This window comes from Delphinapterus leucas, chromosome X (genome assembly GCF_059928025.1).
Source record: "Delphinapterus leucas isolate spDelLeu-1000000601 "Yukka" chromosome X, BTC_Dleu_Yukka2, whole genome shotgun sequence".
Taxonomy (NCBI): domain Eukaryota; kingdom Metazoa; phylum Chordata; class Mammalia; order Artiodactyla; family Monodontidae; genus Delphinapterus; species Delphinapterus leucas.
Window position 1 is genome coordinate 71,225,077 of NC_143150.1, and position 71,760 is coordinate 71,296,836.

Sequence of the window (71,760 nt, forward strand, 5' to 3'; positions counted from 1 at the left end):
ATAGTTTGCATTTTTGTGCTTCTTTGTTGCTGATTTCATACTTAAAGATGGCCTCCAAGCTTAGTGCTGATGTATTGTCTAGTGTTCTTGAGTGCAAAATGACTATGACGTGCACTCAAGAAAATATGTGTGTTACATAAACCTTGTTCAGGCATGATTTATAATGCTGTTGGCTGTGAGGTCAATGTTAATGAATCAATAATATTTCTATTAAATAGAGTCTTTAGACAGAAACACACATGAAACATGATTACGCAGTGATCAGTCGATGAAAATGTTGTGACCAGCGGATGGTAGGAACTTGAAATTATATTTCCCTTAGGAGCAATGTTTCAGGATTGCCTAATTCAGTGTTCATGGCAACTTTATGGACTGCAAATAACTATCATGATAATGAGAGTCTACTGTATATTCATTTGGTGGAACAGTGTACAGCAATGAAAATGAACAATTGCCTGCCACATGCGACAACAGGGATGAATCTCAGTTACACAGTATCACACGGGAGAAATCAGAAACAACACAGATGATTCCATTTACATAAAGACCAAAGGATGCAGCAAAACCAACGTTGTTAGGAATATGAACCTATGTAGAAAATAACTAAAGAAAAGGAAGGGAATGATGAAGACAAAGGATAGAGGTTACTTCTGAGGGGTGAAGGGAAAGGAATTGGAGCTTCCATGCAAGGAACTCCTAAGGTTATGGTGACGTTTGAAAAAACACTGCTATGAAAGTTTACTGAGGGAATGAATGACTCCCATATCTGTATCTCTCTCCAGCTTTGACCCCTCACTGGTGTTCCAGAACCAAATTTCTAAGTGCATTCTGGCTAATTCCACCTGCATGTCCTATAAGAAACACAACCTTAATGTATCCAAAATCCCATCATTTCCCTCCCAATCTTTCTTTTACTTCCTGTGTCCTTATGCTCCCCACCACAAAGTCACTCAAAACGGAAATGTTAGTCATCTTTGACTTCTGCTTCCTTGTGGTGGCCATAGAAACATGCCCCTCCGATCCACTGCAGGGAACATAGTAGATTGGCAAGTGCCAGCTGCCACTTCTCTGGCACCACCATTGTTTGTGCCAAGATCCCACATCCTCTGGGTAGCTCCCAGCCAGTGACTGAGCATGGCAGGGGCATACTGCTTCAGGACAGGGACTCCTCTAAATGGCAGCTGTAGGTTGGGGACTCCACATGAGCCTGAACAAACCAAACTAAACTGAACGAAAGTTTACTGTTAGAACGAAACTGCATCAGAGATTCTTCTTATCTGACCCTCCTTTCCCCCACGTCTCTCTTACAGACGTCAGACCCGCATCGCACCCTGAAGAAGAAGACTCATTCCTGCTCCTTCTCCTTTATCCTTCACATGCCATTCTCCCATCATGTTCGTTCATGTCCAATCATACCTTGGTGTCCGTATTTTTGGAGAGCCCAAACTAACAAAACTGGTACCAGGAGTGGTCTGAGAAGTTAGCTATAAGATGGGGTTTATGGACCAGCTCACTCACTGCCCAAATGACAAAGAGCGTACCATTTTGAGTGTTATGTGGGGCATGGATAATCTCTAGCACAAGGTTACCTCCTGATTCCTTAAGGTTTTATCCATACGTACGTTGAAAAATAACCCAGTGGAGGGTCTTACTTGTGGCCTGTGAGATGATTCAGGCCTTTGAATGGTAGGGAGGGCACTATGTCTATAGGGAGGGCAGAGGCGGCTGTTCATCACTGTTATACTGGCGCCCTGCAAAGACATAATGAGAAACTAAGGGACATTACCAAACAGTTAAGGGCCAAGTGTAAGATTGATGGGGTTTTCTTGGTGGCTTACAAAATGCCCTTGCCTCCTGCAGAGACAGCTGAGTAGCTCACAGATTATGTGATAACAATAAGTGCAGAACTCCAGACACGTACACATCCTTGACAAACACAGGCCTGTTATGGGAAGGTCAGGGCCCTTTTTGGAAAAACTTCAGACTCTGAAATGTAGGCCGGGTATATTGGCATGGATGTCTCCAAACGTTGGCTTATCGTATCCAAACGTCCTGAGGCCTCAAAGCTTGCAGGGTGGCCCTTCCTCCCCTAGCAAGAGCTAACACATGCCCTGTGCTGGTAGATGCTACAGAGTCTGCTCCCCCACAAAGTGACAGACGCCTCTCCCAGGGAAACCCTCATCTCTTCTCCATAAACTCACTTGGATAGGCCGAGCCTGATAAGGGGAAAAAGAAATTATACACCAAGAAATAACAAGCCTGGACTGGCAGGAGCAGGGCAGTATCCCTGGGATTGGATTTTGAGGGTGCTGGATCAAGTGGACAGGAATATAAGAGTGGATAAGCAAGTTTTACTGAGCGGAGGCGCTTTCTCATGCCATGGGATTTAACACACGGGCAAGGACTCCAGGAGATGGAGGAAATTCACTGCCAGACTGGCCCTTTGAAACTTTGAGAAAGTGATGGCCCATAAGGAGAGAAGTGGAAATGCCTGCCTTGGATTGGCAGATGGCAGAGGAAGGAACAAAAAGGTTGAGTGATGCTAGAACGGACAGAAAAGGTGAGGCCAGTCACATGGCCTCATGGTTATGTCCCACTGTAGGGCTGAGAGGACACATCACTCACCAAAGCCATCAGGAGTGTTCTGGTGAGAGGGGCCCCAGCATCACTAGAAGTTTGCTGGTTGCTCCCCTCTGCAGGCCAATGCCAATGATGGAAGGAAAGTGGTCCCGACCTGGGCTCATTACCACCCATGGGAGCCAACGAATTCTGACATAATAGAGGGCAGAGGGCAGCTCTTAACCAAGAGATGCCAGCAGACCACATTTCCAGTAACGACCAGCAAGGTCAGAGGGGCAGTCAAGAGTGCCTGCTTGACCGGCAGAAAGCTGAGAAGATGGCGCAGACAGCATGGCTCCCTAGGGGCAACTACAGCCAGCAAAAGGCAAGAATGCAAGAGAAGGAGGGCCATCATTCCGCTACAAAGCCACAGTCTCCTGCTCAGTTCCTGGTCCTGAGCCAATTCAGAGACTGGCCCCACTGAAGAGGTGGATGAGTCCTGAGGAGGAAGGATCCAGAAACAAGGCAGTGGGTTATGACCGTCCCTAAAGAGAATGACTGCCATTTCTCAGGTGACTGTACCCTGAGGCTAGAAAAAGACCCAGACACTTCTACTACTACTGGACACAGCATCTGAGCTGACATTGATCCAGGAGGCCCAAAGTGTCGTGATGGGGCCTCATTACAATGGGGCTTCTGAGGCCCTGACATTAAAAGGAGCTGGGAATGGAGACCGGTTCACAGTGCGCTGAAGGGGTCCCTGGACCAAAATAGCGGTCATTTCTCCAGTCCCCAAGCTGATAATGATAAGTGATACACTTGGCAGTTGGAGCAATGACTTCCACATTGGGTCACTGCTCTGTGGGGTAAGAGCTATCCCGGTGGGGAAAGCCAAGAGGAACCTCTGACACTGGCTCCCACCCCAGGCCAAGAGAGTAAGTCAAAACCAGTATTGGATCCTGGTGAGCATAGGGGGCTAAAGCAGAGATTAGTGACATCATTGGAGACGTATGGGATGCAGGGGAAGAGGAGGTAGGAGAGCCACAGGGACGAAGAGAGTGGAGAAGGTGAGAAGTTCTGGGAGTCTCTCTCTGGGGGAGGGAGGAAGGGAATGGAAATGGTGAGAGGGAAGACGGAGGCTTCCACTGAATCCACTGGTAATGTTTCCTAGGGTGCTGGTGGATGCAGGAGATTTTGCTATATCCTTCCTTATCCATTTTAACATATTTGAAATAGCACACCATGACTTAAAAAGTCACTGGGAGAAGTGGAAGCGGGCGGTATCCACAAACGGGCAGGCACCATCGGGGGCAGGCTCGAGGAGGAGGATTGCAGATTTACAGTGCACCCAATCTCCCCTGCTCTGAAACTTCTCCAGCATGGCCAGCTTCTCAGGTGCAGACCCAGAAAACTGGGCCTTTGAGTTCCACAGGCAAGAGGGTTTCAGACACCCCAGGACTCTCCAGGACGTCAGCCAGAGCAGGATGCAGGAGAGAGAGGTGACTGAAGACAGAGGAGTATGAACGGGAAGGAGCAGAAGGAAGGTATGGGAGGAATGGAGCGGTGTCAGAGTAGGAGTGGGGTGGCAGACAAGGGAAATTCTAACACCCATGGGCCGTATAGAAACCAAGGGAGGCACCACTCCCCAGACATCAGTACTGCTCAGCTCAGGGGAACTGAGAACTGACAGTTCCAAGAAAAATTGAGAGACACCTGGCTATCCACACCCACCGCCATCACAACTGGTAGGCCTTGGTTGTGCGTCCTTCAAAACTTTGAAACATACTTGTACATATACTTAAATGAATTCTCATATATTACATAGGATTGACTGGTGTGTGTGCGTGTGCCCACGCACGCAAGTGATTTAACTTACAAATGTGAATCCAAAGCCATCGTTCTGCAACTTGCAGTTTGAAGTCAGGCGGATGCTTTCGAAAGCTGTGAGAATGGCCTGATGCATTCCGTTGGACTGCCACGCTTTATGCTACTGGATGCTAAGCCACGTTGCATTCATCCATTTCCTTACTGACGGGAATTTGGAGTGTTCCCAGTTTTTCCCATCACCAACACCCTTGTGCATGTGTTCTTGTACACTACAGGTACCAGCGTGTCTCCGGAAGAAGTACCAAGCAGAGCACTTGCAGGAGCATAGAGGAAATAGATTCTTTTTTCCTTCCTTTTAAAGATCTTGGGCTAAAAGCAAGGACTCTGGAGTCAGATTGATTGGTTTCAATCCTGCCGCTGATCCCCACGAGCCGAATGACCTTGGGCCAGTGGCCGAACCTCTCAGTGCCTGTTTCTTCACCGGTAAGAGGCCAGTAATAGTTGGTACTATAGTTAAAGGCGTGTCACGCGGATGCATTATTATTTACGCCCAGCGCTTAGAAGAGTGCCAGGCACAGAGTCCGTGCCAGCACTACGATGCTTTCAATGGATTCTGCCAAATTACCTCCCAAATGCGTCTCTTGCACCACCGCCACAGGGGTTTGCTCCTAATCTCTCCCACCCTCGGAATGGTTAAGCTCTTTGAAGGTTGTCAACCTACTGTGTGAAACCCGATTCGTGGTTTTAGTTTACATCTCCAGGATCAGCGGTGGGGAGCATGTTTTGGGGTGTTACTGGCGATTTCCTCTTCTTTGAATTTGCCTCAGAGAGGGCGAAGGGCTGATGGAGCGAGGCCAACCCCAAGTCTATCCGGCAAACCCACCTGCCAATAACGTCTGCTGAGCCACATTTGATGGAGCAGTTGAGACAGAGACCTTACAGAACGAAAATACGATCCCTTTGCTCTCTGGCCGACCCCTGATCACTGACTGCGGGACTCCTGTGCCCATTCTACTGTTGGGTCGTAAGGCTTGCCGTGGAAGGGAGGCTGGCAAATGCTTTCGGCGCGTGCTAGGCATCCAGCGCCTCCATCTTGACGTTTCATCCTCACCACCCCTGGAGCCCGGCGCCCTCACTCCCCGACGCCCTCGACCCCCTGTGTACATGGGAAACGGAGGCTCAGAGCTGTGACTCTAACCGGTAACGGGAGGCGGGACAGGAGGAGGCGGGCCCAGAGGCTTGACAGAGGGAGGCACTCCCACCATCCCCTTCACCAGCCAACTGCCCGCACCGCCCACGGGCTTGGGAGCAAACCAGGGGCCCTCGACCCCATTGGTTAGGCTTCGAGGGGGCGGGCGAACAAGGCGCCCGCTGGTTGGCGGGGGCCGGACCAATGAGGAGGCTGCTACGCGGGCGTGGGAGGCGCACTGAAAGTGGCGCGTCCTTTCTTTTGAGGCGAGCTCGTGCGGCGCGTGAGGTGGCTGACGCTGCCTTCTGAGCGCCGCCCGCCTAGCCCGCCGTGACCGCGACCGCGACTCGGGCCATCGACCGTCGCCCCGGTTCCGGGGCCGCCCGGGTCGCGACATGAGCTCCCCGGATGAGGTGTCTGTGTGGAGAAGGCGTGTCCGCCCAAAGGGCAGGGAGCGGGCCGGCGTCCGCGCGGCCGGCCCCGCAGTCCCGCGGGAACCCGACCCAGGTCCTGAGCCTGGGGAGCCGCGGAGCGGCGAGGGCGGAGGCGGCTTCCTGGACCCCGAGGGCTTCCAGTCGAAGCGGGAGATGCTGGAAGCGCGAGGGCCGGTGCTGTGGGGCCGCGAAGGCAGACCTGGCTCCCCAGATGACCACGCGAGGGACCTCCTGGACCTGATCGAGGAGTCTGAGGAGGCCGAGGAGGCCAACCTGCAGCAGCTGACCGACCAGGACATGCTGGGCGTCCGCAGATACCCAGACCCCGAGGGCTTCCGGTCTGAGCGGGAGATGCTGGAAGCGCGAGGGCCGGTGCTGTGGGGCCGCGAAGACCGACCTGCCTCCCCAGATGACCACGCGAGGGACCTCCTGGACCTGATCGAGGAGTCTGAGGAGGCCGAGGAGGCCAACCTGCAGCAGCTGACCGACCAGGACGTGCTGGGCGTCCTCAGGTACCCGTCCCCGGAGAGCTCCACCGCCTTCAAAGAGTCCACCGTGTTGACACTGCGCCTCGAGGCGAGTCCCGGCGGTCGAGGAGCGCCCGGCCAGAGCTGTGGGGAGGCGCCGACGGCTCCAGCCGGCCCTCTCCACCTCGGTGGGCCTGAAGCAGGCCGGGCCTTGGGGAACCCTAAGAGAGGCGCTAAGCGTAGATTGAACGTGGATGCGGACCGCCAGCGGCGCTCCGCGGAAGGCCTAGCCTGGCTGCTGTCCGACTCCGAGTCCTCAGATGAATTCAGTGAGACACAGCTGATGACGGTGAGCACTTACCCCAGAGGAGGAGGCCAGGCCAAGCCCAGCAGACCCGAGGATCCCGGGGACACTCCCAGACACTCGAAGTTCCAAGTCAGGGAGAATTTCCTTCACGTGACAGGCTCTTCCCTGTCCTCGGCTCCGCGAGGACTCTCTTCGGTTGTGGAAAGGCAGGGCGTGGGAGAGCAGAGCATCTCTTCCCTTAAGAAAATGCAGAGCGCGCTGTGGGGGAAGGGGGGCAGCAAGCCCAGCTACCCGGGAGCTGCTGCTGCTGCTGCTGCTTCTGTTTCTGCTGCTGCTGCAGTTGGCCTGCCGCGGGTCACTCCTAGGAAGAACGAAGCCCAGGAGAAGAAATCCGTCGTGGGAGCATCCAAACTTGCCCTGGGGGGAACCTTCCGTTCCCGGGGGCAGCGAATCTCGGCAACTCCTGTGGAACCGGCCACCTTCCCCCCAATCTCTGGTATTCCGCAGCCTGGGAGACCCCAGAGTTATACCTTGGTCCTTTCGGGAACCAAACAGTCCAAGCACAGCGACGCTGGGAAGAAATCCGTGGTCAGGTGGGCAAGGGAGTCTGAGGCGGTGGCGGGAGAAGATAAGGACCCAAATAGAGACCCAGCCCCAAAGGGCCAAGTGAGTAGGCCATGCTCCTCCTCTCTCCCCACTCTTCCCCCCCCCCACAGCACCCAGGGCACACGTCTTCATCCATGCTGCCTCTGTCCACCCCTCAGTGGTCAGCATTGGGTGCCCCTCGGTCACTGGGTCATTACGATGCCAGATCGGGCTCCTTTTCCTAGGGACAAACATTAAGGTAGCACGTCGGGTGTCCTGGGCCCGGTTCTCCACCCTTGGCCTCTTTCCAGCCTCCTCTGAGAGACTTGGGCTGGGATGGAAGGGAGGGCTGGTAGCTGAATTGGTTCGGAGGATCCCTTAAAAGCTTCCCCGGAAAGCCTCAGTATTTAGACTCACCAGCTTCCTGAATCCTCCTTCCTAGCTGTTCCCCAGACCTTCCTTGCAGGGGGCCTGGGCTTTCTCAGTGTCCCACTGTTGTCCCTAGATCAGCTCTGCCGGCTGCCCTGGGGCTGACTGAGGGAGAAAGTGCTAATGTTATCAGCCTTTCAATTCCCTTCCCAATTCCCTGCCTCACCCTGGCCCGAATCACACACTCTCTCTCTCTCTCTCTCTCTCTCTCTCTCTCACACACACACACACACACACACACACACACACACACACTTCCTTAGTCCAAATCGGTGAGAAATTTTGTTTCAGCTGCTAACTCACAGGCCAGGGACATCTTGTCTGCGCATGCATCGTAGAAAAGCCAGCAGTGGCGACGTCAACACCCGAGGCCCTCAAGATCCAGGAAACTCAGAACCCTTGGCCCTGAACCAGGGAGAAGTCATGCCCAGGGGGCCTGCCCCCTCAGGTGAGTGTCGTGGGTTTGATATGAGGGGAGGGAAGAGGGGTTGAGGACAGAAACCTCTGCCTCTGTCTCGGCTGGGGCCACAGCCTTGCTCCCAGGCAGCTTCTCCCACAGGAGATGGGGTGCTGGCAGGGCTGGCCTTGAGCCACATCATCCTCTGTGTGGGGTTTGTGCGGCCGGGGTGATCGGTGGCAGTGCCCCAAACAGCTGCTCCGGGTGTAGACTTGCAGGGGAACAGCCTTTTCTGTTAAGTCCTGTTCGGCCACATTGCTCTCCCACGTGCTGGCTGTGGCTGCAGCTCTGGGAGGGTCGAATCCAGAGCCACATTGTTTGCGGACCACAATGGTGAAATGGCTGCCCCCGGGGAACAGGGGAGGCAGGCCCAGAGACAAGGTTCCGGCCGCTGGGGAGAGCAGGGGCGGCTGGTTGCCAGCAGAGGATGGTGCTGCCTCACCTCACTTTAGAGCCCGCTTGGCCCTTTCCACCTCACTGGGAGCCTGGGAAGCTGGATTGTGTGTCCTTTCCCTCTCAGGTGACCGGGAGCCACTTGACCATCCCCCAAGACCGGAAACGCAGCAGCAGCCACTGGGAACGCCCTGCTGTCTTTGGGTAATGCTTCCTCTGCATTCTGGAAATGCAGGCCCAAACTCGAGGGTGGGATCTGGGTCCAAGTTCAGCTGACATGTGTGGGCGACCCCTCCCCTGCCCCCATCACATACCCCACGGAGGGAGCCCACCTCCTTTCCACTGAGGAGCCCTTGCCAGTCTAACCACCCGGCTTTGGGGTGGAGGGCCCGGGGGAGAGGAGAAGTTGGAGGAGAGAGGAGACCAGAGTATACTAATCATTTCTCTTCCTCCTCTGTCTGCTGGCCTAGTGTCTCGAGCTAAAGAGAGAAGTAGACGAACTTAAGGAGCAACTTGGTATGAGGAACCAGGGCCGGAGAGCGGTGTCTTAGTGCAGAACCCGGGTGGGCACCTGGGGTGGGGGTGGGCTGCAGGTGCGGTGGGCCTGGCAGGGATGATCATCCCTGTGGGGAGGAGAAACTCTCAGGCCTGGCCCTGGAGCTGGCTGTGCATGTACAGCTGGGCGTGTGTACAAATAGCAAAGTACTGTCTGGACTGCATGCACACTTTGACAACCAGACCAGTCCTAGGGAATGTCCTTCTGATAGGACTTTTAGAGATGCCTCGTTGATTTTTCCCTTGAACTGCTGCTTGGTGTGGCTTCTAAGGTTCTTGTTGGATTGTTTGTTTGTGTGTGTGACAAGTTCTGAGTGGTTGTGGCACGGCCCACAGCATGAGAGCTGCTGGCACATTTTGTTTCCCTTTAGGAACCGGTTCCACATTCAATTTGGGTGGTGGGGAGTGATGAGGCCCAGAGCTCTTTGCATGGGGTCTGGAGGGGTTTCAGGTTTCAGGGCTGGGCGGTTCCTCACGGGGATGGGGGACAGGCTTCTATATCCCTGTGTCTGGAGCACCTGCTAATGCCTGTCCCTGTTGCAGCCGCCATGCAGTACCTGGCTGACAAGATGCAGACCCTTTGAAGTGAGTGTTACACACACCGTACCCCTTCCCACAGTCCTGGCTGTTGAGCAGGACTGGGGGCTGGCCCTGACTTGAGGCTCTTCCCTGACTCTGCTGTTTCACAGGTTGAGCCCAGCGTCTTCCTGCAAGAGGAGCAGCTGGTACCTTTGGGGCCCTGGAGCTGTGGCCAAGCTCGTTCCCTCCTGTTCTGCCTCAGCTAGGGCTTCCTCTCCCCCTTGTTTTGCCCCCGCCCCGGCCCCAGTTTCACAGCAGTTTCCAATTAAAGTACCTCTCATATTCTGTGTTCTCCCTTCTCTCTGGAGGGGTAGGGGTTGGGGTCGGGGAAGGGGGCCGGGGCGGGGCGCTGCTCCACGTCAGAGCCTTTTCCAGAACGGTATCTCTGGCATCCTGTGGGGGGGACTCTGGGCCAGCCTCTGCTACCATCCCTGCAGTCAAGCCAGCGGAGTGCCACAGGTCTGGGTCCTGTGTGTGCTCTGCCTGGCCACATTGGCACGTCCTCCGTTTCCCCCGAAGGCCCTCTTCTAGTTCTCTCCAAAGCCCCCTCCTCCTCTGGGGTCTGGCGGTTCCCATTCATCTCTGCCATTCACCCTTCCCATCAGCAGGAACTCATGAGCCCCTTCCAGAGCTCCAATCTGGAAGCATTCACATCCTGCCTGCCGTAGCCAGCTGACCACCCTCCTCCAGCCGGGTCGTCTGTGCACCCTTGAGTGGAAATTGGCCCGTCAGGTTCTATGGCAAGTGTGGTTAGTCGCTCTGTGTTGTTGCATGGTCCCCGTCAAATACTCTTCCACCAGCCCCATGACACAGATTTTCCTGAAAATGATATTTCCATGTCCCAGCTCAATCTCCCAGACTGCCTCTTTAGGACACACGAGATTGATTCTGAACTCCATGTTCGAGTTCCCCCTCACTCGAGGTTGGGGAGCACTTCCTTCCCTCAGCCAGGACCCAGGGCTGTACCAGCCTGAGACTCAGAGGGACAGATTTGTGTTTGAGTGAGGCAAGGGTGGTTCTGCCTGACACCCTTCCCGAAAGACCGGTGTTTTACTACACAAAAGGGGGTATGATGGTCGATTGGCCATTCAAGGTTGGTGACTGTGTGTCCCTGTGTGTGAATAAAAGTAATCAGGGATAATCTCCCTTGAGGCAGAAAGATGTGATTCAGCGAGAAAAGGGAGTAGAGGCTGGTCCAGGTTCTGTAAGGCACTGAATGAGCAAAAGCAAGGGTCGGATCTGTTTTGTTCAAGGGTTGTCGTTAAATTCCCAAAACATAGGAGGGGGATGATGCAGAAGTCACCAAACCCCACGACAGGGTGTCGGGATGCTCGAAATATTGGATTCACTGGAGGTGGCTCTCGATCCTACTCTGTGATCCTATGATGTCTGACAACTACTGTGGGTGTGGATGGAATGAGATTGGGAAGGGTGGCTCCTCAGAGTAGCTCATCTTAGAATCAGGGGACCCATATATGTGGCCACCCAACATGAGCTACCCGGGATAGGGGCAGGATGGGCGCAGTGAGGATGGGAAGTAAGGAGTGACTGCACCTGGACAATGGGGAGCACTTGGGTCCACCCTTCCCCCATATTCTCACCCTGACCCCCTTCCAGAGTCCATGGCATGAGCTCAGGTGGACAGACCACAGGTGGGATGGGACAGTCACAGACCTCAGGTTCAGAAAAGAATGTTCGTGGGACTTAATCCTTCCCCTCAAACCCCTCCCTGGTGAAGGTGGGCTTGATTGCTTCCCAGGCCTCTGGCTGGATTCCTAGAATGTACCCAGTGCCCCACCCAGCCTGTACCAGGCTTATGTTCTAGCCCCTCTTGCTCCGGCACTGCTCCCCACTGAGCTGAGGCCATTACCAATGAGTGTGTGTGCACTTCGAGGAAACGGAGCTAGCTTAGACCTTGGACCTGCCTCTGACCAGTAGAGACAGTCATTCCAGGTCATGTGTCCCTGCAGACACTCTGGAGAGAGTGAAGCTAACTACAGGCTGGAGACAGCCATCACAGGAACTCGCTTCCCAGTGCACACTATGGATGTCAATAGAATGTTAATAGAATGTTAATAGAAACCCTATTCATAGTCACCCCAAACTGAAAGCAATCAAGATGTTATTCAAGAGATGATCGAATAAAACCATACATCTATAAATGAAACATTTTTAACAGTACAAAGGAAGGAACTCTTGATACATGCAACAACTTGGATGAATCGCGAATGCATTATGCTAAATGAAAGAAGCCAGTCTCAAAATGTTACATACTGTGTGATTGTGTTTGTATAATATTTGGAAAAGGTAAAACTATAGGGATGGGAAACAGATCACCAGTTATCCGAGGTTTGGGATGGGGGAGATGGTTTGACTACAAAGCAGCAGAATGAGGGAGATTTGGGGGCTGATGGAACTGTTTTGTATCCTCAGTGTGGTGATAGTTACACAAACCTGTCCATGTGTTAAAACTCATGGTACTGAAAACAAAAAAGTTAATTTTACGATGTAATAAATCAAAATATATGTAAGTAAAAAAATTAAATGTGTCATACATAAAGGCTTGGGAATCATAATGGCATGCAAAATAGTACCAGCATTCTCAAAAGTGACATTGAAAGTCAGAAAGCTTTTCAGCCTGAAATTATATATCAGCTATCAAATAAGCATGAAATTAAAAGTAATATTAAAGGTAATATTTGTTCATGCAAAGTCTTAAAAGAAATTATCACCCATGGTACCCGGAGAATGAGTCCCATCAAAACACTGTGGTAAACCAAGAACAATGAAGACATTAGTTCTAGGAAGCAGAAGATCCCACTTAGGGGTTTGGTAAAGCAGTGTTCTAGGAGCAACACTCTAGGCAACCAATAAAGATTGAACCTGGGTCCAGGAAAGTGATTTCCAACAACAAAGGAATGGACATAGTGGAAGACTGAGAAAATATTGCCAATAGGCCTATGACAGAAATGTAAGCTCTTGAGGGAAGGAACGTCATCAGTTTTTCTCAGTGATGTAGCACCATGTGTTAGAACAGCACCATGTGTTAGAACAGTACCTTGTAAGCCCTCAATAGAGAATTGTTAAGTGGAAAGGAGAGAAAGAGTGAATGAGAAGAGAGGAATTTGAGACAGCAAGTATACATCGACTCTTAAGGAGTTTTTATGTGAAGGGGAGCAGAGAAAAATGGTGTAGCTTGAAGGGAAATTGGAATCAAATGAAGGTTTTCTTTAATTGGGAGAAACGACAACATACTTGTATGCTGATAGGAATGATCCAAACTAGAGAAAAATATTTATGAATGAGGGAAGTTTGTTTCTGATTGCCTGTATACTCTCAGTGAAATGGGAAGCAAGGTCATCAGGTGAGAGCGAAGGTGGTCCATGATCAGCAAGTACCCCCTCAACTTCCCCGGATCATCTTGTGATCTTCTTCTTTCTTTTAAATTTTTATTTATTTATTTATTTTTTTGGCTGCGCTGGGACTCTGTTGCTGCGCGCGGGCTTTCTCTACTTGCGGTTAGCAGGGGCTACTCTTCGTTGTGGTGCGCGGGCTTCTCATTGCAGTGGCTTCTCTTGTTGTGGAGCATGGGCTCTAGGCACGCAGGCGTCAGCAGTTGTGGCACGCAGGCTCTAGAGCACAGGCTCCAGTAGCTGTGCCGCACAGGCTTAGTGGCTCCGTGGCATATGGGATCTTCTGGGACCGGGGATCGAACCCGTGTCCTCTACATTGGCAGGCAGATTCTTAACCACTGTGCCACCAGGGAAGTCCCGTGATCTTCTTGTATGGAATTTTTCATAATAAAGTGCTGTGAAAAATTAAAAAGAAGTGCTTTTGTTCATTAAAAGGTATGATAAAAAAAGTGAAGGCAAGCTAAAAACTAGAAGATATTTACGTAACATGAAATCATCAGATGATTAAAGTATAGAATACATAAAGAACTTCCACAAATAAATATGCAAACAACCCAAGTGGAAAATGGGCAAAAGACACTAAATGAACACCTCATAGACAAGACAATCCCCACGGCCAAGCATATGAAAAGCTGCTCAATATGATTACTAATATTATTACTAATCAAGAAATTGCAAATTAAATCTACAATGAGACACCATTTCACTGTCACAAGATTGAAAACAATTTTGTACTTTGTTAATATCAAATGTTGATGAGGATGTGGAACAGTTAAACACTGTTGATAGGAGTAGAAATTAGCATGACCGCATTGTAAAAACTCTGGCATGATCTAGTAATGTTGGAAATCTTCTTTCCCTATGAGATGACAATTTTAGTCCTAAGTATGAGCACTGGAACACAGCTTCCCAGCCATTTTATTCTATGGCTCACACAGAAAATGATGATTGTATGGCATACAGGACTCAGAGGACAAAGTTGTTCAGGGCCAGAACCAAGCGGTCCAGGGGCTGCTGTCTGGCTGTCTCTGGAGATGAAGGCCTCAAAGTCCCAGGTCCAAAAGTTGGAAAGCTCTGCCCTGGAAGGCTCTTGTACGTGGGCACCAGGAAACATGCGCCACAATGTTTATAGTAGCACTATGAATAATATCTGCCCAAATGGAAACAACCCAAATTACCCATTGACAGTAGAATGGATACATAGGTTGAGATACAGTTGATTCTTGTTATTTGTAGATTCCATACTTGCAAATTCCCCTATTTGCTAAAATTCATTTTTAACCACAAATCAGTACCAGAGTGCTTTCCTCCTCATTCGAGAGAGCTGTGAAAAATTTGAGTTGGTGGAATATGTTCCCAACTGAGGTCCAACAAGGTGACGCTCTGCCTTCTAGTTTCAGTCTCAGACTGCAAGCAAGTGTCCTTTTCATGATTTATTTGGTGCCACATAGTTTGCATTTTTGTGCTTCTTTGTTGCTGATTTCATACTTAAAGATGGCCTCCAAGCTTAGTGCTGAAGTATTGTCTAGTGTTCTTGAGTGCAAAATGACTATGACGTGCACTCAAGAAAATATGTGTGTTACATAAACCTTGTTCAGGCATGATTTATAATGCTGTTGGCTGTGAGGTCAATGTTAATGAATCAATAATATTTGTATTAAATAGAGTGCCTTTAGACAGAAACACACATGAAACATGATTACGCAGCGATCAGTCGATGAAAATGTTGTGACCAGCGGATGGTAGGAACTTGAAATTATATTTCCCTTAGGAGCAATGTTTCAGGATTGCCTAATTCAGTGTTCATGGCAACTTTATAGACTGCAAATAACTATCATGATAATGAGAGTCTACTGTATATTCATTTGGTGGAACAGTGTACAGCAATGAAAATGAACAATTGCCTGCCACATGCGACAACAGGGATGGATCTCAGTTACACAGTATCACACGGGAGAAGTCAGAAACAGCACAGATGATTCCATTTACATAAAGACCAAAGGATGCCGCAAAACCAACGTTGTTAGGAATATGAACCTATGTAGAAAATAACTAAAGAAAAGGAAGGGAATGATGAAGACAAAGGATAGAGGTTACTTCTGAGGGGTGAAGGGAAAGGAATTGGAGCTTCCATGCAAGGAACTCCTAAGGTTATGGTGACGTTTGAAAAAACACTGCTATGAAAGTTTACTGAGGGAATGAATGACTCCCATATCTGTATCTCTCTCCAGCTTTGACCCCTCACTGGTGTTCCAGAACCAAATTTCTAAGTGCATTCTGGCTAATTCCACCTGCATGTCCTATAAGAAACACAACCTTAATGTATCCAAAATCCCATCATTTCCCTCCCAATCTTTCTTTTACTTCCTGTGTCCTTATGCTCCCCACCACAAAGTCACTCAAAACGGAAATGTTAGTCATCTTTGACTTCTGCTTCCTTGTGGTGGCCGTAGAAACATGCCCCTCCGATCCACTGCAGGGAACATAGTAGATTGGCAAGTGCCAGCTGCCACTTCTCTGGCACCACCATTGTTTGTGCCAAGATCCCACATCCTCTGGGTAGCTCCCAGCCAGTGACTGAGCATGGCAGGGGCATACTGCTTCAGGACAGGGACTCCTCTAAATGGCAGCTGTAGGTTGGGGACTCCACATGAGCCTGAACAAACCAAACTAAACTGAACGAAAGTTTACTGTTAGAACGAAACTGCATCAGAGATTCTTCTTATCTGACCCTCCTTTCCCCCACGTCTCTCTTACAGACGTCAGACCCGCATCGCACCCTGAAGAAGAAGACTCATTCCTGCTCCTTCTCCTTTATCCTTCACATGCCATTCTCCCATCATGTTCGTTCATGTCCAATCATGCCTTGGTGTCCGTATTTTTGGAGAGCCCAAACTAACAAAAGTGGTACCAGGAGTGGTCTGAGAAGTTAGCTATAAGATGGGGTTTATGGACCAGCTCACTCACTGCCCAAATGACAAAGAGCGAACCATTTTGAGTGTTATGTGGGGCATGGATAATCTCTAGCACAAGGTTACCTCCTGATTCCTTAGGGTTTTATCCATACGTACCTTGAAAAGTATCCCAGTGGAGGGTCTTACTTGTGGCCTGTGAGATGATTCAGGCCTTTGAATGGTAGGGAGGGCACTATGTCTATAGGGAGGGCAGAGGCGGCTGTTCATCACTGTTATACTGGCGCCCTGCAAAGACATAATGAGAAACTAAGGGACATTACCAAACAGTTAAGGGCCAAGTGTAAGATTGATGGGGTTTTCTTGGTGGCTTAAAAAATGCCCTCGCCTCCTGCACAGACAGCTGAGTAGCTCACAGATTATGTGATAACAATAAGTGCAGAACTCCAGACATGTACACATCCTTGACAAACACAGGCCTGTTATGGGAAGGTCAGGGCCCTTTTTGGAAAAACTTCAGACTCTGAAATGTAGGCCGGGTATATTGGCATGGATGTCTCCAAACGTTGGCTTATCAGATCCAAACGTCCTGAGGCCTCAAAGCTTGCAGGGTGGCCCTTCCTCCCCTAGCAAGAGCTAACACATGCCCTGTGCTGGTAGATGCTACAGAGTCTGCTCCCCCACAAAGTGACAGACGCCTCTCCCAGGGAAACCCTCATCTCTTCTCCATAAACTCACTGGGATAGGCCGAGCCTGATAAGGGGAAAAAGAAATTATACACCAAAAAATAACAAGCCTGGACTGGCAGGAGCAGGGCAGTATCCCTGGGATTGGATTTTGAGGGTGCTGGATCAAGTGGACAGGAATATAAGAGTGGATAAGCAAGTTTTACTGAGCGGAGGCGCTTTCTCATGCCATGGGATTTAACACACGGGCAAGGACTCCAGGAGATGGAGGAAATTCACTGCCAGACTGGCCCTTTGAAACTTTGAGAAAGTGATGGCCCATAAGGAGAGAAGTGGAAATGCCTGCCTTGGATTGGCAGATGGCAGAGGAAGGAACAAAAAGGTTGAGTGATGCTAGAACGGACAGAAAAGGTGAGGCCAGTCACATGGCCTCATGGTTATGTCCCACTGTAGGGCTGAGAGGACACATCACTCACCAAAGCCATCAGGAGTGTTCTGGTGAGAGGGGCCCCAGCATCACTAGAAGTTTGCTGGTTGCTCCCCTCTGCAGGCCAATGCCAATGATGGAAGGAAAGTGGTCCCGACCTGGGCTCATTACCACCCATGGGAGCCAACGAATTCTGACATAATAGAGGGCAGAGGGCAGCTCTTAACCAAGAGATGCCAGCAGACCACATTTCCAGTAACGACCAGCAAGGTCAGAGGGGCAGTCAAGAGTGCCTGCTTGACCGGCAGAAAGCTGAGAAGATGGCGCAGACAGCATGGCTCCCTAGGGGCAACTACAGCCAGCAAAAGGCAAGAATGCAAGAGAAGGAGGGCCATCATTCCGCTACAAAGCCACAGTCTCCTGCTCAGTTCCTGGTCCTGAGCCAATTCAGAGACTGGCCCCACTGAAGAGGTGGATGAGTCCTGAGGAGGAAGGATCCAGAAACAAGGCAGTGGGTTATGACCGTCCCTAAAGAGAATGACTGCCATTTCTCAGGTGACTGTACCCTGAGGCTAGAAAAAGACCCAGACACTTCTACTACTACTGGACACAGCATCTGAGCTGACATTGATCCAGGAGGCCCAAAGTGTCGTGATGGGGCCTCATTACAATGGGGCTTCTGAGGCCCTGACATTAAAAGGAGCTGGGAATGGAGACCGGTTCACAGTGAGCTGAAGGGGTCCCTGGACCAAAATAGCGGTCATTTCTCCAGTCCCCAAGCTGATAATGATAAGTGATACACTTGGCAGTTGGAGCAATGACTTCCACATTGGGTCACTGCTCTGTGGGGTAAGAGCTATCCCGGTGGGGAAAGCCAAGAGGAACCTCTGACACTGGCTCCCACCCCAGGCCAAGAGAGTAAGTCAAAACCAGTATTGGATCCTGGTGAGCATAGGGGGCTAAAGCAGAGTTTAGTGACATCATTGGAGACGTATGGGATGCAGGGGAAGAGGAGGTAGGAGAGCCACAGGGACGAAGAGAGTGGAGAAGGTGAGAAGTTCTGGGAGTCTCTCTCTGGGGGAGGGAGGAAGGGAATGGAAATGGTGAGAGGGAAGACGGAGGCTTCCACTGAACCCACTGGTAATGTTTCCTAGGGTGCTGGTGGATGCAGGAGATTTTGCTATATCCTTCCTTATCCATTTTAACATATTTGAAATAGCACACCATGACTTAAAAAGTCACTGGGAGAAGTGGAAGCGGGCGGTATCCACAAACGGGCAGGCACCATCGGGGGCAGGCTCGAGGAGGAGGATTGCAGATTTACAGTGCACCCAATCTCCCCTGCTCTGAAACTTCTCCAGCATGGCCAGCTTCTCAGGTGCAGACCCAGAAAACTGGGCCTTTGAGTTCCACAGGCAAGAGGGTTTCAGACACCCCAGGACTCTCCAGGACGTCAGCCAGAGCAGGATGCAGGAGAGAGAGGTGACTGAAGACAGAGGAGTATGAACGGGAAGGAGCAGAAGGAAGGTATGGGAGGAACGGAGCGGTGTCAGAGTACGAGTGGGGTGGCAGACAAGGGAAATTCTAACACCCATGGGCCGTATAGAAACCAAGGGAGGCACCACTCCCCAGACATCAGTACTGCTCAGCTCAGGGGAACTGAGAACTGACAGTTCCAAGAAAAACTGAGAGACACCTGGCTATCCACACCCACCGCCATCACAACTGGTAGGCCTTGGTTGTGCGTCCTTCAAAACTTTGAAACATACTTGTACATATACTTAAATGAATTCTCATATATTACATAGGATTGACTGGTGTGTGTGCGTGTGCCCACGCACGCAAGTGATTTAACTTACAAATGTGAATCCAAAGCCATCGTTCTGCAACTTGCAGTTTGAAGTCAGGCGGATGCTTTCGAAAGCTGTGAGAATGGCCTGATGCATTCCGTTGGACTGCCACGCTTTATGCTACTGGATGCTAAGCCACGTTGCATTCATCCATTTCCTTACTGACGGGAATTTGGAGTGTTCCCAGTTTTTCCCATCACCAACACCCTTGTGCATGTGTTCTTGTACACTACAGGTACCAGCGTGTCTCCGGAAGAAGTACCAGGCAGCGGACTTGCAGGAGCATAGAGGAAATAGATTCTTTTTTCCTTCCTTTTAAAGATCTTGGGCTAAAAGCAAGGACTCTGGAGTCAGATTGATTGGTTTCCATCCTGCCGCTGATCCCCACGAGCCGAATGACCTTGGGCCAGTGGCCGAACATCTCAGTGCCTGTTTCTTCACCGGTAAGAGGCCAGTAATAGTTGGTACTATAGTTAAAGGCGTGTCACGAGGATGCATTATTATTTACGCCCAGCGCTTAGAAGAGTGCCAGGCACAGAGTCTGTGCCAGCACTAAGTTGCTTTCAATGGATTCTGCCAAATTACCTCCCAAATGCGTCTCTTGCACCACCGCCACAGGGGTTTGCTCCTAATCTCTCCCACCCTCGGAATGGTTAAGCTCTTTGAAGGTTGTCAACCTACTGTGTGAAACCCGATTCGTGGTTTTAGTTCACATCTCCAGGATCAGCGGTGGGGAGCATCTTTTGGGGTGTAACTGGCCACTGCGATTTCCTCTTCTTTGAATTTGCCTCAGAGAGGGCGAAGGGCTGATGGAGCGAGGCCAACCCCAAGTCTATCCGGCAAACCCGCCTGCCAATAACGTCTGCTGAGCCACATTTGATGGAGCAGTTGAGACAGAGACCTTACAGAACGAAAATACGATCCCTTTGCTCTCTGGCCGACCCCTGATCACTGACTGCGGGACTCCTGTGCCCATTCTACTGTTGGGTCGTAAGGCTTGCCGTGGAAGGGAGGCTGGCAAATGCTTTCGGCGCGTGCTAGGCATCCAGCGCCTCCATCTTGACGTTTCATCCTCACCACCCCTGGAGCCCGGCGCCCTCACTACCCGACGCCCTCGACCCCCTGTATACATGGGAAACGGAGGCTCAGAGCTGTGACTCTAACCGGAAAGGGGAGGCGGGACAGGAGGAGGCGGGCCCAGAGGCTTGACAGAGGGAGGCACTCCCACCATCCCCTTCACCAGCCAACTGCCCGCACCGCCCACGGGCTTGCAAGCAAACCAGAGGCCCTCGACCCCATTGGTTTGGCTTCGAGGGGGCAGGCGAACAAGGCGCCCGCTGGTTGGCGGGGGCCGGACCAATGAGGAGGCTGCTGCGTGGGCGAGGGAGGAGCGCTGAAAGTGGCACGTCCTTTCTTTTGAGGCGAGCTCGTGCGGCGCGTGAGGTGGCTGACGCTGCCTTCTGAGCGCCGCCCGCCTAGCCGGCCGTGACCGCGACCGCGACTCGGGCCATCGACCGTCACCCCGGTTCCGGGGCCACCCGGGTCGCGACATGAGCTCCCCGGATGAGGTGTCTGTGTGGAGAAGGCGTGTCCGCCCAAAGGGCAGGGAGCGGGCCGGCGTCCGCGCGGCAGGCCCCGCAGTCCCGCGGGGACCCGAGCCAGGTCCCGAGCCTGGGGAGCCTTGGAGCGGCGAGGGCGGAGGCGGCTTCCTGGACCCCGAGGGCTTCCAGTCGAAGCGGGAGATGCTGGAAGCGCGAGGGCCGGTGCTGTGGGGCCGCGAAGGCGGACCTGGCTCCCCAGATGACCACACGAGGGACCTCCTGGACCTGATCGAGGAGTCTGAGGAGGCCGAGGAGGCCAACCTGCAGCAGCTGACCGACCAGGATGTGATGGGCGTCCGCAGATACCCGGACCCCGAGGGCTTCCAGTCTGAGCGGGAGATGCTGGAAGAGCGAGGGCCGGTGCTGTGGGGCCGAGAAGGCCGACCTGGCTCCCCAGATGACCACGCGAGGGACCTCCTGGACCTGATCGAGGAGTCTGAGGAGGCCGAGGAGGCCAACCTGCAGCAGCTGACCGACCAGGACGTGCTGGGCGTCCTCAGGTACCCGTCCCCGGAGAGCTCCACCGCCTTCAAAGAGTCCACTGTGTTGACACTGAGCTTCGAGGCAGTTCCCAGCGGTCAAGGAGAGCCCGGCCAGAGCTGTGGGGAGGCGCCGAAGGCTCCAGCTAGCCCTCTCCACCTCGGTGGGCCTGAAGCGGGCCGGGCCTTGGGGAACCCTAAGAGAGGCACTAACCGTAAGTTGAACGTGGATGCGGACCGCCAGCGGCGCTCCGCGGAAGGCCTAGCCTGGCTGCTGTCCGACTCCGAGTCCTCAGATGAATTCAGTGAGACACAGCTGATGACGGTGAGCACTTACCCCAGAGGAGGAGGCCAGGCCAAGCCCAGCAGACCCGAGGATCCCGGGGACACTCCCAGACACTCGAAGTTCCAAGTCAGGGAGAATTTCCTTCACGTGACAGGCTCTTCCCTGTCCTCGGCTCTGCGAGGACTCTCTTCGGTTGTGGAAAGGCAGGGCGTGGGAGAGCAGGGCATCTCTTCCCCTAAGAAAATGCAGAGCGTGCTGTGGGGGAAGGGGGGCAGCAAGCCCAGCTACCCGGGAGCTGCTGCTGCTGCTGCTTCTGTTTCTGCTGCTGCTGCAGGTGGCCTGCCGCGGGTCACCCCTAGGAAGAACGGAGCCCAGGAGAAGAAATCCGTCGGGGGAGCATCCAAACTTGCCCTGGGGGGAACCTTCCGTTCCCGAGGGCACCGAATCTCGGCAACTCCCGTGGAACCGGCCACCTTCCCCCCAATCTCTGGTATTCCACTGCCTGGGAGACACAAGAATTATACCTTGGTCCTTTCGGGAACCAAACAGTCCAAGCAGAGCGGCGCTGGGAAGAAATCCGTGGTCAGGTGGTCAAGGGAATCTGAGGCGGTGGCGGGAGAAGATAAGGACCCAAATAGAGACCCAGCCCCAAAGGGCCAAGTGAGTAGGCCATGCTCCTCCTCTCTCCCCACTCTTCCCCCCCAAGAGCACCCAGGGCACACGTCTTTACCCATGCTGCCTCTGTCCACCCCTCAGAGGTCAGCACTGGGTGCCCCTCGGTCACTGGGTCCTTACGATGCCAGATCGGGCTCCTTTTCCTAGGGACAAACATTAAGGTAGCACGTCGGGTGTCCTGGTCCTGGTTCTCCACCCTTGGCCTCTTTCCAGGCTTCTCTGAGAGACTTGGGCTGGGATGGAAGGGAGGGCGGGTAGCTGAATTGGGTCGGGGAATCCCTTAAAAGCTTCCCCGGAAAGCCTCAGCATTTAGACTCACCAGCTTCCTGAATCCTCCTTCCTAGCTGTTCCCCAGACCTTCCTTGCAGGGGGCCTGGGCTTTCTCAGTGTCCCACTGTTGTCCCTAGATCAGCTCTGCCTGCTGGCCTGGGGCTGACAGAGGGAGAAAGTGCTAATGAGATCAGCCTTTCAATTCCCTTCCCAATTCCCTGCCTCACCCTGGCCCGAATCACACAACTCTCTCTCTCTCTCTCTCTCTCTCTCTCTCTCTCTCTCTCTCTCTCTCTCTCAAGCACACACACACACACAAACACACACACACACACACACTTCCTTAGTCCAAATCGGTGAGAAATTTTTATTTCAGCTGCTAACGCACAGGCCAGGGACATCTTGTCTGTGCATGCATCGTATAAAAGCCAGCAGTTGCGACGTCAACACTCGAGGCCCCCAAGATCCAGGAAACTCAGAACCCTTGGGCCTGAAACAGGGAGAAGTCATGCCCAGGGGGCCTGCCCCCTCAGGTGAGTGTCGTGGGTTTGATATGAGGGGAGGGAAGAGGGGTTGAGGACAGAAACCTCTGCCTCTGTCTCGGCTGGGGGCACAGCCTTGCTCCCAGGCAGCTTCTCCCACAGGAGACGGGGTGCTGGCAGGGCTGGCCTTGAGCCACATCATCCTCTGTGTGGGGTTTGTGCGGCCGGGGTGATCGGTGGCAGTGCCCCAAACAGCTGCTCCGGGTGTAGACTTGCAGGGGAACAGCCTTTTCTGTTAAGTCCTGTTCGGCCACATTGCTCTCCCACGTGCTGGCTGTGGCTGCTGCTCTGGGAGGGTCGAATCCAGAGCCACATTGTTTGCGGACCACAATGGCGAAATGGCTGCCCCCGGGGAACAGGGGAGGCAGGCCCAGAGACAAGGTTCCGGCTGCTGGGCAGAGCAGGGGCGGCTGGTTGCCAGCAGAGGATGGTGCTGCCTCACCTCACTTTAGAGCCCGCTTGGCCCTTTCCACCTCACTGGGAGCCTGGGAAGCTGGATTGTGTGTCCTTTCCCTCTCAGGTGACTGGGAGCCACTTGACCATCCCCCAAGACCGGAAACGCAGCAGCAGCCACTGGGAACGCCCTGCTGTCCTTGGGTAATGCTTCCTCTGCATCCTGGAAATGCAGGCCCAAACTCGAGGGTGGGATCTGCGTCCAAGTTCAGCTGGCATGTGTGGGCTCCCCCTCCCCTGCCCCCATCACGTACCCCACAGAGGGAGCCCATCTCCTTTCCACTGAGGAACCCATGCCAGTCTAACCACCCGGCTTTGTGGTGGAGGGCCCAGGGGAGAGGAGAAGGTGGAGGAGAGAGGAAGCCAGAGTATACTAATCATTTCTCTTTCTGCTCTGTCTCCTGGCCTAGTGTCTCGAGCTAAAGAGAGAAGTAGACGAACTTAAGGAGCAACTTGGTATGAGGAACCAGGGCCGGAGAGCGGTGTCTTAGTGCAGAACCCGGGTGGGCACCTGGGGTGGGGGTGGGCTGCAGGTGCGGTGGGCCTGGCAGGGACGATCATCCCTGTGGGGAGGAGAAACTCTCAGGCCTGGCCCTGGAGCTGGCTGTGCATGTACAGCTGGGCGTGTGTACAAATAGCAAAGTACTGTCTCGACTGCATGCACATTTTGACAACCAGACCAGTCCTAGGGAATGTCCTTCTGATAGGACTTTTAGAGATGCCTCGTTGATTTTTCCCTTGAACTGCTGCTTGGTGTGGCTTCTAAGGTTCTTGTTGGATTGTTTGTTTGTGTGTGTGACAAGTTCTGAGTGGTTGTGGCACGGCCCACAGCATGAGAGCTGCTGGCACATTTTGTTTCCCTTTAGGAACTGGTTCCACATTCAATTTGGGTGGTGGGGAGTGATGAGGCCCAGAGCTCTTTGCATCAGGCCTGGAGGGGTTTCAGGTTTCAGGGCTAGGCGGTTCCTCATGGGGATAGGGGGACATGCTTCTGTATCCCTGTGTCTGGAGCCCCTGCTAATGCCTGTCTCTGTTGCAGCCGCCATGCAGTACCGGGCTGACAAGTTACAGACCCTTTGAAGTGAGTGTTACACACACCATACCCCTTCCCACAGTCCTGGCTGTTGAGCCGGGCTGGGGGCTGGCCCTGGCTTGAGGCTTTTCCCTGACTCTGCTGTTTCACAGGTTGAGCCCAGCGTCTTCCTGCAAGAGGAGCAGCTGGTACCTTTGGGGCCCTGGAGCTGTGGCCAAGCTCATTCCCTCCTGTTCTGCCTCAGCTAGGGCTTCCTCTCCCCCTTGTTTTGCCCCCGCCCCACCCCAGTTTCACAGCAGTTTCTAATTAAAGTACCTCTCATATTCTGTGTTCTGCCTTCTCTCGGGAGGGGTAGGGGTTGGGGTCGGGGAAGGGGGCCGGGGCGGGGCGCTGCTCCTCGTCAGAGTCTTTTCCAGAACGGTATCTCTGGCATCCTGTGGGGGGGACTCTGGGCCAGCCTCTGCTACCATCCCTGCAGTCAAGCCAGCGGAGTGCCACAGGTCTGGGTCCTGTGTGTGCTCTGCCTTGCCACATTGGCACGTCCTCCGTTTCCCCAGAAGGCCCTCTTCTAGTTCTCTCCAAACCCCCCTCCTCCTCTGGGATCTGGCGGTTCCCATTCATCTCTACCATTCACCCTTCCCATCAGCAGGAACTCATGACCCCCTTCCAGAGCTCCAATCTGGAAGCATTCACATCCTCCCTGTCCTAGCCAGCTGACCACCCTCCTCCAGCCGGGTCGTCTGTACACCCTTGAGTGGAAATTGGCCCGTCAGGTTCTATGGCAAGTGTGGTTAGTCGCTCTGTGTTGTTGCATGGTCCCCGTCAAATACTCTTCCACCAGCCCCATGACACAGATTTTCCTGGAAATGATATTTCCATGTCCCAGCTCAATCTCCCAGACTGCATCTTTAGGACACACGAGATTGAGTCTGAACTCCGTGTTCGATTTCCCCCTCACTCGAGGTTGGGGAGCACTTCCTTCCCTCAGCCAGGACCCAGGGCTGTACCAGCCTGAGACTCGGAGGGACAGATTTGTGTTTGAGTGAGGCAAGGGTGGTTCTGCCTGACACCCTTGCCGAAAGCCCGGTGTTTTACTACACAAAAGGGGGTATGATGGTCGATTGGCCATTCAAGGTTGGTGACTGTGTGTCCCTGTGTGTGAATAAATGTAATCAGGGGTAATCTCCCTTGAGGGAGGAAGATGTGATTCAGGGAGTAATGGGAGTAGAGGCTGGTCCAGGTTCTGTAAGGCATCGAATCAGCAAAAGCAAGGGTCGGATCTGTTTTGTTCAAGGGTTGTCGTTAAATTCCCAAAACATAGGAGGGGGATGATGCAGAAGTCACCAAACCCCACGACAGGGTGTCGGGATGCTCGAAATGGATTCGCTGTAGGTGGCTCTCGATCCTACTCTGTGATCCTATGATGTCTGACAACTACTGTGGGTGTGGATGGAATGAGATTGGGAAGGGTGGCTCCTCAGAGTAGCTCATCTTAGAATCAGGGGACCCATATATGAGGTCACCCAACATGAGCTACTCGGGACAGGGGCAGGATGGGCGCAGTGAGGATGGGAAGTAAGGAGTGACTGCACCTGGACAATGGGGAGCACTTGGGTCCACCCTTCCCCCATATTCTCACCCTGGCTCCCTTCCAGAGTCCATGGCATGAGCTCAGGTGGACAGACCACAGGTGGGATGGGACAGTCACAGACCTCAGGGTCAGAAAAGAACGTTCGTGGGACTTAATCCTTCCCCTCAAACCCCTCCCTGGTGAAGGTGGGCTTGATTGCTGCCCAGGCCTCTGGCTGGATTCCTAGAATGTACCCAGTGCCCCACCCAGCCTGTACCAGGCTTATGTTCTAGCCCCTCTTGCTCCGGCACTGCTCCCCACTGAGCTGAGGCCATTACCAATGAGTGTGTGTGCACTTCGAGGAAACAGAGCTAGCTTAGACCTTGGACCTGCCTCTGACCAGTAGAGACAGTCATTCCAGGTCATGTGTCCCTGCAGACACTCTGGAGAGAGTGAAGCTAACTACAGGCTGGAGACAGCCATCACAGGAACTCGCTTCCCAGTGCACACTATGGATGTCAATAGAATGTTAATAGAATGTTAATAGAAACCTTATTCATAGTCACCCCAAACTGAAAGCAATCAAGATGTTATTCAAGAGATGAACGAATAAAACCATACATCTATAAATGAAACATTTTTTAACAGTACAAAGAAGGAACTCTTGATACATGCAACAACTTGGATGAATCGCGAATGCATTATGCTAAATGAAAGAAGCCAGTCTCAAAACGTTACATACTGTGTGATTGTGTTTGTATAATATTTGGAAAAGGTAAAACCATAGGGATGGGAAACAGATCACCAGTTATCCGAGGTTTGGGATGGGGGAGATGGTTTGACTACAAAGCGGCAGAATGAGGGAGATTTGGGGGCTGATGGAACTGTTTTGTATCCTGATTGTGGTGATAGTTACACAAACCTGTCCATGTGTTAACACTCATGGTACTAAAAACAAAAAAGTTAATTTTACGATGTAATAAATCAAAATATATGTAAGTAAAAAAATTAAATGTGTCATACATAAAGGCTTGGGAATCATAATGGCATGCAAAATAGTACCAGCATTCTCAAAAGTGACATTGAAAGTCAGAAAGCTTTTCAGCCTGAAATCATATATCAGCTATCAAATAAGCATGAAATTGAAGGTAATATTAAAGGTAATATTTGTTCATGCTAAGTCTTAAAAGAAATTATCACCCATGGTACCCGGAGAATGAGTCCCATCAAAACACTGTGGTAAACCAAGAACAATGAAGACATTAGTTCTAGGAAGCAGAAGATCCCACGTAGGGGGTTGGTAAAGGAGTGTTCTAGGAGCAACACTCTAGGCAACCAATAAAGATTGAACCTGGGTTCAGGAAAGTGATTTCCAACAACAAAGGAATGGACATAGTTGAAGATTGAGAAAATATTGCCAATAGGCCTATGACAGAAATGTAAGCTCTTGAGGGAAGGAACCTCATCAGTTTTTCTCAGTGATGTAGCACCATGTGTTAGAACAGCACCATGTGTTAGAACAGTACCTTGTAAGCCCTCAATAGAGAATTGTTAAGTGGAAAGGAGAGAAAGAGTGAATGAGAAGAGAGGAATTTGAGACAGCAAGTATACATCGACTCTTAAGGAGTTTTTATGTGAAGGGGAGCAGAGAAAAACGGTGTAGCTTGAAGGGAAATTGGAATCAAAAGAAGGTTTTCTTTAATTGGGAGAAACGACAACATACTTGTATGCTGATAGGAATGATCCAAAATAGAGAAAAATATTTATGAATGAGGGAAGTTTGTTTCTGATTGCCTGTATACTCTCAATGAAATGGGAAGCAAGGTCATCAGGTGAGAGCGAAGGTGGTCCATGATCAGCAAGTACCCCCTCAACTTCCCCGGATCATCTTGTGATCTTCTTCTTTCTTTTAAATTTTTATTTATTTATGTATTTTTTTGGCTGTGCTGGGACTCTGTTGCTGCACGCGGGCTTTCTCTAGTTGCGGTTAGCAGGGGCTACTCTTCGTTGTGGTGCGCGGGCTTCTCATTGCAGTGGCTTCTCTTGTTGTGGAGCATGGGCTCTAGGCACACAGGCGTCAGCAGTTGTGGCACGCAGGCTCTAGAGCACAGGCTCCAGTAGCTGTGCCGCACAGGCTTAGTTGCTCCGTGGCATATGGGATCTTCTGGGACCGGGGATCGAACCCGTGTCCTCTACATTGGCAGGCAGATTCTTAACCACTGTGCCACCAGGGAAGTCCCGTCATCTTCTTGTATGGAATTTTTCATAATAAAGTGCTGTGAAAAATTAAAAAGAAGTGCTTTTGTTCATTAAAAGGTATGATAAAAAGAGTGAAGGCAAGCTAAAAACTAGAAGATATTTACGTAACATGAAATCATCGGAGAATTAAAGTATAGAATACATAAAGAACTTCCACAAATAAATATGCAAACAACCCAAGGGGAAAATGGGCAAAAGACACTAAATGAACACCTCATAGACAAGACAATCCCCACGGCCAAGCATATGAAAAGCTGCTCAATATGATTACTAATATTATTACTAATCAAGAAATTGCAAATTAAATCTACAATGAGACACCATTTCACTATCACAAGATTGACAACAATTTTGTACTTTGTTAATATCAAATGTTGATGAGGATGTGGAACACTTAAACACTGTTGATAGGAGTAGAAATTAGCATGACTGCATTGTAAAAGCTCTGGCATGATCTAGTAATGTTGGAAATCTTCTTTCCCTATGAGATGACAATTTTAGTCCTAAGTATGAGCACTGGAACACAGCTTCCCAGCCATTTTATTCTATGGCTCACACAGAAAATGATGATTGTATGGCATACAGGAGTCAGATGACAAAGTTGTTCAGGGCCAGAACCAAGCGGTCCAGGGGCTGCTGTCTGGCTGTCTCTGGAGATGAAGGCCTCAAAGTCCCAGGTCCAAAAGTTGGAAAGCTCTGCCCTGGAAGGCTCTTGTACGTGGGCACCAGGAAACATGCGCCAGAATGTTTATAGTAGCACTATGAATAATATCTGCCCAAATGGAAACAACCCAAATTACCCATTGACAGTAGAATGGATACATAGGTTGAGATACAGTTGATTCTTGTTATTTGTAGATTCCATACTTGCAAATTCCCCTATTTGCTAAAATTCATTTTTAACCACAAATCAGTACCAGAGTGCTTTCCTCCTCATTCGAGAGAGCTGTGAAAAATTTGAGTTGGTGGAATATGTTCCCAACTGAGGTCCAACAAGGTGACGCTCTGCCTTCTGGTTTCAGTCTCAGACTGCAAGCAAGTGTCCTTTTCATGATTTATTTGGTGCCACATAGTTTGCATTTTTGTGCTTCTTTGTTGCTGATTTCATACTTAAAGATGGCCTCCAAGCTTAGTGCTGAAGTATTGTCTAGTGTTCTTGAGTGCAAAATGACTATGACGTGCACTCAAGAAAATATGTGTGTTACATAAACCTTGTTCAGGCATGATTTATAATGCTGTTGGCTGTGAGGTCAATGTTAATGAATCAATAATATTTGTATTAAATAGAGTGCCTTTAGACAGAAACACACATGAAACATGATTACGCAGCGATCAGTCGATGAAAATGTTGTGACCAGCGGATGGTAGGAACTTGAAATTATATTTCCCTTAGGAGCAATGTTTCAGGATTGCCTAATTCAGTGTTCATGGCAACTTTATAGACTGCAAATAACTATCATGATAATGAGAGTCTACTGTATATTCATTTGGTGGAACAGTGTACAGCAATGAAAATGAACAATTGCCTGCCACATGCGACAACAGGGATGGATCTCAGTTACACAGTATCACACGGGAGAAGTCAGAAACAGCACAGATGATTCCATTTACATAAAGACCAAAGGATGCCGCAAAACCAACGTTGTTAGGAATATGAACCTATGTAGAAAATAACTAAAGAAAAGGAAGGGAATGATGAAGACAAAGGATAGAGGTTACTTCTGAGGGGTGAAGGGAAAGGAATTGGAGCTTCCATGCAAGGAACTCCTAAGGTTATGGTGACGTTTGAAAAAACACTGCTATGAAAGTTTACTGAGGGAATGAATGACTCCCATATCTGTATCTCTCTCCAGCTTTGACCCCTCACTGGTGTTCCAGAACCAAATTTCTAAGTGCATTCTGGCTAATTCCACCTGCATGTCCTATAAGAAACACAACCTTAATGTATCCAAAATCCCATCATTTCCCTCCCAATCTTTCTTTTACTTCCTGTGTCCTTATGCTCCCCACCACAAAGTCACTCAAAACGGAAATGTTAGTCATCTTTGACTTCTGCTTCCTTGTGGTGGCCGTAGAAACATGCCCCTCCGATCCACTGCAGGGAACATAGTAGATTGGCAAGTGCCAGCTGCCACTTCTCTGGCACCACCATTGTTTGTGCCAAGATCCCACATCCTCTGGGTAGCTCCCAGCCAGTGACTGAGCATGGCAGGGGCATACTGCTTCAGGACAGGGACTCCTCTAAATGGCAGCTGTAGGTTGGGGACTCCACATGAGCCTGAACAAACCAAACTAAACTGAACGAAAGTTTACTGTTAGAACGAAACTGCATCAGAGATTCTTCTTATCTGACCCTCCTTTCCCCCACGTCTCTCTTACAGACGTCAGACCCGCATCGCACCCTGAAGAAGAAGACTCATTCCTGCTCCTTCTCCTTTATCCTTCACATGCCATTCTCCCATCATGTTCGTTCATGTCCAATCATGCCTTGGTGTCCGTATTTTTGGAGAGCCCAAACTAACAAAAGTGGTACCAGGAGTGGTCTGAGAAGTTAGCTATAAGATGGGGTTTATGGACCAGCTCACTCACTGCCCAAATGACAAAGAGCGAACCATTTTGAGTGTTATGTGGGGCATGGATAATCTCTAGCACAAGGTTACCTCCTGATTCCTTAGGGTTTTATCCATACGTACCTTGAAAAGTATCCCAGTGGAGGGTCTTACTTGTGGCCTGTGAGATGATTCAGGCCTTTGAATGGTAGGGAGGGCACTATGTCTATAGGGAGGGCAGAGGCGGCTGTTCATCACTGTTATACTGGCGCCCTGCAAAGACATAATGAGAAACTAAGGGACATTACCAAACAGTTAAGGGCCAAGTGTAAGATTGATGGGGTTTTCTTGGTGGCTTAAAAAATGCCCTCGCCTCCTGCACAGACAGCTGAGTAGCTCACAGATTATGTGATAACAATAAGTGCAGAACTCCAGACATGTACACATCCTTGACAAACACAGGCCTGTTATGGGAAGGTCAGGGCCCTTTTTGGAAAAACTTCAGACTCTGAAATGTAGGCCGGGTATATTGGCATGGATGTCTCCAAACGTTGGCTTATCAGATCCAAACGTCCTGAGGCCTCAAAGCTTGCAGGGTGGCCCTTCCTCCCCTAGCAAGAGCTAACACATGCCCTGTGCTGGTAGATGCTACAGAGTCTGCTCCCCCACAAAGTGACAGACGCCTCTCCCAGGGAAACCCTCATCTCTTCTCCATAAACTCACTGGGATAGGCCGAGCCTGATAAGGGGAAAAAGAAATTATACACCAAAAAATAACAAGCCTGGACTGGCAGGAGCAGGGCAGTATCCCTGGGATTGGATTTTGAGGGTGCTGGATCAAGTGGACAGGAATATAAGAGTGGATAAGCAAGTTTTACTGAGCGGAGGCGCTTTCTCATGCCATGGGATTTAACACACGGGCAAGGACTCCAGGAGATGGAGGAAATTCACTGCCAGACTGGCCCTTTGAAACTTTGAGAAAGTGATGGCCCATAAGGAGAGAAGTGGAAATGCCTGCCTTGGATTGGCAGATGGCAGAGGAAGGAACAAAAAGGTTGAGTGATGCTAGAACGGACAGAAAAGGTGAGGCCAGTCACATGGCCTCATGGTTATGTCCCACTGTAGGGCTGAGAGGACACATCACTCACCAAAGCCATCAGGAGTGTTCTGGTGAGAGGGGCCCCAGCATCACTAGAAGTTTGCTGGTTGCTCCCCTCTGCAGGCCAATGCCAATGATGGAAGGAAAGTGGTCCCGACCTGGGCTCATTACCACCCATGGGAGCCAACGAATTCTGACATAATAGAGGGCAGAGGGCAGCTCTTAACCAAGAGATGCCAGCAGACCACATTTCCAGTAACGACCAGCAAGGTCAGAGGGGCAGTCAAGAGTGCCTGCTTGACCGGCAGAAAGCTGAGAAGATGGCGCAGACAGCATGGCTCCCTAGGGGCAACTACAGCCAGCAAAAGGCAAGAATGCAAGAGAAGGAGGGCCATCATCCCACTAAAAAGCCACAGTCTCCTGCTCAGTTCCTGGTCCTGAGCCAATTCAGAGACTGGCCCCACTGAAGAGGTGGATGAGTCCTGAGGAGGAAGGATCCAGAAACAAGGCAGTGGGTTATGACCGTCCCTAAAGAGAATGACTGCCATTTCTCAGGTGACTGTACCCTGAGGCTAGAAAAAGACCCAGACACTTCTACTACTACTGGACACAGCATCTGAGCTGACATTGATCCAGGAGGCCCAAAGTGTCGTGATGGGGCCTCATTACAATGGGGCTTCTGAGGCCCTGACATTAAAAGGAGCTGGGAATGGAGACCGGTTCACAGTGAGCTGAAGGGGTCCCTGGACCAAAATAGCGGTCATTTCTCCAGTCCCCAAGCTGATAATGATAAGTGATACACTTGGCAGTTGGAGCAATGACTTCCACATTGGGTCACTGCTCTGTGGGGTAAGAGCTATCCCGGTGGGGAAAGCCAAGAGGAACCTCTGACACTGGCTCCCACCCCAGGCCAAGAGAGTAAGTCAAAACCAGTATTGGATCCTGGTGAGCATAGGGGGCTAAAGCAGAGTTTAGTGACATCATTGGAGACGTATGGGATGCAGGGGAAGAGGAGGTAGGAGAGCCACAGGGACGAAGAGAGTGGAGAAGGTGAGAAGTTCTGGGAGTCTCTCTCTGGGGGAGGGAGGAAGGGAATGGAAATGGTGAGAGGGAAGACGGAGGCTTCCACTGAATCCACTGGTAATGTTTCCTAGGGTGCTGGTGGATGCAGGAGATTTTGCTATATCCTTCCTTATCCATTTAAACATATTTGAAATAGCACACCATGACTTAAAAAGTCACTGGGAGAAGTGGAAGCGGGCGGTATCCACAAACGGGCAGGCACCATCGGGGGCAGGCTCGAGGAGGAGGATTGCAGATTTACAGTGCACCCAATCTCCCCTGCTCTGAAACTTCTCCAGCATGGCCAGCTTCTCAGGTGCAGACCCAGAAAACTGGGCCTTTGAGTTCCACGGGCAAGAGGGTTTCAGACACCCCAGGACTCTCCAGGACGTCAGCCAGAGCAGGATGCAGGAGAGAGAGGTGACTGAAGACAGAGGAGTATGAACGGGAAGGAGCAGAAGGAAGGTATGGGAGGAATGGAGCGGTGTCAGAGTAGGAGTGGGGTGGCAGACAAGGGAAATTCTAACACCCATGGGCCGTATAGAAACCAAGGGAGGCACCACTCCCCAGACATCAGTACTGCTCAGCTCAGGGGAACTGAGAACTGACAGTTCCAAGAAAAACTGAGAGACACCTGGCTATCCACACCCACCGCCATCACAACTGGTAGGCCTTGGTTGTGCGTCCTTCAAAACTTTGAAACATACTTGTACATATACTTAAATGAATTCTCATATATTACATAGGATTGACTGGTGTGTGTGCGTGTGCCCACGCACGCAAGTGATTTAACTTACAAATGTGAATCCAAAGCCATCGTTCTGCAACTTGCAGTTTGAAGTCAGGCGGATGCTTTCGAAAGCTGTGAGAATGGCCTGATGCATTCCGTTGGACTGCCACGCTTTATGCTACTGGATGCTAAGCCACGTTGCATTCATCCATTTCCTTACTGACGGGAATTTGGAGTGTTCCCAGTTTTTCCCATCACCAACACCCTTGTGCATGTGTTCTTGTACACTACAGGTACCAGCGTGTCTCCGGAAGAAGTACCAGGCAGCGGACTTGCAGGAGCATAGAGGAAATAGATTCTTTTTTCCTTCCTTTTAAAGATCTTGGGCTAAAAGCAAGGACTCTGGAGTCAGATTGATTGGTTTCCATCCTGCCGCTGATCCCCACGAGCCGAATGACCTTGGGCCAGTGGCCGAACATCTCAGTGCCTGTTTCTTCACCGGTAAGAGGCCAGTAATAGTTGGTACTATAGTTAAAGGCGTGTCACGAGGATGCATTATTATTTACGCCCAGCGCTTAGAAGAGTGCCAGGCACAGAGTCTGTGCCAGCACTAAGTTGCTTTCAATGGATTCTGCCAAATTACCTCCCAAATGCGTCTCTTGGACCACCGCCACAGGGGTTTGCTCCTAATCTCTCCCACCCTCGGAATGGTTAAGCTCTTTGAAGGTTGTCAACCTACTGTGTGAAACCCGATTCGTGGTTTTAGTTCACATCTCCAGGATCAGCGGTGGGGAGCATCTTTTGGGGTGTAACTGGCCACTGCGATTTCCTCTTCTTTGAATTTGCCTCAGAGAGGGCGAAGGGCTGATGGAGCGAGGCCAACCCCAAGTCTATCCGGCAAACCCGCCTGCCAATAACGTCTGCTGAGCCACATTTGATGGAGCAGTTGAGACAGAGACCTTACAGAACGAAAATACGATCCCTTTGCTCTCTGGCCGACCCCTGATCACTGACTGCGGGACTCCTGTGCCCATTCTACTGTTGGGTCGTAAGGCTTGCCGTGGAAGGGAGGCTGGCAAATGCTTTCGGCGCGTGCTAGGCATCCAGCGCCTCCATCTTGACGTTTCATCCTCACCACCCCTGGAGCCCGGCGCCCTCACTACCCGACGCCCTCGACCCCCTGTATAGATGGGAAACGGAGGCTCAGAGCTGTGACTCTAACCGGAAAGGGGAGGCCGGACAGGAGGAGGCGGGCCCAGAGGCTTGACAGAGGGAGGCACTCCCACCATCCCCTTCACCAGCCAACTGCCCGCACCGCCCACGGGCTTGCAAGCAAACCAGAGGCCCTCGACCCCATTGGTTTGGCTTCGAAGGGGCAGGCGAACAAGGCGCCCGCTGGTTGGCGGGGGCCGGACCAATGAGGAGGCTGCTGCGTGGGCGAGGGAGGAGCGCTGAAAGTGGCACGTCCTTTCTTTTGAGGCGAGCTCGTGCGGCGCGTGAGGTGGCTGACGCTGCCTTCTGAGCGCCGCCCGCCTAGCCCGCCGTGACCGCGACCGCGACTCGGGCCATCGACCGTCGCCCCGGTTCCGGGGCCGCCCGGGTCGCGACATGAGCTCCCCGGATGAGGTGTCTGTGTGGAGAAGGCGTGTCCGCCCAAAGGGCAGGGAGCGGGCCGGCGTCCGCGCGGCAGGCCCCGCAGTCCCGCGGGGACCCGAGCCAGGTCCCGAGCCTGGGGAGCCTTGGAGCGGCGAGGGCGGAGGCGGCTTCCTGGACCCCGAGGGCTTCCAGTCGAAGCGGGAGATGCTGGAAGCGCGAGGGCCGGTGCTGTGGGGCCGCGAAGGCGGACCTGGCTCCCCAGATGACCACACGAGGGACCTCCTGGACCTGATCGAGGAGTCTGAGGAGGCCGAGGAGGCCAACCTGCAGCAGCTGACCGACCAGGATGTGATGGGCGTCCGCAGATACCCGGACCCCGAGGGCTTCCAGTCTGAGCGGGAGATGCTGGAAGAGCGAGGGCCGGTGCTGTGGGGCCGAGAAGGCCGACCTGCCTCCCCAGATGACCACGCGAGGGACCTCCTGGACCTGATCGAGGAGTCTGAGGAGGCCGAGGAGGCCAACCTGCAGCAGCTGACCGACCAGGACGTGCTGGGCGTCCTCAGGTACCCGTCCCCGGAGAGCTCCACCGCCTTCAAAGAGTCCACTGTGTTGACACTGAGCTTCGAGGCAGTTCCCAGCGGTCAAGGAGAGCCCGGCCAGAGCTGTGGGGAGGCGCCGAAGGCTCCAGCTAGCCCTCTCCACCTCAGTGGGCCTGAAGCGGGCCGGGCCTTGGGGAACCCTAAGAGAGGCACTAACCGTAAGTTGAACGTGGATGCGGACCGCCAGCGGCGCTCCGCGGAAGGCCTAGCCTGGCTGCTGTCCGACTCCGAGTCCTCAGATGAATTCAGTGAGACACAGCTGATGACGGTGAGCACTTACCCCAGAGGAGGAGGCCAGGCCAAGCCCAGCAGACCCGAGGATCCCGGGGACACTCCCAGACACTCGAAGTTCCAAGTCAGGGAGAATTTCCTTCACGTGACAGGCTCTTCCCTGTCCTCGGCTCCGCGAGGACTCTCTTCGGTTGTGGAAAGGCAGGGCGTGGGAGAGCAGGGCATCTCTTCCCCTAAGAAAATGCAGAGCGTGCTGTGGGGGAAGGGGGGCAGCAAGCCCAGCTACCCGGGAGCTGCTGCTGCTGCTGCTTCTGTTTCTGCTGCTGCTGCAGGTGGCCTGCCGCGGGTCACCCCTAGGAAGAACGGAGCCCAGGAGAAGAAATCCGTCGGGGGAGCATCCAAACTTGCCCTGGGGGGAACCTTCCGTTCCCGAGGGCACCGAATCTCGGCAACTCCCGTGGAACCGGCCACCTTCCCCCCAATCTCTGGTATTCCACTGCCTGGGAGACACAAGAATTATACCTTGGTCCTTTCGGGAACCAAACAGTCCAAGCAGAGCGGCGCTGGGAAGAAATCCGTGGTCAGGTGGTCAAGGGAATCTGAGGCGGTGGCGGGAGAAGATAAGGACCCAAATAGAGACCCAGCCCCAAAGGGCCAAGTGAGTAGGCCATGCTCCTCCTCTCTCCCCACTCTTCCCCCCCAAGAGCACCCAGGGCACACGTCTTTACCCATGCTGCCTCTGTCCACCCCTCAGAGGTCAGCACTGGGTGCCCCTCGGTCACTGGGTCCTTACGATGCCAGATCGGGCTCCTTTTCCTAGGGACAAACATTAAGGTAGCACGTCGGGTGTCCTGGTCCTGGTTCTCCACCCTTGGCCTCTTTCCAGGCTTCTCTGAGAGACTTGGGCTGGGATGGAAGGGAGGGCGGGTAGCTGAATTGGGTCGGGGAATCCCTTAAAAGCTTCCCCGGAAAGCCTCAGCATTTAGACTCACCAGCTTCCTGAATCCTCCTTCCTAGCTGTTCCCCAGACCTTCCTTGCAGGGGGCCTGGGCTTTCTCAGTGTCCCACTGTTGTCCCTAGATCAGCTCTGCCTGCTGGCCTGGGGCTGACAGAGGGAGAAAGTGCTAATGAGATCAGCCTTTCAATTCCCTTCCCAATTCCCTGCCTCACCCTGGCACGAATCACACAACTCTCTCTCTCTCTATCTCTCTCTCTCTCTCTCTCTCTCTCTCTCTCTGTCTCACACACACACACACACACACACACACACACACACACACTTCCTTAGTCCAAATCGGTGAGAAATTTTGTTTCAGCTGCTAACTCACAGGCCAGGGACATCTTGTCTGCGCATGCATCGTAGAAAAGCCAGCAGTGGCGACGTCAACACCCGAGGCCCCCAAGATCCAGGAAACTCAGAACCCTTGGCCCTGAACCAGGGAGAAGTCATGCCCAGGGGGCCTGCCCCCTCAGGTGAGTGTCGTGGGTTTGATATGAGGGGAGGGAAGAGGGGTTGAGGACAGAAACCTCTGCCTCTGGCTCGGCTGGGGGCACAGCCTTGCTCCCAGGCAGCTTCTCCCACAGGAGACGGGGTGCTGGCAGGGCTGGCCTTGAGCCACATCATCCTCTGTGTGGGGTTTGTGCGGCCGGGGTGATCGGTGGCAGTGCCCCAAACAGCTGCTCCGGGTGTAGACTTGCAGGGGAACAGCCTTTTCTGTTAAGTCCTGTTCGGCCACATTGCTCTCCCACGTGCTGGCTGTGGCTGCAGCTCTGGGAGGGTCGAATCCAGAGCCACATTGTTTGCGGACCACAATGGTGAAATGGCTGCCCCCGGGGAACAGGGGAGGCAGGCCCAGAGACAAGGTTCCGGCTGCTGGGGAGAGCAGGGGCGGCTGGTTGCCAGCAGAGGATGGTGCTGCCTCACCTCACTTTAGAGCCCGCTTGGCCCTTTCCACCTCACTGGGAGCCTGGGAAGCTGGATTGTGTGTCCTTTCCCTCTCAGGTGACCGGGAGCCACTTGACCATCCCCCAAGACCGGAAACGCAGCAGCAGCCACTGGGAACGCCCTGCTGTCTTTGGGTAATGCTTCCTCTGCATTCTGGAAATGCAGGCCCAAACTCGAGGGTGGGATCTGGGTCCAAGTTCAGCTGACATGTGTGGGCGACCCCTCCCCTGCCCCCATCACGTACCCCACGGAGGGAGCCCACCTCCTTTCCACTGAGGAGCCCTTGCCAGTCTAACCACCCGGCTTTGGGGTGGAGGGCCCGGGGGAGAGGAGAAGTTGGAGGAGAGAGGAGACCAGAGTATACTAATCATTTCTCTTCCTCCTCTGTCTGCTTGCCTAGTGTCTCGAGCTAAAGAGAGAAGTAGACGAACTTAAGGAGCAACTTGGTATGAGGAACCAGGGCCGGAGAGCGGTGTCTTAGTGCAGAACCCGGGTGGGCACCTGGGGTGGGGGTGGGCTGTAGGTGCGGTGGGCCTGGCAGGGATGATCATCCCTGTGGGGAGGAGAAACTCTCAGGCCTGGCCCTGGAGCTGGCTGTGCATGTACAGCTGGGCGTGTGTACAAATAGCAAAGTACTGTCTGGACTGCATGCACACTTTGACAACCAGACCAGTCCTAGGGAATGTCCTTCTGATAGGACTTTTAGAGATGCCTCGTTGATTTTTCCCTTGAACTGCTGCTTGGTGTGGCTTCTAAGGTTCTTGTTGGATTGTTTGTTTGTGTGTGTGACAAGTTCTGAGTGGTTGTGGCACGGCCCACAGCATGAGAGCTGCTGGCACATTTTGTTTCCCTTTAGGAACCGGTTCCACATTCAATTTGGGTGGTGGGGAGTGATGAGGCCCAGAGCTCTTTGCATGGGGTCTGGAGGGGTTTCAGGTTTCAGGGATGGGCGGTTCCTCAAGGGGATGGGGGACAGGCTTCTATATCCCTGTGTCTGGAGCGCCTGCTAATGCCTGTCCCTGTTGTAGCCGTCATGCAGTACCTGGCTGACAAGATGCAGACCCTTTGAAGTGAGTGTTACACACACCGTACCCCTTCCCACAGTCCTGGCTGTTGAGCAGGGCTGGGGGCTGGCCCTGACTTGAGGCTCTTCCCTGACTCTGCTGTTTCACAGGTTGAGCCCAGCGTCTTCCTGCAAGAGGAGCAGCTGGTACCTTTGGGGCCCTGGAGCTGTAGCCAAGCTCGTTCCCTCCTGTTCTGCCTCAGCTAGGGCTTCCTCTCCCCCTTGTTTTGCCCCCGCCCCGGCCCCAGTTTCACAGCAGTTTCCAATTAAAGTACCTCTCATATTCTGTGTTCTCCCTTCTCTCTGGAGGGGTAGGGGTTGGGGTCGGGGAAGGGGGCCGGGGCGGGGCGCTGCTCCACGTCAGAGCCTTTTCCAGAACGGTATCTCTGGCATCCTGTGGGGGGGACTCTGGGCCGGCCTCTGCTACCATCCCTGCAGTCAAGCCAGCGGAGTGCCACAGGTCTGGGTCCTGTGTGTGCTCTGCCTGGCCACATTGGCACGTCCTCCGTTTCCCCCGAAGGCCCTCTTCTAGTTCTCTCCAAAGCCCCCTCCTCCTCTGGGGTCTGGCGGTTCCCATTCATCTCTGCCATTCACCCTTCCCATCAGCAGGAACTCATGACCGCCTTCCAGAGCTCCAATCTGGAAGCATTCACATCCTGCCTGCCGTAGCCAGCTGACCACCCTCCTCCAGCCTGGTCGTCTGTACACCCTTGAGTGGAAATTGGCCCGTCAGGTTCTATGGCAAGTGTGGTTAGTCGCTCTGTGTTGTTGCATGGTCCCCGTGAAATACTCTTCCACCAGCCCCATGACACAGATTTTCCTGGAAATGATATGTCCATGTCCCAGCTCAATCTCCCAGACTGCCTCTTTAGGATACACGAGATTGAGTCTGAACTCCATGTTCGAGTTGCCCCTCACTCGAGGTTGGGGAGCACTTCCTTCCCTCAGCCAGGACCCAGGGCTGTACCAGCCTGAGACTCAGAGGGACAGATTTGTGTTTGAGTGAGGCAAGGGTGGTTCTGCCTGACACCCTTCCCAAAAGACCGGTGTTTTACTACACAAAAGGGGGTATGATGGTCGATTGGCCATTCAAGGTTGGTGACTGTGTGTCCCTGTGTGTGAATAAAAGTAATCAGGGATAATGTCCCTTGAGGGAGAAAGATGTGATTCAGCGAGAAAAGGGAGTAGAGGCTGGTCCAGGTTCTGTAAGTCACTGAATGAGCAAAAGCAAGGGTCGGATCTGTTTTGTTCAAGGGTTGTCGTTAAATTCCCAAAACATAGGAGGGGGATGATGCAGAAGTCACCAAACCCCACGACAGGGTGTCGGGATGCTCGAAATGTTGGATTCACTGGAGGTGGCTCTCGATCCTACTGTGTGATCCTATGATGTCTGACAACTACTGTGGGTGTGGATGGAATGAGATTGGGAAGGGTGGCTCCTCAGAGTAGCTCATCTTAGAATCAGGGGACCCATATATGTGGCCACCCAACATGAGCTACCCGGGATAGGGGCAGGATGGGCGCAGTGAGGATGGGAAGTAAGGAGTGACTGCACCTGGACAATGGAGAGCACTTGGGTCCACCCTTCCCCCATATTCTCACCCTGACTCCCTTCCAGAGTCCATGGCATGAGCTCAGGTGGACAGACCACAGGTGGGATGGGACAGTCACAGACCTCAGGTTCAGAAAAGAATGTTCGTGGGACTTAATCCTTCCCCTCAAACCCCTCCCTGGTGAAGGTGGGCTTGATTGCTGCCCAGGCCTCTGGCTGGATTCCTAGAATGTACCCAGTGCCCCACCCAGCCTGTACCAGGCTTATGTTCTAGCCCCTCTTGCTCCGGCACTGCTCCCCACTGAGCTGAGGCCATTACCAATGAGTGTGTGTGCACTTCGAGGAAACAGAGCTAGCTTAGACCTTGGACCTGCCTCTGACCAGTAGAGACAGTCATTCCAGGTCATGTGTCCCTGCAGACACTCTGGAGAGAGTGAAGCTAACTACAGGCTGGAGACAGCCATCACAGGAACTCGCTTCCCAGTGCACACTATGGATGTCAATAGAATGTTAATAGAAACCTTATTCATAGTCACCCCAAACTGAAAGCAATCAAGATGTTATTCAAGAGATGATCGAATAAAACCATACATCTATAAATGAAACATTTTTTAACAGTACAAAGGAAGGAACTCTTGATACATGCAACAACTTGGATGAATCGCGAATGCATTATGCTAAATGAAAGAAGCCAGTCTCCAAATGTTACATACTGTGTGATTGTGTTTGTATAATATTTGGAAAAGGTAAAACTATAGGGATGGGAAACAGATCACCAGTTATCAGAGGTTTGGGATGGGGGAGATGGTTTCACTACAAAGCACCAGAATGAGGGAGATTTGGGGACTGATGGAACTGTTTTGTATCCTAATTGTGGTGATAGTTACACAAACCTGTCCATGTGTTAAAACTCATGGTACTGAAAACAAAAAAGTTAATTTTACGATGTAATAAATCAAAATATATGTAACTAAAAAAATTAAATGTGTCATACATAAAGGCTTGGGAATCATAATGGCATGCAAAATAGTACCAGCATTCTCAAAAGTGACATTGAAAGTCAGAAAGCTTTTCAGCCTGAAATTATATATCAGCTATCAAATAAGCATGAAATTAAAGGTAATATTAAAGGTAATATTTGTTCATGCTAAGTCTTAAAAGAAATTATCACCCATGGTACCCGGAGAATGAGTCCCATCAAAACACTGTGGTAAACCAAGAACAATGAAGACATTAGTTCTAGGAAGCAGAAGATCCCACGTAGGGGGTTGGTAAAGGAGTGTTCTAGGAGCAACACTCTAGGCAACCAATAAAGATTGAACCTGGGTCCAGGAAAGTGATTTCCAACAACAAAGGAATGGACATAGTTGAAGATTGAGAAAATATTGCCAATAGGCCTATGACAGAAATGTAAGCTCTTGAGGGAAGGAACGTCATCAGTTTTTCTCAGTGATGTAGCACCATGTGTTAGAACAGCACCATGTGTTAGAACAGTACCTTGTAAGCCCTCAATAGAGAATTGTTAAGTGGAAAGGAGAGAAAGAGTGAATGAGAAGAGAGGAATTTGAGACAGCAAGTATACATCGACTCTTAAGGAGTTTTTATGTGAAGGTGAGCAGAGAAAAACGGTGTAGCTTGAAGGGAAATTGGAATGAAAAGAAGGTTTTCTTTAATTGGGAGAAACGACAACATACTTGTATGCTGATAGGAATGATCCAAAATAGAGAAAAATATTTATGAATGAGGGAAGTTTGTTTCTGATTGCCTGTATACTCTCAATGAAATGGGAAGCAAGGTCATCAGGTGAGAGCGAAGGTGGTCCATGATCAGCAAGTACCCCCTCAACTTCCCCGGATCATCTTGTGATCTTCTTCTTTCTTTTAAAATTTTATTTATTTATTTGTTTGTTTGGCTGCGCTGGGCCTCTGTGGCTGCGCGCGGGCTTTCTCTAGTTGCGGTTAGCAGGGGCTACTCTTCGTTGTGGTGCGCGGGCTTCTCATTGCAGTGGCTTCTCTTGTTGTGGAGCATGGGCTCTAGGCACGCAGGCGTCAGCAGTTGTGGCACGCAGGCTCTAGAGCACAGGCTCCAGTAGCTGTGCCGCACAGGCTTAGTGGCTCCGTGGCATATGGGATCTTCTGGGACCGGGGATCGAACCCGTGTCCTCTACATTGGCAGGCAGATTCTTAACCACTGTGCCACCAGGGAAGTCCCGTCATCTTCTTGTATGGAATTTTTCATAATAAAGTGCTGTGAAAAATTAAAAAGAAGTGCTTTCGTTCATTAAAAGGTATGATAAAAAGAGTGAAGGCAAGCTAAAAACTAGAAGATATTTATGTAACATGAAATCATCGGAGAATTAAAGTATAGAATACATAAAGAACTTCCACAAATAAATATGCAAACAACCCAAGGGGAAAATGGGCAAAAGACACTAAATGAACACCTCATAGACAAGAAAATCCCCACGGCCAAGCATATGGAAAGCTGCTCAATATGATTACTAATATTATTACTAATCACGAAATTGCAAATTAAATCTACAGTGAGACACCATTTCACTATCACGAGATTGACAACAATTTTGTACTTTGTTAATATCAAATGTTGATGAGGATGTGGAACACTTAAACACTGTTGATAGGAGTAGAAATTAGCATGACCGCATTGTAAAAACTCCGGCATGATCTAGTAATGTTGGAAATCTTCTTTCCCTATGAGATGACAATTTTAGTCCTAAGTATGAGCACTGGAACACAGCTTCCCAGCCATTTTATTCTATGGCTCACACAGAAAATGATGATTGTATGGCATACAGGAGTCAGATGACAAAGTTGTTCAGGGCCAGAACCAAGCGGTCCAGGGGCTGCTGTCTGGCTGTCTCTGGAGATGAAGGCCTCAAAGTCCCAGGTCCAAAAGTTGGAAAGCTCTGCCCTGGAAGGCTCTTGTCCGTGGGCACCAGGAAACATGCGCCAGAATGTTTATAGTAGCACTATGAATAATATCTGCCCAAATGGAAACAACCCAAATTACCCATTGACAGTAGAATGGATACATAGGTTGAGATACAGTTGATTCTTGTTATTTGTAGATTCCATACTTGCAAATTCCCCTATTTGCTAAAATTCATTTTTAACCACAAATCAGTACCAGAGTGCTTTCCTCCTCATTCGAGAGAGCTGTGAAAAATTTGAGTTGGTGGAATATGTTCCCAACTGAGGTCCAACAAGGTGACGCTCTGCCTTCTGGTTTCAGTCTCAGACTGCAAGCAAGTGTCCTTTTCATGATTTATTTGGTGCCACATAGTTTGCATTTTTGTGCTTCTTTGTTGCTGATTTCATACTTAAAGATGGCCTCCAAGCTTAGTGCTGAAGTATTGTCTAGTGTTCTTGAGTGCAAAATGACTATGACGTGCACTCAAGAAAATATGTGTGTTACATAAACCTTGTTCAGGCATGATTTATAATGCTGTTGGCTGTGAGGTCAATGTTAATGAATCAATAATATTTCTATTAAATAGAGTGCCTTTAGACAGAAACACACATGAAACATGATTACGCAGCGATCAGTCGATGAAATGTTGTGACCAGCGGATGGTAGGAACTTGAAATTATATTTCCCTTAGGAGCAATGTTTCAGGATTGCCTAATTCAGTGTTCATGGCAACTTTATAGACTGCAAATAACTATCATGATAATGAGAGTCTACTGTATATTCATTTGGTGGAACAGTGTACAGCAATGAAAATGAACAATTGCCTGCCACATGCGACAACAGGGATGAATCTCAGTTACACAGTATCACACGGGAGAAGTCAGAAACAACACAGATGATTCCATTTACATAAAGACCAAAGGATGCAGCAAAACCAACGTTGTTAGGAATATGAACCTATGTAGAAAATAACTAAAGAAAAGGAAGGGAATGATGAAGACAAAGGATAGAGGTTACTTCTGAGGGGTGAAGGGAAAGGAATTGGAGCTTCCATGCAAGGAACTTCTAAGCTTATGGTGACGTTTGAAAAAACACTGCTAAAAAAGTTTACTGAGGGAATGAATGACTCCCATATCTGTATCTCTCTCCAGCTTTGACCCCTCACTGGTGTTCCAGAACCAAATTTCTAAGTGCATTCTGGCTAATTCCACCTGCATGTCCTATAAGAAACACAACGTTAATGTATCCAAAATCCCATCGTTTCCCTCCCAATCTTTCTTTTACTTCCTGTGTCCTTATGCTCCCCACCACAAAGTCACTCAAAACGGAAATGTTAGTCATCTTTGACTTCTGCTTCCTTGTGGTGGCCATAGAAACATGCCCCTCCGATCCACTGCAGGGAACATAGTAGATTGGCAAGTGCCAGCTGCCACTTCTCTGGCACCACCATTGTTTGTGCCAAGATCCCACATCCTCTGGGTAGCTCCCAGCCAGTGACTGAGCATGGCAGGGGCATACTGCTTCAGGACAGGGACTCCTCTAAATGGCAGCTGTAGGTTGGGGACTCCACATGAGCCTGAACAAACCAAACTAAACTGAACGAAAGTTTACTGTTAGAACGAAACTGCATCAGAGATTCTTCTTATCTGACCCTCCTTTCCCCCACGTCTCTCTTACAGACGTCAGACCCACATCGTACCCTGAAGAAGAAGACTCATTCCTGCTCCTTCTCCTTTATCCTTCACATGCCATTCTCCCATCATGTTCGTTCATGTCCAATCATGCCTTGGTGTCCGTATTTTTGGAGAGCCCAAACTAACAAAAGTGGTACCAGGAGTGGTCTGAGAAGTTAGCTATAAGATGGGGTTTATGGACCAGCTCACTCACTGCCCAAATGACAAAGAGCGAACCATTTTGAGTGTTATGTGGGGCATGGATAATCTCTAGCACAAGGTTACCTCCTGATTCCTTAGGGTTTTATCCATACGTACCTTGAAAAGTATCCCAGTGGAGGGTCTTACTTGTGGCCTGTGAGATGATTCAGGCCTTTGAATGGTAGGGAGGGCACTATGTCTATAGGGAGGGCAGAGGCGGCTGTTCATCACTGTTATACTGGCGCCCTGCAAAGACATAATGAGAAACTAAGGGACATTACCAAACAATTAAGGGCCAAGTGTAAGATTGATGGGGTTTTCTTGGTGGCTTACAAAATGCCCTCGCCTCCTGCAGAGACAGCTGAGTAGCTCACAGATTATGTGATAACAATAAGTGCAGAACTCCAGACATGTACACATCCTTGACAAACACAGGCCTGTTATGGGAAGGTCAGGGCCCTTTTTGGAAAAACTTCAGACTCTGAAATGTAGGCCGGGTATATTGGCATGGATGTCTCCAAACGTTGGCTTATCAGATCCAAACGTCCTGAGGCCTCAAAGCTTGCAGGGTGGCCCTTCCTCCCCTAGCAAGAGCTAACACATGCCCTGTGCTGGTAGATGCTACAGAGTCTGCTCCCCCACAAAGTGACAGACGCCTCTCCCAGGGAAACCCTCATCTCTTCTCCATAAACTCACTGGGATAGGCCGAGCCTGATAAGGGGAAAAAGAAATTATACACCAAGAAATAACAAGCCTGTACTGGCAGGAGCAGGGCAGTATCCCTGGGATTGGATTTTGAGGGTGCTGGATCAAGTGGACAGGAATATAAGAGTGGATACGCAAGTTTTACTGAGCGGAGGCGCTTTCTCATGCCATGGGATTTAACACACGGGCAAGGACTGCAGGAGATGGAGGAAATTCACTGCCAGACTGGCCCTTTGAAACTTTGAGAAAGTGATGGCCCATAAGGAGAGAAGTGGAAATGCCTGCCTTGGATTGGCAGATGGCAGAGGAAGGAACAAAAAGGTTGAGTGATGCTAGAACGGACAGAAAAGGTGAGGCCAGTCACATGGCCTCATGGTTATGTCCCACTGTAGGGCTCAGAGGACACATCACTCACCAAAGCCATCAGGAGTGTTCTGGTGAGAGGGGCCCCAGCATCACTAGAAGTTTGCTGGTTGCTCCCCTCTGCAGGCCAATGCCAATGATGGAAGGAAAGTGGTCCCGACCTGGGCTCATTACCACCCGTGGGAGCCAACGAATTCTGACATAATAGAGGGCAGAGGGCAGCTCTTAACCAAGAGATGCCAGCAGACCACATTTCCAGTAACGACCAGCAAGGTCAGAGGGGCAGTCAAGAGTGCCTGCTTGACCGGCAGAAAGCTGAGAAGATGGCGCAGACAGCATGGCTCCCTAGGGGCAACTACAGCCAGCAAAAGGCAAGAATGCAAGAGAAGGAGGGCCATCATTCCGCTACAAAGCCACAGTCTCCTGCTCAGTTCCTGGTCCTGAGCCAATTCAGAGACTGGCCCCACTGAAGAGGTGGATGAGTCCTGAGGAGGAAGGATCCAGAAACAAGGCAGTGGGTTATGACCGTCCCTAAAGAGAATGACTGCCATTTCTCAGGTGACTGTACCCTGAGGCTAGAAAAAGACCCAGACACTTCTACTACTACTGGACACAGCACCTGAGCTGACATTGATCCAGGAGGCCCAAAGTGTCGTGATGGGGCCTCATTACAATGGGGCTTCTGAGGCCCTGACATTAAAAGGAGTTGGGAATGGAGACCGGTTCACAGTGCGCTGAAGGGGTCCCTGGACCAAAATAGCGGTCATTTCTCCAGTCCCCAAGCTGATAATGATAAGTGATACACTTGGCAGTTGGAGCAATGACTTCCACATTGGGTCACTGCTCTGTGGGGTAAGAGCTATCCCGGTGGGGAAAGCCAAGAGGAACCTCTGACACTGGCTCCCACCCCAGGCCAAGAGAGTAAGTCAAAACCAGTATTGGATCCTGGTGAGCATAGGGGGCTAAAGCAGAGTTTAGTGACATCATTGGAGACGTATGGGATGCAGGGGAAGAGGAGGTAGGAGAGCCACAGGGACGAAGAGAGTGGAGAAGGTGAGAAGTTCTGGGAGTCTCTCTCTGGGGGAGGGAGGAAGGGAATGGAAATGGTGAGAGGGAAGACGGAGGCTTCCACTGAATCCACTGGTAATGTTTCCTAGGGTGCTGGTAGATGCAGGAGATTTTGCTATATCCTTCCTTATCCATTTTAACATATTTGAAATAGCACACCATGACTTAAAAAGTCACTGGGAGAAGTGGAAGCGGGCGGTATCCACAAACGGGCAGGCACCATCGGGGGCAGGCTCGAGGAGGAGGATTGCAGATTTACAGTGCACCCAATCTCCCCTGCTCTGAAACTTCTCCAGCATGGCCAGCTTCTCAGGTGCAGACCCAGAAAACTGGGCCTTTGAGTTCCACAGGCAAGAGGGTTTCAGACACCCCAGGACTCTCCAGGACGTCAGCCAGAGCAGGATGCAGGAGAGAGAGGTGACTGAAGACAGAGGAGTATGAACGGGAAGGAGCAGAAGGAAGGTATGGGAGGAATGGAGCGGTGTCAGAGTAGGAGTGGGGTGGCAGACAAGGGAAATTCTAACACCCATGGGCCGTATAGAAACCAAGGGAGGCACCACTCCCCAGACATCAGTACTGCTCAGCTCAGGGGAACTGAGAACTGACAGTTCCAAGAAAAACTGAGAGACACCTGGCTATCCACACCCACCGCCATCACAACTGGTAGGCCTTGGTTGTGCGTCCTTCAAAACTTTGAAACATACTTGTACATATACTTAAATGAATTCTCATATATTACATAGGATTGACTGGTGTGTGTGCGTGTGCCCACGCACGCAAGTGATTTAACTTACAAATGTGAATCCAAAGCCATCGTTCTGCAACTTGCAGTTTGAAGTCAGGCGGATGCTTTCGAAAGCTGTGAGAATGGCCTGATGCATTCCGTTGGACTGCCACGCTTTATGCTACTGGATGCTAAGCCACGTTGCATTCATCCATTTCCTTACTGACGGGAATTTGGAGTGTTCCCAGTTTTTCCCATCACCAACACCCTTGTGCATGTGTTCTTGTACACTACAGGTACCAGCGTGTCTCCGGAAGAAGTACCAGGCAGCGGACTTGCAGGAGCATAGAGGAAATAGATTCTTTTTTCCTTCCTTTTAAAGATCTTGGGCTAAAAGCAAGGACTCTGGAGTCAGACTGATTGGTTTCAATCCTGCCGCTGATCCCCACGAGCCGAATGACCTTGGGCCAGTGGCCGAACCTCTCAGTGCCTGTTTCTTCACCGGTAAGAGGCCAGTAATAGTTGGTACTATAGTTAAAGGCGTGTCACGAGGATGCATTATTATTTACGCCCAGCGCTTAGAAGAGTGCCAGGCACAGAGTCCGTGCCAGCACTACGAGGCTTTCAATGGATTCTGCCAAATTACCTCCCAAATGCGTCTCTTGCACCACCGCCACAGGGGTTTGCTCCTAATCTCTCCCACCCTCGGAATGGTTAAGCTCTTTGAAGGTTGTCAACCTACTGTGTGAAACCCGATTCGTGGTTTTAGTTTACATCTCCAGGATCAGCGGTGGGGAGCATGTTTTGGGGTGTTACTGGCGATTTCCTCTTCTTTGAATTTGCCTCAGAGAGGGCGAAGGGCTGATGGAGCGAGGCCAACCCCAAGTCTATCCGGCAAACCCGCCTGCCAATAACGTCTGCTGAGCCACATTTGATGGAGCAGTTGAGACAGAGACCTTACAGAACGAAAATACGATCCCTTTGCTCTCTGGCCGACCCCTGATCACTGACTGCGGGACTCCTGTGCGCATTCTACTGTTGGGTCGTAAGGCTTGCCGTGGAAGGGAGGCTGGCAAATGCTTTCGGCGCGTGCTAGGCATCCAGCGCCTCCATCTTGACGTTTCATCCTCACCACCCCTGGAGCCCGGCGCCCTCACTCCCCGACGCCCTCGACCCCCTGTGTACATGGGAAACGGAGGCTCAGAGCTGTGACTCTAACCGGTAAGGGGAGGCGGGACAGGAGGAGGCGGGCCCAGAGGCTTGACAGAGGGAGGCACTCCCACCATCCCCTTCACCAGCCAACTGCCCGCACCGCCCACGGGCTTGGGAGCAAACCAGGGGCCCTCGACCCCATTGGTTAGGCTTCGAGGGGGCGGGCGAACAAGGCGCCCGCTGGTTGGCGGGGGCCGGACCAATGAGGAGGCTGCTGCGCGGGCGTGGGAGGCGCGCTGAAAGTGGCGCGTCCTTTCTTTTGAGGCGAGCTCGTGCGGCGCGTGAAGTGGCTGACGCTGCCTTCTGAGCGCCGCCCGCCTAGCCCGCCGTGACCGCGACCGCGACTCGGGCCATCGACCGTCGCCCCGGTTCCGGGGCCGCCCGGGTCGCGACATGAGCTCCCCGGATGAGGTGTATGTGTGGAGAAGGCGTGTCCGCCCAAAGGGCAGGGAGCGGGCCGGCGTCCGCGCGGCCGGCCCCGCAGTCCCGCGGGAACCCGACCCAGGTCCTGAGCCTGGGGAGCCGCGGAGCGGCGAGGGCGGAGGCGGCTTCCTGGACCCCGAGGGCTTCCAGTCGAAGCGGGAGATGCTGGAAGCGCGAGGGCCGGTGCTGTGGGGCCGCGAAGGCGGACCTGGCTCCCCAGATGACCACGCGAGGGACCTCCTGGACCTGATCGAGGAGTCTGAGGAGGCCGAGGAGGCCAACCTGCAGCAGCTGACCGACCAGGACGTGCTGGGCGTCCTCAGGTACCCGTCCCCGGAGAGCTCCACCGCCTTCAAAGAGTCCACCGTGTTGACACTGCGCCTCGAGGCGAGTCCCGGCGGTCGAGGAGCGCCCGGCCAGAGCTGTGGGGAGGCGCCGACGGCTCCAGCCGGCCCTCTCCACCTCGGTGGGCCTGAAGCAGGCCGGGCCTTGGGGAACCCTAAGAGAGGCGCTAAGCGTAGATTGAACGTGGATGCGGACCGCCAGCGGCGCTCCGCGGAAGGCCTAGCCTGGCTGCTGTCCGACTCCGAGTCCTCAGATGAATTCAGTGAGACACAGCTGATGACGGTGAGCACTTACCCCAGAGGAGGAGGCCAGGCCAAGCCCAGCAGACCCGAGGATCCCGGGGACACTCCCAGACACTCGAAGTTCCAAGTCAGGGAGAATTTCCTTCACGTGACAGGCTCTTCCCTGTCCTCGGCTCCGCGAGGACTCTCTTCGGTTGTGGAAAGGCAGGGCGTGGGAGAGCAGGGCATCTCTTCCCTTAAGAAAATGCAGAGCGCGCTGTGGGGGAAGGGGGGCAGCAAGCCCAGCTACCCGGGAGCTGCTGCTGCTGCTGCTGCTTCTGTTTCTGCTGCTGCTGCAGTTGGCCTGCCGCGGGTCACTCCTAGGAAGAACGAAGCCCAGGAGAAGAAATCCGTCGTGGGAGCATCCAAACTTGCCCTGGGGGGAACCTTCCGTTCCCGGGGGCAGCGAATCTCGGCAACTCCTGTGGAACCGGCCACCTTCCCCCCAATCTCTGGTATTCCGCAGCCTGGGAGACCCAAGAGTTATACCTTGGCCTTTCGGGAACCAAATAGTCCAAGCATAGCGGCGCTGGGAAGAAATCCGTGGTCAGGTGGGCAAGGGAGTCTGAGGCGGTGGCGGGAGAAGATAAGGACCCAAATAGAGACCCAGCCCCAAAGGGCCAAGTGAGTAGGCCATGCTCCTCCTCTCTCCCCACTCTTCCCCCCCAAGAGCACCCAGGGCACACGTCTTCACCCATGCTGCCTCTGTCCACCCCTCAGGGGTCCACATTGGGTGCCCCTCGGTCACTGGGTCATTACGATGCCAGATCGGGCTCCTTTTCCTAGGGACAAACATTAAGGTAGCACGTCGGGTGTCCTGGGCCCTGTTCTCCACCCTTGACCTCGTTCCAGCCTCCTCTGAGAGACTTGGGCTGGGATGGAAGGGAGGGCTGGTAGCTGAATTCCGTCGGGGGATCCCTTAAAAGCTTCCCCGGAAAGCCTCAGTATTTTGACTCACCAGCTTCCTGAATCCTCCTTCCTAGCTGTTCCCCAGACCTTCCTTGCCGGGGGCCTGGGCTTTCTCAGTGTCCACTGTTGTCCCTAGATCAGCTCTGCCGGCTGCCCTGGGGCTGACTGAGGGAGAAAGTGCTAATGTTATCAGACTCTCAATTCCCTTCCCAATTCCCTGCCTCACCCTGGCCCGAATCACACTCTCTCTCTCTCTCTCTCTCTCTCTCACACACACACACACACACACACACACACACACTTCCTTAGTCCAAATCGGTGAGAAATTTTGTTTCAGCTGCTAACTCACAGGCCAGGGACATCTTGTCTGCGCATGCATCGTAGAAAAGCCAGCAGTGGCGACGTCAACACCAGAGGCCCCCAAGATCCAGGAAACTCAGAACCCTTGGCCCTGAACCAGGGAGAAGTCATGCCCAGGGGGCCTGCCCCCTCAGGTGAGTGTCGTGGGTTTGATATGAGGGGAGGGAAGAGGGGTTGAGGACAGAAACCTCTGCCTCTGTCTCGGCTGGGGGCACAGCCTTGCTCCCAGGCAGCTTCTCCCACAGGAGACGGGGTGCTGGCAGGGCTGGCCTTGAGCCACATCATCCTCTGTGTGGGGTTTGTGCGGCCGGGTTGATCGGTGGCAGTGCCCCAAACAGCTGCTCCGGGTGTAGACTTGCAGGGGAACAGCCTTTTCTGTTAAGTCCTGTTCGGCCACATTGCTCTCCCACGTGCTGGCTGTGGCTGCAGCTCTGGGAGGGTCGAATCCAGAGCCACATTGTTTGCGGACCACAATGGTGAAACGGCTGCCCCCGCGGAACAGGTAAGGCAGGCCCAGAGACAAGGTTCCGGCCGCTGGGGAGAGCAGCGGCGGCTGGTTGCCAGAAGAGGATGGTGCTGCCTCACCTCACTTTAGAGCCCGCTTGGCCCTTTCCGCCTCACTGGGAGCCTGGGAAGCTGGATTGTGTGTCCTTTCCCTCTCAGGTGACCGGGAGCCACTTGACCATCCCCCAAGACCGGAAACGCAGCAGCAGCCACTGGGAACGCCCTGCTGTCCTTGGGTAACGCTTCCTCTGGATCCTGGAAATGCAGGCCCAAACTCGAGGGTGGGATCTGGGTCCAAGTTCAGCTGACATGTGTGGGCGACCCCTCCCCTGCCCCCATCACGTATCCCACGGAGGGAGCCCACGTCCTTTCCACTGAGGAGCCCTTGCCCGTCTAACCACCCAGCTTTGGGGTGGAGGGCCCGGGGGAGAGGAGAAGGTGGAGGAGAGAGGAGGCCAGAGTATAGTAATCATTTCTCTTCCTCCTCTGTCTGCTGGCCTAGTGTCTCGAGCTAAAGAGAGAAGTAGACGAACTTAAGGAGGAACTTGATATGAGGAACCAGGGCCGGAGAGCGGTGTCTTAGTGCAGATCCCGGGTGGGCACCTGGGGTGGGGGTTGGCTGCAGGTGCGGTGGGCCTGGCAGGGACCAACATCTCTGTGGGAAGGAGAACCTCTCAGGCCTGGCCCTGGAGCCGGCTCTGCATGTACAACTGGGCGTGTGTACAAGTAGCAAAGTACTGTCTGGACTGCATGCACACTTTGACAACCAGACCAGTCCTAGGGAATGCCCTTCTGATAGGACTTTTAGAGATGCCTCGTTGAGTTTTCCCTTGAACTGCTGCTTGGTGTGGCTTCTAAGGTTCTTGTTGGATTGTTTGTTTGTGTGTGTGACAAGTTCTGAGTGGTTGTGGCACGGGCCACAGCGTGAGAGATGCTGGCACATTTTGTTTCCCTTTAGGAACCGGTTCCACATTCAATTTGGGTGGTGGGGAGTGTTCAGGCCCAGAGCTCTTTGCATCGGGTCTTGAGGGGTTTCAGGTTTCAGGGCTAGGCGGTTCCTCACGGGGATGGGGGACAGGCTTCTATATCCCTGTGTCTGGAGCGCCTGCTAATGCCTGTCCCTGTTGCAGCCGCCATGCATTACCTGGCTGACAAGTTGCAGACCCTTTGAAGTGAGTGTTACACACACCATACCCCTTCCCGCAGTCCTGGCTGTTGAGCAGGGCTGGGGGCTGGCCCTGGCTTGAGGCTCTTCCCTGACTCTGCTGTTTCACAGGTTGAGCCCAGCGTCTTCCTGCAAGAAGAGCAGCTGGTACCTTTGGGGCCCTGGAGCTGTGGCCAAGCTCGTTCCCTCCTGTTCTGCCTTAGCTAGGGCTTCCTCTCCCCCTTGTTTTGCCCCTGCCCCGCCTCAGTTTCACAGCAGCTTCCAATTAAAGTACCTCTCATATTCTGTGTTTTGCCTTCTGTGTGGAGGGGTAGGGGTCGAGGTCGAGGTAGGGGGCCGGGGCGGGGCGCTGCTCCAATTCAGAGCCTTTTCCAGAATGGTATCTCTGGCATCCTGTGGTGGGGACTCTAGGCCAGCCTCTGCTACCATCCCTGCAGTCAAGCCAGCGGCGTGTCCCCGGTCTGGGTCCTGTGTGTGCTCTGCCTGGCCACATTGGCACGTCCTCCGTTTCCCCCGAAGGCCCTCTTCTAGTTCTCTCCAAACCCCCCTCCTCGTCTGGGGTCTGGCGGTTCCCATTCATCTCTGCCATTCACCCTTCCCATCAGCAGGAACTCATGAGCCCCTTCCAGAGCTCCAATCTGGAAGCATTCACATCCTCCCTGCCCTAGCCAGCTGACCACCCTCCTCCAGCCGGGTCGTCTGTATACCCTTGAGTGGAAATTGGCCCCTCAGGTTCTATGGCAAGTGTGGTTAGTCGGTCTGTGTTGTTGCATGGTCCCTGTCAAATGCTCTTCCACCAGCCCCATGACACAGATTTTCCTGGAAATGATATTTCCATGTCCCAGCTCAATGTCCCAGACTGCCTCTTTAGGACACACGAGATTGAGTTTGAACTCCGTGTTCTATTTCCCCCTCACTCGAGGTTTGGGAGTACTTCTTTCCCTCAGCCAGGACACAGGGCTGTACCAGCCTGAGACTCAGAGCGACAGACTTGTGTTTGAGTGAGGTGAGGGTGGTTCTGCCTGACACCCTTCCCGAAAGACCGGTGTTTTACTACACAAAAGGTGGTATGATGGTAGATTGGCCATTCAAGGTTGGTGACTGTGTGTCCCTGTGTGTGAATTATTGTAATCAGGGGTAATCTCCCTTGAGGGAGAAAGATGTGATTCAGGGAGTAAAGGGAGTAGAGGCTGGTCCAGGGTCTGTAAGGCATTGAATGAGCAAAAGCAAGGGTCGGATCTGTTTTGTTCAAACGTTGTCGTTAAATTCCCAAAACATAGGAGGGTGGTGATGCAGAAGTCACCAAACCCCACGACAGGGTGTTCGGATGTTCGAAATGTTGGATTCGCTGCAGGTGGCTCTCGATCCTACTCTGTGATCCTATGATGTCTGACAACTACTGTGGGTGTGGATGGAATGAGATTGGGAAGGGTGGCTCCTCAGAGTAGCTCATCTTAGAATCAGGGGACCCATATATGAGGCCACCCAACATGAGCTACCCGGGATAGGGGCAGGATGGGCGCAGTGAGGATGGGAAGTAAGGAGTGACTGCACCTGGTCAATGGGGAGCACTTAGGTCCACCCTTCCCCCATATTCTCACCTTGACTCCCCTCCAGAGTCCATGGCATGAGCTCAGGTGGACAGACCACAGGTGGGATGGGACAGTCACAGACCTCAGGGTCAGAAAAGAACGTTCATGGGACTTAATCCTTCCCCTCAAAGCCCTCCCTGGAGAAGGTGGGCTTGATTGCTGCCCAGGCCTCTGGCTGTATTCCTAGAATGTACCCAGTGCCCCACCCAGTCTGTACCAGGCTTATGTTCTAGCCCCTCTTACTCTGGCACTGCTCCCCACTGAGCTGAGTCCATTACCAATGAGTGTGTGTGCACTTCGAGGAAACAGAGTTAGCTTAGGCCTTGGACCTGCCTCTGACCAGTAGAGACAGTCATTCCAGGTCATGTGTCCCTGCAGTCACTCTGGAGAGAATGAACCTAACTACAGCCTGGAGACTGCCATCACAGGAACTCCCTTCCCAGTGCACACTATGTTGGGTGTGGGACCAGCTCAGTTGTATGGCAACAACCGCTCCGGCCTGAACCCCTCTGTGTCAGAGCCCATTCCCTCCAGCCTCTAACCACTATGTGCAGACTGGGGAAAAAGTGAAACCAGCACAGAAATACTGCCCCAAGCCCTCAGGACCCAGCTATATCCTAGACCAATGGGGAGTGTGCCATCAGAACCGGGAGAAACCCAACTTCCTCAGGGCTCTTACTCTAGCCCCTCAGGACCCAAACCCACACCTGAAAGGGCAGTGAGGGCCATTGAGCATAGAAGAAGCCCCAGCTCACACCTTGTTCTGGCTCTAGCCCCTTCAACTCCGGACTGTTTCCCACCCACGCAGTGACTGCCACCACACCCTAGGGGAAGATGCAGCCCATGCTCACTTCATATCTAGCTCTCCCTCCAGAGTCACTGGGCACATGCAGACTAAACAGGGATAGTCCCACCCAAGAAGACACCCTCAAGACTGGGATACATAACTGTCTCACCTTATTTCATAGACACAGAGAAAGTTTTAAAAAAATGAGTAGACAGGGGAACATGCTTCAAATTAAGGACAAGAAAAAATGCTGAAGAAAACACAAAGGAACCTGATAAATAATTTAATTGATGAAGAGTTCAAAGCAGTAGTAATATGAATGCTAACTGAACTAGGGAAAAGAATACACGAACACAGTGAGAATTTTTAACAAAGTACTAGAAAATATAAAAAGGACCAGTTAGAGCCAAATATAATAACTGAAATTACAAATACACTAGAGGGAATTAACAGCAGATTAGGTGACAGAGAAGAACACATAAGCAGTCTGGAAAGTGGAATAATGGAAATCACTCAGTCATAAGTGCAAAAAAAATTTTTTTACATGAGAATAGTTTAAGGGACCTGTGGGACAACATCAAGCATACTCACATTTGCATTATAGGGGTCCCAGAGGAGAAGAGAGAGAGAAAGGGTTTGAAAATGTATTCGATGAAATTATGGCTAAAAGCTTCCCTAATCTGAAGAAAACACAGAGGAAGCACAGTGAGTCCCAAACAAAATGAACCCATACACACCCACATCAAGACATATAATTAAAAGGGCAAAAGTTAAAGAGAGAATTCTGAAGGTAGCAAGAGAAAAACAAGAGTCACATACAAGGGAAGTCCTTTAAGCCTATCAGGTAATTTTTCTGCATAAACTTTGCAGGTCAGAAGACAGTGGCATGATAAGATTTAAAGTGATGAGAGGGAAAACCCTACAACCTAGGATACTTTACCCAGCAAGGTTATCATTCGGAATTGAAGGAGAGATAAAGGCTTCTCAGAAAAGCCAACATTAAAAGAGTTCATCAATACTAAACCAACCTTACAAGAAGGCTTAAAAAGTCTTCTTGAATTAAAAAAAAAAATGGCTACAACAGGAAATAAGAAATTAAAGGACGGGGAAAATATACTGGTGAAGCAATTATATCATAAAGGCTGGGTATTTACCAGTTAAATAAGCTAGTACAAAGGTTAAAAGACAAAAATTGTAAAATCAACTATAACTACAATAAATAGTTAAATGATAGACATGAAGATGTGAAATATGACATCAAAAACACAAAATGTTGGGAGGTGAGTAAAAAATGTAGAGCTTTCAGAATGTGTTTGAACTTAAATGACTATCGGTTTAAATCAAATAGATATAGGTCAACATAAGTGAACTCCATGGTAACCACAAATCAAAGACCTACTATAGATATACCAAAACTAGAGAGAAAGTAACACAAACCTAACACTGAAGAAAATCATCAAATCACAAGAGAGACACTGAAAGAAGAAAGTAATGGAGAAGAACTACAAAAACAACCAGAAAACAAATAACAAAATAGCAATAAGTACATACCTACAAAAAACCACTTTAAATGTCAATAGAGGAGATTGGTTCAAGACGGTGGAGTAGAAGGACGTGTGCTTCTCCCTCCTGTGAGAGCACCGGATTCACAACTAACTGCTGAACAATCATCGACAAAAAGACACTGGAACTCACCAAAAAAGATATCCCACATCCAAAGACAAAGGAGAAGCCCCAATGAGACAGTAAGAGGGGCGCAATCACGATAAAATCAAATCACATAACTGCTGGGTGGGCAACTCACAAACTGGAGAACAACTATACCACAGAAGTCTGCCCACTGCAGGGCTTCCCTGGTGGCACAGTGGTTAAAAATCTGCCTGCCAAAAAAAAAAAAAGAATCTGCCTGCCAATGCAGGGGACATGGTTTCGAGCACTGGTCCGGGAAGATCCCACATGCTGTGGAGCAGCTGAGCCTGTGTGCCACAACTACTGAGCCTGCACTCTAGGGCCTGAAAGCCACAACTACTGAAGCCTGTGCACCTAGAGCCCCTGCTCTGCAACAAGAGAAACTACCACACTGAGAAACCCACGCACGGCAATGAAGAGTAGCCCCTGCTCGCCGCAACTAGAGAAAGCCTGCACACAGCAACAAAGACCCAACACAGCCAAAAATAAATTAATTAAGTTAATTATTTTTTAAAAAAAGAAGTCTGTCCACTGCAGTGAAGGTTCTGAGCCCCACATCAGGCTTCCCAAACTGGGGGTCCAGCAACGGGAGGAGGAATTCCCAGAGAACCAGACTTTGAAGGCCAGCGGGAGTTGATTGCAGTACTTCAACAGGACTGGGGGAAACAGAGACTCCACGCTTGGAGGGCACACACAAAGTAGTCTGTGCATCAGGACCCAGAGGGAAGGAGCAGTGACCCCATAGGAGACTGAACCAGTCCTACCTGCTAGTGTCCAAGGGACGCCTGCAGAGGTGGGGGTGGCTGTGTCTCAACGCGGGGATAAGGACACTAGCAACAGAAGTTCTTGGAAGTACTCATTGGCATAAGCCCTCCCAGAGTCCACCATTAGCCCCACCAAAGAGCCTGTAGGCTCCAGTGCTAGATCGCCTGAGCCAAACAACCAACAAGGAGGGAACACGGCCCCACCCATCAGCAGACAACTGGATTAAAATTTTACTGAGCTCTACCCACCAGAGCAACATGCAGCTCTACCCACCACCACTCCCTCCCATCAGGAAGATTGCACAAGCCTCTTAGGTAGCCTCATCCACCAGAGGGCAGACAGCAGAAGCAAGAAAAACAACCGTGCAGCCCATGGAATAAAAACCACAATCACAGAAAGACAGACAAAATGAAAAGGCAGAGGACTATGTCCCAGATGAAGGAACAAAATAAAACGCCAGAAAAACAACTAAATGAAGTGGAGATAGGCAACCTTCCAGAAAAAGAATTCAAAAAAATGATAGTGAAGATGATCCAGGACCTTGGAAAAAGAGCGGAGTCAAGGATTGAGAAAATGCAAGAAATGTTTAACAAAGACCTACAAGAATTAAAGAAGAAACAAACAGAGATGAACAATACAATAACTGAAATGAGAACTACACTAGAAGGAATCAATAGCAGAATAACTGAGGCAGAAGGCCGAGTACGTGACCTGGAAGACAGAACGGTGGAAATCACTGCCACAGAACAGAATAAAGAAAAAACAATGAAAAGAAATGAAGACAGCTTAAGAGACCTCGGGGACAATGTTAAACGCACAAGCATTCGCATTATAAGGGTCCCAGAAGGAAAAGAGAGAGAGAAAGGACCCAAGAGAATATTTGAAGAGATTATAGTCAAAAACTTCCCAAACATGGGAAAGGAACTAGCCACCCAAGTCCAGAAAGCACACAGAGTCCCAGGCAGGGTAAACCCAAGGAGAAACACGCCGAGACACATAGTAATCAAATTGACAAAAATTAAAGACAGAAAAATTATTAAAAGCAACAAGGGAAAAACGACAAATAACATACAAGGGAACTCCCATAAGGTTTACAACTAATTTCTCAGCAGAAAATCTGCAAGCCAGAAGAGAGTGGTACGATATATTTAAAGTGATGAAAAGGAAGAACCTACAGCAAAGAACACTCTACCCAGCAAGGATCTCATTCAGATTTGATGGAGAAATCAAAAGCTTTACAAACAAGCAAAAGCTAAGAGAGTTCAGCACCACCAAACCAGTTCTACAACAAATGCTAAAGGAAATTCTCTAAGCGGGAAACACAAGAAAAAACAAGACACACAAAAAATAACACAGAACAATTAAGAAAATGGTAATACGAACATACATATTGATAATTACCTTAAATGTGAATGGATTAAATGCTGCAAACAAAAGACACAGGCTCACTGAATGGATATAAAAACAAGACCCATCTATAGGCTGTCTACAAGAGACCCACTTCAGACACAGGGACACATACAGACTGAAAGTGACGGGATGGAAAAGAAGATTCCATGCAAATGAAAATCAAAAGAAAGGTGGAGTGGCAATACTCATATTAGAAAAAATAGACTTTAAAATAAAGAATTTTAAAAGAGAAGAGGAAGGGCACTGCATAATGATCAAGAGATCAATCCAAGAAGAAGATATAGCAATTATAAATATGGGGAAGGCGCATACGCTAAACTGATAGTCAAGTCGCGGAATTGTCTTGGTCCACCTCTCCGTTCAACCAGCCGTTATGTCCTCTCCGTGACCTCCTCCAGCTGGATTTTAGCTTGGACAAACCACTCTCCCTGCCCCACTGTTGGCCCACCACAGGAAAGAGTAATTATCATGTGGCTGACAGGATCTTGGTGCTCCGGTTGGGTATCAGGCCTGTGCCTCTGAGGTGGGAGAGCCGAGTTCAGGACATTGGTCCACCAGAGACCTCCCAGCTCCATGTAATATCAAATGGGGACCCTCTCCCAGAGATATCCACCTCAATGCTAAGACCCAGCTCCACTCAACAATGAGCAAGCTACAGTGCTGGACACTCTATGCCAAACAACTAGTAAGACAGGAACACAAGCCCACCCATCAGCAGAACAGCTACCTAAAATCATAATAAGGTCACAGACACCCCCAAAACATACCACTGGACGAGGCCCACCAGAAAGACAAGATCCAGCCTTATACACCAGAACATAGGCAATAGTCCCTGCCACCAGGAAGCCTACACAACCCACTGAACCAAACTTAGCCACTGGGAGCAGACACCAAAAACAGTGGGAACTACGATCCTTTAGCCTGAGAAAAGGAGACCCCAAACACAGTAAGATAAGCAAAATGAGAAGACAGAGAAACAGACAACAGATGAAGGTGAAAGGAAAAACACAACAGACCAAACAAATGAAGAGTAAATAGGCAGTGTACCTGAAAAAGAATTCAGAGTAATGATAGTAAAGATGATTGAAAATCTTGGAAATAGAATGGAGAAAATGCAGAAAAGTTTAACAAGGACCTAGAAGAACTAAAGAGCAAACAAATGATGAACAACACAATAAATGAAATGAAAAATTCTCTAGAAGTAATTAATAGCAGAATAACTGAGGCAGAAGAACAGATAAGTGATCTGGAAGATAACACAGTGGAAATAAGTACTGCAGAGCAGAATAAAGAAAAAAGAATGAAAAGAACTAAGGACAGTCCTAGAGACCTCTGGGACAACATTAAACGCATCAACATTCGAACTACAGGGGTCCCAGAAGAACAAGAGATAAAGAAAGGGACTGAGAAAATATTTGAAGAGATTATAGTTGAAAATTTCCCTAATATGGAAAAAGAAATAGTCAATCAAGTCCAGGAAACGCAGGGAGTCCCATATAGGATAAATCCAAGGAGAAACACACCAAGACACATATTAATCAAACTATCAAAAATTGAAAACCAAGACAAAATATTAAAAGCAGCAAGGGAAAAACAACAAATAACATACAAGCAAATCCCCATAAGGTTAACAGCTGATCTTTCACCAAAAACTCTGCAGGCCTGAAGGGAGTGGCAAGACATATTTAAAGTGATAAAAGGGAGAAAACTACAACCAAGATTGCTCTACCCAGGAAGGATCTCATTCAGATTCAATGGAGAAATTAAAACATCTACAGACGAGGAAAACTTAAGAGAATTCAGCACAACCAAACCGGCTTTACAAGAAATGTTAAAGGAACTTCTCTAGACAGGAAACACAAGAGAAGGTAAAGACCTACAATAACAAACCCAAAACAATATTTTAAAAATGGTAATAGGAACATACATATCGATAATTACCTAAAATGTAAATGGATTAAATGCTCCAACCATAAGACATAGACCTGCTGAATGCATACAAAAACAAGACGTGTATATATACTGTCTACAAGAGACCACTTCAGAACTACAAACACATACAGACTGAAAGTAAGGGGATGGAAAAAGATATTCGATGCAAATGGAAATCAAAAGAAAGCTGCAGTAGAAATTCTCATATCAGACAAAATAGCCTTTAAAATAAAGACTATTACAAGAGACAAAGAAGGGCACTACATAATGATCAAGGGATCGACACAGGAAGAAGATATAACAATTGTAAATATTTATGCACCCAACATAGGAGCACCTCAATACATAAGGCAAATACTAACAGCCATAAAAGGGAAAATCAACAGTAACACAATCATAGTAGGGGACTTTAACACCCCACATTCACCAATGGACAGATCATCCAAAATAAAAATAAATAAGGAAAAACAAGCTTTAAATGATACATTAAACAAGATGAACTTAATTAATATTTATAAGACATTCCATCCAAAGACAACAGAATACACATTCTTCTCAAGTGCTCATGGAACATTCTCCAGGATAGATCATATCTTGGGTCACAAATCAAGCCTTGGTAAATTTAAGAAAATTGAAATTGTATCAAGTATCTTTTCCGACCACAGCGCTATGAGACTAGATATCAATTACAGGAAAAGATCTGTATACAATACAAGCACATGGAGGCTAAACAATACACTACTTAATAACCAAGTGATCACTGAAAAAATCAAAGAGGAAAGCAAAAAAAAAACCTAGAGAAAATGACAGTGGGTTTACGACAACCCAAAACCTATGGGATGCAGCAAAAGAAGTTCTAAGAGGGAAGTTTATAGCAATACAATCCTACCTTAAGAAAAGGAAACATCTCAAATAAACAACCTAACCTTGCACCTAAAGCAATTAGAGAAAGAAGAACAAAAAAACCCAAAGTTAGCAGAAGGAAAGAAATCATACACATCAGATCAGAAATAAATGAAAAAGAAATGAAGGAAATGATAGCAAAGATCAATAAAATTAAAAGCTGGTTCTTTGTGAAGATAAACAAAATTGATAAACCATTAGCCAGACTCATCAAGAAAAAGAGGGAGAGGACTCAAATCAATAAAATTAGAAATGAAAAAGAAGTTACAACAAACAACGAAGAAATACAAAGGATCATGAGAGATTACTACAAGCAACTATATGCCAATAAAATGGACAACCTGGAAGAAATGGACAAATTCTTAGAAATGCACAACCTGCCGAGACTGAACCAGGAAGAAACAGAATATATGAACAGACCAATTGCAAGCACTGAAATTGAAACTGTGATTAAAAATCTTCCAACAAACAAAAGGCCAGGACCAGATGGCTTCACAGGTGAATTCTGTCAAACACTTAGAGAAGAGCTAACACCTATCCTTCTCAAACTCTTCCAAAATATAGCAGACGGAGGAACACTCCCAAACTCATTCTAGGAGGCCACCATCACCCTGACACCGAAACCAGACAAGGATGTCACAAAGAAAGAAAACTACAGGCCAATATCACTGATGAACATAGATGCAAAAATCCTCAACAAAATACTAGCAAACAGAATCCAACAGCACGTTAAAAGGATCATACACCATGATCAAGTGGGGTTTATTCCAGGAATGCAAGGATTCTTCAACATACACAAATCAATCAACGTGATACACCATACTAAGAAACTGGAGGAGAAAAACCATATGATCATCTCAATAGATGCAGAGAAAGCGATCGACAAAATTCAACACCCCTTTATGATAAAAACCCAGCAGAAATTAGGCATAGAGGGAACTTTCCACAACATAATAAAGGCCATATATGACAAACCCACAGCCAACATCATCCTCAATGGTGAAAAACTGAAATCACTTTCACTAAGATCAGAAACAAGACAATGTTGCCCACTCTCACCACTATTATTCAACATAGTTTTGGAAGTTTTAGCCACAGCAATCAGAGAAGAAAAAGAAATAAAAAGAATCCAAATAGGACAACAAGAATTAAAGCTGTCACTGTTTGCAGATGACATGATACTATACATAGAGAATCCTAAAGATGCTACCAGAAAACTACTAGAGCTAATCAATGAATTTGGTAAAGTAGCAGGATACAAAATTAATGCACAGAAATCTCTTGCATTCCTATACACTAATGATGAAAAATATGAAAGTGAAATTAAGAAAACACTCCCATTTACCATTACAACAAAAAGAATAAAATATCTAGGAATAAACCTACCTAAGGAGACAAAAGACCTGCATGCAGAAAACTCTACAACACTGATGAAAGAAATTAAAGATGATACAAATAGATGGAGAGATATACTGTATTCTTGGATTGGAAGAATCAACATTGTGAAAATGACTCTACTACCAAAAGCAATCTACAGATTCAATGCAATCCCTATCAAACTACCACTGGCATTTTTCACAGGAATAGAAAAAAAAATTCACAATTTGTATGGAAACACAAAAGACCCCGAATACCCAAAGCAATCAGGAAAAAGAAAAACAGAGCTGGAGGAGTCAGGCTCACTGACTTCAGACAATACTACAAAGCTACTGTAATCAAGACAGTATGGTACTGGCACAAAAACAGAAATATAGATCAATGGAACAGGATAGAAAGCCCAGAGATAAACCCACACACATATGGTCACCTTATCTTTGATAAAGGAGGCAAGAATATACAGTGGAGAAAAGACAGCCTCTTCAATAAGTGGTGTTGGGAAAACTGGACAGGTACATGTAAAAGTATGAAATTAGAACACTCCCTAACACTATACACAAAAATAAAGTCAAAATGGATTAAAGACCTAAATGTAAGGCCAGACACTATCAGACTCTTAGAGGAAAACTTAGGCAGAACACTCTATGACATAAATCACAGCAAGATCCGTTTTGACCCACCTCCTAGAGAAATGGAAATAAAAACAAAAATAAACAAATGGGACCTAATGATACTTAAAAGCTTTTGCACAGTGAAGGAAACCATAAGCCAAAAGACAAACCTCAGAATGGGAGAATATATTTGCAAATGAAGCAACTGACAAAGGATTAATTTCCAAAATTTACAAGCAGATCAATAACAAAAAAACAAACAACCCAATCCAAAAATGGGCAGAAGACCTAAATAGACATTTCTCCAAAGGAGATATACCGATTGCCAACAAACACATGAAGGAATGCTCAACATCATTAATCATTAGAGAAATGCAAATCAAAACTACAATTAGATATCATCTCACACCGGTCAGAATGGCCATCATCAAAAAATCTAGAAACAATAAATGCTGGTGAGGGTGTGGAGAAAAGGGAACACTCTTGCAATGTTGGTGCAAATGTAAATTGATACTGCCACTATGGAGAACAGTACGGAGGTTCCCTAAAAAACTACAAATAGAACTACCATAAGACCCAGAAATCCCACTACTGGGCATATACCCTGAGAAAAACATAATTCAAAAAGAGTCATGTACCAAAATGTTCATTGCAGCTCTATTTACAATAGCCAGGACATGCAAGCCACCTAAGTGTCCATCAACAGATGATGGGTAAAGAAGATGTGGCACATATATACAATGGAATATTACTCAGCCATAAAAAGAAACGAAGTTATTTGTAGTGAGGTGGGTGGACCTAGAGTCTGTCATACAGAGTGAAGTAAGTCAGAAAGAGAAAAACAAATACTGTATGCTAACACATATATATGGAATCCAAGAAAAAAAAAAGGTCATGAAGTAGCTAGGGGTAAAACGGGAATAAAGGCACAGACCTACTAGAGCATGGATCTGAGGATATGGAAAGGAGGAAGGGTAAGCTGTGACAAAGTGAGAGAGTGGCATGGACGTATATACACTACCAAACGTAAAATAGGTAGCTACTGGGAAGAAGCCTCATAGCACAGGGAGATCAGCTAGGTGGTTTGTGACCACGTAGAGGGGTGGGATAGGGAGGGTGGTAGGGAGAGAGACACAAGAGGGAAGAGATATGGGAACATATATATATATATATATATATATATATATATGTATAACTGATTCACTTTGTTATAAAGGAGAAACAGACCGTTGTAAAGCAATTATACTTCAATAAAGATGTTTTAAAAATCTGGAAACAATAAATGCTGGAAAGGGTGTGGAGAAAAGGGTACACTCTGCACTCTTGGTGAGAATGCAAATTGATACAGCCACTATGGAGAACAGTATGGAGGCACCTTAAAAAACTGAAAATAGAACTACCGTGTGACCCAGCAATCCCACTACTGGGCATATACCCTGAGAAGACCATAATTCAAAAAAAGTCATGTACCAAAATGTTCATTGCAGCTCTATTTACAATAGCCAGAACATGGAAGCAACCTAAGTGTCCATCAACAGATGAATGGATAAAGAAGATGTGGCATATGTATACAATGGAATATTACTCAGCCATAAAAAGAAACGAAATTGAATTATTTGTAGTAAGGTGGATGGACCTAGAGACTGTCATACAGAGTGAAGTAAGTCAGAAAGAGAAAAATAAATACTGTATGCTAACACATATATATGGAATCTTAAAAAAAAAAGGTTCTGAAGAACCCTAGGGGCAGGAGAGGAATAAAGATGCAGATGTAGAGAATGGACTTGAGGATAGGGGGAAGGAGAAGGGTAAGCTGGGACGAAATGAGAGAGTAGCATGGACCTATATATACTACGAAATGTAAAATAGACAGCTACTGGGAAGCAGCCGCATAGCACAGGGACATCAGCTCAGTGCTTTGTGACCACTTAGAGGGGTGGGATAGGGAGGGTGGGAGGGAGACGCAAGAGGGAGGAGATATGGGGATATATGTATATGTATAGCTGTTTCACTTTATTATAAAGCAGAATCTAACACACCATTGTAAAGCAATTATACTCCAATAAAGATGTTAAATATATATATATATATGCACTTCACATAGGAGTAACTCAGTACATAAGGCAAATGTTAACAGCTATAAAAGAAGAAATCGACAGTAACACAATAATAGTGGGGGACTTTAACAACTCACTTATACCAATGGACAGATCATCCAGACAGAAAATTAATAAGGAAAGACAAGCTTTAAATGACACAGTAGACCAGATAGATTTAATTGGTATTTATAGGACATTCTATCTGAAAACAGCAGATTACACTTTCTTCTCAAGTGCACACAGAATATTCTCCAGGATAGATCACATCTTGTGTCACAAATCAAGCCTTGGTAAATTTAGGAAAATTGAAATCATATCAAACATCTCCCTGACGAAAACACTGTGAGATTAGAAATAAACTACAGTGAATAAAACGTAAAAAACACAAACACATGGAGGCTAAACAATACATTACTAAATAGCCGAGAGATCACTGAAGAAATCAAAGAGGAAATCAAAAAATACCTAGAGATAAATGTCAATGAAAACACGATGACCCCAAACCTATGGGATGCAGCAAAAGCAGTTCTAAGGGGGAAGTTTATAGCAATACAATCCTACCTCAAGAAACAAGAAAAGTTTCAAATAAACAATCTAACCTTACACCTAAAGGAACTAGAGAAAGAAGAAGAACAGAAGAAAAAAAAAACCCCAAAGTTAGTAGAAGGAAAGAAATCATAAAGATCAGAGCAGAAATAAATGAAATAGAAACAAAGAAAACAGTAGCAAAGATCAATAAAACTAAAACTGGTTCTTTGAGAAGGTAAACAAAATTGATAAACTTTTAGCCAGACTCATCAAGAAAAATAGGGAGAGCAATCACATAAATAAAATCAGAAATGAAAAAGAAGTTACACCATACATTGCAGAAATACAAGGGATCATAAGAGAGTACTACAAGCAACTATATGCCAATAAAATGGACAACCTGGAAGAAATGGACAAATTCTTAGAAAGGTATAACCTGCCAAGACTGAATCAGGAAGAAATAGAAAATATGAACAGACAAATCACAAGTAATGAAATGGAAAGAGTGATTAAAAATCTTCCAACAAACAAAAGTCCAGGACCAGATGGCTTCACAGGTGAATTCTATCAAACATTTAAAGATGAGCTAACACCCAGCCTTCTCAAACTCTTCCAAAAAATTGCAGAGGAAGGAAAACTCCCAAACTCATTCTATGAGGCCACCATCACCCTGATACCAAAACCAGACAAAGATACTACAGAAAAAGAAAAATACAGACCAATATCACTGATGAATATAGATGCAAAAATCCTCAACAACACACTAGCAAACAGAATTCAACAGCACATTAAAAGGATCATACACCATGATCAAGTGGGATTTATCCCAGGGTTGCAAGTCTTCTTCAATATACACAAATCAATGTGATACACCATATTAACAAATTGAAGAATAAAAGCCATATGATCATCTCAATAGATGCAGAAAAAGCTTTTGACAAATTTCAACACCAATTTATGGTAAAAACTCTCCAGAAAGTGGGCATTGAGGGAACCTACCTCAACAAAATAAAGGCCATATATGACAAACCCACAGCAAACATCAATCTAAATTGTGGGAAATAAAAATGAAAGCATTTCTTCTAAGATCAGGGTGAAGACAAGGATGTCCACTCTCACCACTATTATTCAACATAGTTTTGGAAGTCTTAGCCACAGCAATCAGAGAAGAAAAAGAAATAAAAGGAATCCAAATTGGAAACGAAGAGGTAAAACTGTCACTGTTTGCAGATGACATAATACTATACATAGGAAATCCTAAAGATGCCACCAGAAAACTACTAGAGCTAATCAATGAATTTGGTAAAGTTGCAGGATATAAAATTAATGCACAGAAATCTTTTGCATTCCTATACACTAACAATAATAGGTCAGAAAGAGAAATGAATGAAACAATCCCATTCATCACTGCAACAAAAAGAACAAAATACCGAGGAATAAACCTACCTTAGGAGGTATAAGACATATACTCAGGGCATCCCTGGTGGTGCAGTGGTTAAGAATCCACCTGCTAATGCAGGGGACATGGGTTCAAGCCCTGATACGGGAAGATCCCACATGCCACGGAGCAACTAAGCCTGTGCACCACAACTACTGAGCCTGCACTCTTGAGCCTGCATGCCACACTACTGAAGCCCGCACACCTACAACCCATGATCCACAAGAAGAGAAGCCCCGCTCTCAGCAACTAGAGAAAACCCACATGCAGCACCGAAGACCAAATGCAGCCAAAAATTAAATAAATGAATAAATAAATAAATTTATTTAACAAAACAAACAAGACATATACTCAGAAAACTATAAGACACTGTTGAAAGAAATCACAGATGACACAAACAGATGGAGTGACATACCATGTTCCTGGATTGGAAGAATCAATATTGTGAAAATGACTATTCTAATCAAAGCAATCTACAGATTCAATGCAATCCCTGTCAAATTACCAGTGACAATTTTTTACAGAACTAGAACCAAAAACTTTAAAATTTGTATGGAGACAAAAAAAAATCGCAAATAGCCAAAGCAATCTTCAGGGAAAAAAATAAAAAAGTAGCTGGAGGAATCGGACTCCCTGACTTCAGACTATATTGCAAAGCTACAGTAATCAAGACAATATGGTACTGGCACAAAAACAGAAATATAGATGAATGGAACAGGATAGAAAGCCCAGAGATAAACCCACGCACATATGGTCAACTAATCTATCACAAAGGAGGCAAGGATATACAATGGAGAAAAGACATTCTCTTCAATAAGTGGTGCTGGGAAAACTGGACAGCCACATGTAAGAGAATGAAATTAGAATACTCCTTAACACCATACACAGAAATAAACTCAAAATGGATTAAAGACCTAAATGTAAGACCGGGCTTTATAAAACTCTTAGAGGAAAATATAGGAAGAACACTCTTTGACATAAGTCACAGCAAGATCTTTTTTGACCCACTTCCTAGAGTAATGGAAAGAAAAACAAAAATAAACAAATGGGGGCTTTCCTGGTGGCGCAGTGGTTGAGAGTCCACCTGCCAATGCAGGGGACACAGGTTCATGCCTCGGTCCGGGAAGATCCCACATTCTGCTGAGGGGCTGGGCCCGTGAGCCATGACTGCTGGGCCTGCGTGTCCGGAGCCTGTGCTCTGCAATGGGAGAGGCCACAACAGTGAGAGGCCCATGTACCACAAAAAAATAATAATAAATAAATAAGTAAACAAATGGGACCTAATGAAACGTAAAGCCTTTTGCACAGCAAAGGAAACTATAAACAAGACCAAAAGACAACCCTCAGAATGGGAGAAAATATTTGCAAAGGAATCAACAGACAAACGATTAATCTCCAAAATATAAACAGCTCATGCAGCTCAATATAAAAAATAAAATCCAGTCAAAAAATGGGCAGAAGACCCAAATAGACATTTCTCCAAAGAAGACATACAGATGGCCAAGAAGCACATAAAAGCTGCTCAGGGGCTTCCCTGGTGGCGCAGTGGCTGAGGCTCCGCCTGCCAATGCAGGGGACATGGGTTCATGCCCTGGTCCGGGAAGATCCCACGTGCCATGGAGTAGCTGGGCCTGTGGGCCATGGCCACTGGGCCTGCGCATCCGGAGCCTGTGCTCCATGGCGGGAGAGGCCACAACAGTGAGAGGCCCGTGTACCGCAAAAAAAAAAAAAAAAAAAAAAAAAAAAAGCTGCTCAACATCACTAATTATTAGGGAAATGCAAATCAAAACTACAATGAGATATCACCTCACAGTGGTTAGAATGGGCATCATCAGAAAATCTACAAACAATAAATTCTGGAGAGGGTGTGGGAAAAGAGAACCCTCTTGCACTGTTGGTGGGAATATAAATTGATACAACCACTATGGAGAACAGTATGGAGGTTCCTTAAAAAGCTAAAAATAGAATTACCATATGACCCAGCAATCCCACCACTGGGCATATACCCAAAGAAAACCATAATTCAAAAAGACACATGCACCCCAATGTTCATTGCAGCACTATTTACAATAGCCAGGTAATGGAAACAACCTAAATGTCCATCGACAGATGAATGGATAAAGAAGTTGTGGTACATATATACAATGGAATATTACTCAACCATAAAAAGGAATGAATTGGGTCATTTGTAGAGTTAGATGGCCATAGAGACTGTCACACAGAGTGGAGTAAGTCAGAAAGAGAAAAAAGATATTGTATATTAAGGCATATATGTGGAATCTAGAAAAATGGTATAGATGAACCAGTTTACAAGGCAGAAATAGACACAGAGATGTAGGGAACAAATGTATGGACAGCAAGGGGGGAAAGTGGGGGTGGGGGTGGGGGATGGGATGAATTGGGAGATTGGGATTGACATATATACACTAATATGTATAAAATAGATACCTAACAAGAACCTGCTGTATAGCACAGGGAACTCCACTTCACTGTACAGTAGAAACTAACACAACATTGTAAAACAACTATACCCCAATAAAAAAATAAGAAAGAAAAAATAAAGAAGCAGTGAAAACCACAAAAAAATGTCAGTGGACAAAATCCTCCAATCAAAAGACATCAGGTTGGATTGGATTTTAAAAATAAGTAAATAGAAACAAGACCCATCTTTATGCTGCCTATAAGAGACTCAACTCAGAATGAGAGACACACACAGACTAAATGTGAGGGGATCGAAAAATATATTCCATGCAAATGGCCACAACAAGAAAGCTGTGGTAGAAATACACATATCAAAGTAGACTTTAAAACAATGTCTATAAAAAAAGACAAAGAAAGGCATCATATAATGATAAAGGTGTCAATAGAAGAAGAGGTTACAACATTCATAAACACATATGCACCTAATATAAGAGCACATAAATATATAAAGCAGGCCTTCCCTGGTGGCGCAGTTGTTGACAGTCCACCTGCCGATGCAGGGGACATGGGTTTGTGCCCCGGTCCGGGAGGATCCCACATGCCGCAGAGCGCCTGGGCCCATGAGCCATGGCGGCTGAGCCTGCGCGTCCGGAGCCTGTGCTCCGCAACGGGAGGGGCCACA

The 71,760-nt window shown here is 49.2% G+C and overlaps 1 protein-coding gene and 3 pseudogenes across 1 annotated transcript; all 4 read left to right on the plus strand.

Moving 5' to 3' along the window:
• The first annotated feature begins 1,480 nt into the window (after window positions 1-1,480).
• Window positions 1,481-8,015, plus strand: LOC149744282 (uncharacterized protein CXorf49 homolog pseudogene; annotated as a pseudogene).
• Window positions 8,016-20,365: 12,350 nt separating this feature from the next.
• On the plus strand, window positions 20,366-22,326 carry LOC111171413 (uncharacterized protein CXorf49 homolog pseudogene; annotated as a pseudogene).
• A 12,051-nt stretch (window positions 22,327-34,377) lies between these two features.
• On the plus strand, window positions 34,378-38,281 carry LOC149744283 (uncharacterized protein CXorf49 homolog). The gene is made up of 3 exons (XM_089904379.1): window positions 34,378-36,760; window positions 37,419-37,575; window positions 38,105-38,281. Exons 1-3 carry the CDS (start codon window positions 35,285-35,287, stop codon window positions 38,251-38,253), a joined length of 1,782 nt encoding a protein of 593 aa, XP_089760505.1. The 5' UTR covers window positions 34,378-35,284; the 3' UTR covers window positions 38,254-38,281.
• A 10,575-nt stretch (window positions 38,282-48,856) lies between these two features.
• Window positions 48,857-51,710, plus strand: LOC149744284 (uncharacterized protein CXorf49 homolog pseudogene; annotated as a pseudogene).
• Window positions 51,711-71,760: the final 20,050 nt, after the last annotated feature.

Coding starts and splice junctions, on each gene's coding strand:
- LOC149744283 (XM_089904379.1), top strand. CDS start 35,285: ATGAGCTCCCCGGATGAGGTGTCTGTGTGGAGAAGGCGTGTCCGCCCA. Junction 36,761..37,418: donor ACCCAGCCCCAAAGGGCCAA/GTGAGTAGGCCA, acceptor ATTTTGTTTCAG/CTGCTAACTCACAGGCCAGG. Junction 37,576..38,104: donor CAGGGGGCCTGCCCCCTCAG/GTGAGTGTCGTG, acceptor TTTCCCTCTCAG/GTGACCGGGAGCCACTTGAC.